Source organism: Pongo pygmaeus, chromosome X (assembly GCF_028885625.2).
Source record: "Pongo pygmaeus isolate AG05252 chromosome X, NHGRI_mPonPyg2-v2.0_pri, whole genome shotgun sequence".
NCBI lineage: Eukaryota > Metazoa > Chordata > Mammalia > Primates > Hominidae > Pongo > Pongo pygmaeus.
This window is the reverse complement of record NC_072396.2, coordinates 125,290,392-125,362,480: the sequence shown is the minus strand read 5'-3', so window position 1 is coordinate 125,362,480 and position 72,089 is coordinate 125,290,392. Positions and strand designations below refer to the sequence as shown.

The window sequence follows — 72,089 nt, the reverse complement described above, 5'->3', positions numbered from 1 at the left end:
CTCTAGTGGTGAAAAGGCTCTTTTAGCAAAATAATGAACATTAATGAATATTAATTTTTTTAAAAAGATTTGTCATATAGATGCCCCACTAAGAAGCAACTGTAAGATTTAAGCTTGTTTCCAAAGGAGATATAATCAACTATTCTACAAAGCCATCTTCAACTGTACCTAAAAGAAGTCTCCAGCGAAAGTGCATGGCTTTGATCACTAAGGAAACAGCCAGAGCCCTAGAGGTAGAAAGAAGCATAGAAAGTATAAGCTAGAGTATCATTAGGGAAAGAATGGGCTTCCTGAGCATTCATCTAACTCATCTGTAATTTGAACAGCTAGAAAAAGTACAGAATGCTTTTTGCACCATCCTAAGGATTCAAAGCATGCTCACAATTAGTGATTTATAAGATTATGTTCTGGTGGTGAACTTCATCTTGAAGCTCCTCCAGACATTTTAGGGTATAAATTGAAGGGTTATTACAGGCCAGATGCTGGGAATGCATCACTGAGCAAGAACAATAAACACAGGCCCTGACATCCCACGGCTTAGAGTGTAGTTTCCACAGAAGCAAATAGAAATTTTCAGAACTGTGTGGTAAGTGCTATAATCAGGCAAGCACTGAAGGCGCAGGGGTCGGGGGTCAAGGAAAGCTTCCTAGAGGAAACAACATCTAGATTAACACTTTAAAAAATGAGTAATTAGTAGAGGTTAGGAGGAAATATCCCTTCAATAAGAAATTGATAAACTATATTTTATAAGATGGTTTTATTGTATGGGCAAATATGGGGGATAAGAATAAAACTGCTTGATAAACTAAAAAAAAGACAATGGAAGAAGAAAATAAAACTACACTATAAATAACACAAAGGAGAATTGATACTGATAATAACCCAGTAGGTGATATGTGGTATACAGTAAATAAAAAGTAAAAAAATGTAAATATATAAGGAGTTTAAAAGGGTTTAAAATAACACAATAGATAAAAAGGACAGACAAATAGACAAAGGAGATCCAATGTAAACATAATTGAGAAACATAAAGAATACAACAAAACATGGGCTAGAAAGTATTTAAATCTTCCCAGAAACAAACAAAAAAGAAAACTAAATGCACAGATTGAAAAAACATACCACAACCCTATAAAAGTTGATACAGAATTATTAACACTAAAATATATCTTAGTAAAGCAACTGAATTTCAAGAATAAAGAATCTTCTGGGAATCTAGACAATAAATTAAAGTCATTAATAAGGGAATATATCAGGCTGGTTTCATTTGTTTCTAGAACAATATTCAGCACTAGAAGAAAATGAAACAATGTCTGTCTACCAAACCTTCAAGAGAAGAAATATGTCCTATTATGCATTCTTTCACAAACAAAAGTAACAAGTGTTTTGGATCATACAGGAACTTAGGGAACATGAACATTTCAGCACTTCCTTAAAAAACTATTGGAAGAAAAATAACCTACACAAAAAAATGATGGATTGTCTCTGGCAAGATGGCTAGCACTTTGCACAGAAACCATTTAGCTACAGGACTAGGATGAAAACAACCTGGAAAATTATGGCTCCAGAATAGAATGTAAATCTTATAAATAAAAATACAAGAATTATATAACTAAAAAAGTAAAGATAGGCAAGGACAGAGAAGGCAGGATTTATTGTACGTGTACTGATTTTTGCACATTTTGTTTTATTTTTATATTCTTAAATGAGAGACCAGGATGAAATGCTTTCTTAAAGAGATGAGGGGGGGGGGTTCTCATTTTGTTGCCTAGGCTGGTCTCGAACTCCTGAGTTCAAGTGATCCTCTGGTCTTGGCCTCCCAGAGTGCTGGGATGAAAGGTGTGAGCCACTACACCTGGCCTTTTCGTATTTTAAAGCTGGAAACCAAACGATATGATTTAAGGCTGATAAATCAAATGAGATATATAGGTATACTTAAAGGTATAAAGCTAAAAAGAACTAAGAAAATAGTACAACTAGGCTGGGTGCAGTGGCTCTCACCTGTAATCCCAGCACTTTGGGAGGCTGAGGTGGGCGGATCACGATGTCAGGAGTTCAAGACCAGCCTGACCAACATGGTGAAACCCCGTCTCTATTAAAACTACAAAAACTAGCCAGGCGTGCTGGTGCACACCTGTAATCCCAGCTACTCAGGAGGCTAAGGCAAGAGAATCACTTGAACCTGGGAGGCGGAGGTTACAGTGAGCCGAGATCATGCTATTGCACTCCAGCCTGGGCAACAGAGTGAGACTCTGTCTCCAAAAAAAAAGAAAAAGAAAAAGAAAATAGTACAACTAAATATAATTGGGTGAAGGGGATGTAAGATGGTGGGAAAAGAACATAGGAGTAAAAAGAAGTAGGTTCATTTTATCCTTGCTTATGCAGTCAATAGATACCATCTTTTAAATTGGAAGATTAAATACATGAAGTTATAGTTAAAATAGTAACTATCTGAAGAAATAGAAAATACAGTCTTACAAACTATTGGTATAAACTCCCTTTCTCTCTCTCTCTTTCTCTCTCATGCACACATATACACTCAAAAGACTTATAAAAGCTCTCTAAGAAAAGCATTAATGGCCGGGCAGGGTGGCTCACACCTGTAATCCAAGCACTTTGGGAGGCCGACACAGGCGGATCACGAGGTCAGGAGATCAAGACCATCCCGGCTAACACGGTGAAACCCCGTCTCTACTAAAAATACAAAAAATTACATATGCGCACATGTACCATAGAGCCTAAAGTATAATAATAATAATAATAATAATAAAAAGAAAAAAATACAAAAAATTAGCCAGGCGTGGTGGTGGGCGCCTGTAGTCCCAGCTACTCAGGAGGCTGAGGCAGGAGAATGGCGTGAACCCGGGAAGCAGAGCTTGCAGTGAGCTGAGATTAGGCCACTGCACTCCAGCCTGGGCAACAGGGCGAGACTCCGTCTCAAAAAAAAAAAAAAAAAGAAAGAAAGAAAGAAAAGAAAAGCATTAATGCAGCAGGTCCATTTTATTTGGTTCTTGCTTAGCTCTGTAGCCACAGCAATAACACTTGCTCAAACTCTTAGGAGTAAGCTATAGAAATATTCACTGAGTTACTGATTAGGAATGTTATTTCATATTCCTGAGGCAGTGGGTCAAGATGAACCAAACTATCAGTATTCTTTTTTTTTTTTTTTTTTTTTGAGACAGAGTCTCGCTCTGTCGCCCAGTCTGGAGTGCAGAGGTGCGATCTCAGCTTCCTGCAAGCTCTGCCTCCCGGGTTCACACCATTCTCCTGTCTCAGCCTCCTGAGTAGCTGGGACTACAGGCACCCACCACCACTCTCGGCTAATTTTTTTGTATTTCTAGTAGAGACGGGGTTTCACCGTGTTAGCCAGGATGGTCTCCATCTCCTGACCTCGTGTTCCACCTGCCTGGGCCTCCCAAAGTGCTGGGATTACAGGCGTGAGCCATCGTGCCTGGCCAACATTCTTAAAGTAAACGTAAAGATTCATAATGTGCAGCTGGCACCTGGTTTAAGATTCACACTATGGCTGGCCATGTCACCATTCCCCTTTGAGAACTCTGCATCCCAAGAAGTGAGTGGACTTCCCTGAATGGAGACATCTCACATATATATCTCTTTGGTTAGCAGATGGAGAGAACAGAAATTGGAATCATGCCTGTGACTTCTGCAGCCTTTATTTATGCATATACTTTCCTACTGTTCTTGTACTGTATCATTTGATGTAATAAATCTTACCCATGAGAAAATTCTGGTTCCAAAATGGCAGCATGGAAGCAAGCAGGCTTCACTTACTCCACATACACCAAAAACAACATAAATATATAGCACCAAGATTATCAGGAGCAATGCTGCAGTATTCAAATATGAGGATAAGACAGTACCTGGGGCCACAGAAAAGTAAATAAAAACTCTGAGGAGATGGTAAGAGAAAAAGACTTCCATATTCATGACACCACTCTCCCCAGTCTGCCCACAACCAAGCACACAACTCACAATTTCTACGCTGGAAAAAGTAAAATTTGAGTGGACAACCAGTTTCCCCACCATCTCGGGCTCCTTGGCAAAAGACCTTTCCCTGCCTCAACCCATGGGAAGCATTATGAGTGCCTGAATGGAGAAATATTACTGAGGAGAGGCAGAGATAAAGGTGGGAGGAAGGACTACAGTCTGCAGCCCTGGAAATTCTGATCTGTAACTTGGATAACAGAGACACTAATTCAGTGTGGTTGTTCAGCAGCACCATGCTATAGGATGTTCATTCCATAGGTCCCCTGGACACGAACCCCTAGCCAGCCTTCCTACACCACCAGGATATCTCCTTTGAAACCTCCTCCATTCTGGACAGCTGGCACTCTTAATTGTTGACTAGAACCAAGGCAAATCCAGGCTTAAGGCACCGTCTAATGCCAAAAAGGTAGTAACCTGGCCAGAAGAAATAGAGAAAGAAAGTCAAAAGGTATATTACAAAGAATCCCTAAGCAAACATATCCAATAAAAACCAAAACAAGCCAGAGAAGAATGGAATAAATTAACTCATTCTTCAATGCAAAGGCATAGATGTATATCCACAGAAAACAACAGCAAACATGAAACCATAACCTCTTCAAATGGAAAAAACAAGGAATCAGTGACTAACCCTAACAAGATGGCAATATGTGAACTCTCTGACCAAGAATTCAAAATAGCAGTTTTGAGGAAACTCAGTGATATCAAGATTACACAAAACAAGCAATTCATACATTTATTAGAAAAATTTAAGAAAGAGATTGAAATAATTTTTTAAAAAATCAAACAGAAATATTGGAAATAAGAAATATATTAAACTAAAACACTCATCATGGGCTCTCAACAGCAGAATGGACCAAAAAGAAGAATGAATCAGTGAGCTCAAAGACAAGATATCTGATATATACAGACAGGGGAGAAAAAAGCAAAAAGAATGAAAAGGAATGAAGATCATCTACAAGATATGGAAAATGACCTCAAAAACAACAAATATAAGAATTATTGGTGTTCAAGAAGGAATTGGGCAAGAGCAAAGGGAAGAAGGCTTATTCAAAGAAACAATAACAGAAAAAATTTTAAAGCTTGAGAAAGAGATAAATATCCAGATCAAGAAATGTTAAAGGAAACCAAGCAGATTTGACCCATATAAGACTATGCAAGGCATTTAATAATCGATCTCTCAAAGATCAAGGACAAAGAGAGGATCCTAAAAGCAACAACAGGAAAGCAGCAAATAACATATAAGGCACTCCAATTCATCTGGCAACAGATTTCTTAACAGAAACCATAGTGACCAGAAGGAAGGAGTAATATCACATTCTCGGCCGGGTGCGGTGGCTCACGCCTGTAATCCCAGCACTTTGGGAGGCGGAGGCGGGCGGATCACACGGTCAGGAGATCGAGACCATCCTGGCTAACACGGTGAAAACCCGTCTCTACAAAAAAGATAGAAAAATTAGCCGGGCGTGATGGCGGGCACCTGTAGTCGCAGCTACTTGGGAGGCTGAGGCAGGAGAATGGCGTGAACCCGGGAGGCGGAGCTTGCAGTGAGCCGAGATCGCGTCACTGCACTCCAGCCTGGGCGACAGAAACAGACTCGTCTCAAAGAAAAAAAAAAAAAAAGATCACATTCTCAAAGTGCTAAAAGAATAATTTAAAAAAAAAACATTCAAGACATACTGTATCTAGCAAAGCTATCCTTCAAATATAAATGAGAATTAAAGTCTTTCCCTGGCAAACAAAAGCTGAGAGAATTCTTCATCACAACATTCATCTTACAAGAAATGCTGAAGGAAATTCTTCAATCTGAAAGAAAAAACATGCAACAATAAAATATTTGAAGGTACAAAACTCACTGGCAAAATTAAGTACATGGACAAACCCAGAATAATCTAATAATGTAATTGTGGTATGCAATTCACTTATAACTCTAGTACGAAGCCCAAAAGAAAAATCTATCAAAAGCAATAATAGCTAAGTCGCTAAGTTGTGGGTTAAAAAAACAATAAGAGCAACAGCAGCCTGTTAAGAGAAAGGCAATATAAAAATATGTAAATTGAGACAACATAAACTCAAAATAAGGGGGTGATAGAGTAAAAGTGTAACTACTTTTTTAATTTTTCTCTTGCTTTTATTCTTGTGATCTAAGATAATTTGTCATCTCTTTAAAAAACGTATCTATGAAATGGTTTATATCTATAAAATGATTTCTGTAAGCCTCATGGTAACCACAATGCAAAAATCTGTAATTATTTAACTAAAAATAAAAAGAAATTAAAATGTACTACCAGAGACAATCTCTTAACCAGAAGATAGTAAGAAAGAAAAAAAAAAAAGAGTAATTGTAAAACAACCATAAAATAAGCAACATAATGGCAACAGTAAGTCCTTACCAGTAATAATATTGAATATAAATAGACTCAATTCTCCAATTAAAAGGCATAGAGTGACTGAATTGATAAAGAAACAAAATCCAACTATATGCTTCCTATAAGACACATACTTCAGAGTCGAGGTGGAACAAGACGGCGGAATACAAAGATCTACCAATTGTTCCTCGAAAAAGGACACCAATTTAACAGCTATCTACACATATAAAAAAGCACATTCATAAGAACCAAAAATCAGGTAAACACTCACAGTACCTGGTTTTAACTTCATGTCACTGAAATATACACTACAGAGGTAGGAAAAACAGTTTTGAATCACCGATGCCACCTCGCTCCCATACCTTGGCAGTGACAGTGTGGTGTTGAGAGCATTTCTGTGTCCTGAGGAGAGGGAGACTACAGCAATTGTGAGGAATTGAACTCAGTGCTGCCCTATTATAACAAAAAACAAAATTGGACCAAATAACTAATGCCTGTCCATGGAAGGAACATCTATTCGTCCATTCACATTGCTATAAAGAAATGCCTGAGACTGGGTAATTTATAAAGAAAAGAGGTTTAATTAGCTCATGGTTCTGCAAGATGTACAAGAAGCATGGCAGCAACTGCTTCTGGAGAGGCCGGAGGGAGCTTTTACCCATGGTAGAAGGCAAAGCAAGAGCAAGCATTTCACTTGGTGAAAGCAGGAGTGAGAGAGAAAGGGGAAAAGTGTCACAAACTTTTAAATGACCAGATCTCATGAGAACTCACTCACTATCACACGGACAGTACCAAGTGGATGATGCAAAACCATTCATGCGAAATCCGCTCCTATGATCCAATTACTTCCCATCAGGACCCATCTCTAGCATTGGGGGACTACAATTCAACATGAGATTTTGGTGAGGACACAGATCAAACCATATCACAGTATTTAAACCAGCCCTAGCCAGAGGGGAATCTATCAAGGCCACAAGAACTGCAACATCTAGGTGAGTCCTAGTGCTGAACTCGGCCCAGGGACAGTGGACTGGGGGAACACATGGTCTACTGAGACACCAGCCAGAATAGCTAAGAGAGTGTTGGCATCACCCCTTGCCTAACCCCAGGGTTCACAGCTTGCAGCAACAACAACAACAAAAGACCTCTTCCTCTGCTTGAAAAGAGGAGAGAGAAGAGTGGGAAGGACTTTGTCTTGAATCTTGAATACCAGCTCAGCCAGAGCAGAAAAGAGCACTGATCAGGGTCATGAGGCCCCCTTTTCAGGCCCTAGATCTTGGACGACACTTATAGGCACACACCCAGCCAAAACGGAACACTCTGACTTGACGGGAAGCACCCAGCCCTGGCAGAATTGATAACCTGCTAACTGAAGGGCCCTTGGACCCTCAATAACCAGCAGTGATACCTAGGTACTACATTGAGGCGCTTGGGTGAGACTTGCTGGCTTCAGGTGAGACTCAGCATATTCCCAAATATGGTGGCTCTGGGGCAAGATTCCTTCTGCTTGAGAATAATGAAGGGAAAAGTAAAGGGGACTTTGTCTTGCACCTTAGGTACCAGGTCAGCCACAGCAAAGTAGAGTGGGCTCCTGGGGCCCCCAATTCCAGGCCTTGGCTTTGGTTTCTGAAACTCCCCTGGACCACAGGAGACCCCACTGCACTGAAAGGTGAGTCCCAAGCCAGGTAGCATTTACAACAAGCTGACTGAAGAGTCCTTGAGACTTAAGGGAAAATCGGCAGTAGTCTGGCAGTAATCACTGTGGATATGAGGTGGCAGTGGCCACAGGGTGAGGTTCCTGTGCCTTTGGAAAGGGGAGAAAAGAGTGGGAAGGACCACATCTAGTGATGTGAGTACCAGCTAAGTTACGGTACAACAGAACACCAGGTAGATTTCTAATATTTTTGACCTTAGTCCTTGGCACTCAGATGGCACTACTGGGACCATATAAGGCCTGGGGGAACCTGTCGCCCTGAAGGGTAACACATAGGCCCGACTGGCTTTGCCACCTGCTAATTGTAGAGCCCCAAGACCTAAAGTGAACATAGGCAGTAGACAGGAAGTGGTTACAACAAGCCTTGGGCAAGAACCAGTGATGTTCTGACCCAGCACAGTCATAGTGGTGGTGGCCACAGGGGTGCTTGTGTCACTCCACCTCTGGCTTCAGGTGGTTCACAGCAGATAGAGAGATCTCATTTGTTTGGGAGAAAGAAAGGGAAGAAAACAAGAGTCTCTGCCTGCTAATTCAGAGGATTCTTCTGGATCTTGTCCAAGACCATCAAGGCAGTACCTCTATGAGTCTGCAAGAATCACAGTGTTACTGGGTTTGGGGTGCTGCCAAATTCAGATAGAATTTACATCACAACATGCAAGTCATTTCAAATATCTGAAAAGCCTCCCCACTAAGGGTGGGTACAAACAGGTTGCGACTGAGAAGACTAAAAGAAATACCTAACTCTTCAATGCACAGAGACAGAGGAATATCTACAACTATCAAGACAATTCAGGAAACCATGACCTTACCAAATGAGGTACATAAGGCACCAGGGACCAATCCTGGAGAAACAAGAGATATGTGACCTTTCAGATAGAGAATTCAAAATAACTGTGTTGAGAAAATTCAAAGAAATTCAAGAAAACGCACAGAAGGAATTCAGAATTCTGTCACTCAAATTTAACAAAACATCAAAATAATTCAGAAGAATCAAGAAGAAATACTGAAGAAATGGAAGTAGCATAATTAAGAATGCATTATAGTCTTTTAATAGCAGAATTGATCAGGCAGAGGAAAGAATTAGTGGGAATGAAAATAGGCTATCTGAAAATACACAGGTAGAGGAGACAAAAGAAAAAAGAATAAAAAACAATGAGCACATCTACAGGATCTAGAAAATAGCCTCAAAATATAAATTTCAGAGTTATTGGCCTAAAAGATGAGGTAGAGAAAAAGATAGTGGTAGAAAATTTATACAATGGGATAATAACAGAGAACATCCCAAACCTAGAGAAAGATATCAATATCCAAGTACAAGAAGGTTATAAAACACAAAGCAGATTTAACCCAAAGAAGACTATCTCTAGATATTTAATAATTAAACACCCAAAGGTCAAGAATTTTAAAAGGATCCTAAAATTGGCAAGAGAAAAAAAACAACATACAATTGAGCTCCAAAACGTCTGGCAACAGACTTTTCAGTGGAAACCTTATAGGTCAGGAGAGAGTGGCACGACACATTTCAAATGCTAAAGAAAAAAAAATTTGCCCTAGAATAGTATATACAGCAAAATTATCATTCAAATACGAAAGAGAAATATTTTCCAAAACAAACAAAAGGTGACAGATTTCATCAACATCAGACCTGTCCTACAAGAAATGTAAAAGGGAGTACTTCAATCAGAAAGAGAGGAAAATTAATGAGCAATAAGAAATCATCTGAAAGTATAAAACTCACTGGCAATAGTAAGTGTACAGAAAAACACAAAATATTATAACACTGTAACTGCAGTGTGTAAACTACTCTCATCTTATGTAGAAAGACTAAACAATGAACCATGGCAAGAGAATCGCTTGAACCCGGGAGGCAGAGGTTGCAGTGACCTGAGGTCGTACCACTGCACTCCAGCCTGGGCGACAGAGTGAGACTCCATTTCAAATAATAAAAATAATAATAATAATAATAATAACCACAACAAACTTTAAAGACATAGAGCAATAAGATATAAATGAAAACTACAAAAAGTTAAAAAGTATGGGAATGAAGTTACGATGTAGAGCCTTTATTAGTTTTCTTTTTGCTTGTTTCCTTGTTTATGCAAAGTGTTAAGTTTTCATTAGCTTAAAATAATGGGTTGTAAGATTGTGTTTGCAAGCCGCATCGTAACCTCAAACCAAAAAATATACAACACACACAAAGTTAAAAGCATGAAACTAATTTATATCACCAGAGAAAATCACTTTCACTAAAAGGAAGACAGGAAGAAAAGAAAGAAGAAAGAGAAGACCAGAAAACAACCAGAAAATAACAAAATGGCAAAAGTAAGTCTTGACTAATCAATAATAACATTGAATGTAACTAGAATAAACACTAAAATCAAAAGACATAGAGTGATGGAATGGATTAAAAACAAAACCAATCAATCTGTTCCCTACAAGAAACACAATTCACCTATAAAGACACACATAGCATAAAAATAAAGAGATGCAAAAAGACATTCCATGCCAATGAAAATAAAAAAAGATCAGGAGTTGTTACACTTATATCAGAAAAATTAGATTTCAAGATAAAACCTATTTAAAAAGCCAAAAAGGTCACTATATAATGATAAAGATGTCAATTCAGTTACAGGATATAAGAATTTTAAATATATATGCACCCAACCCTGGAGCACCCAGATATATAAAGAAAATATTATTAGAGCTAATGAGAGAGACAGACCCCAATACAATAATAGCTGCATAATTCAACACCCCATTTTCAACACTGGACAGATCGCCTAGACAAAAAATCAACTAAGAAAAATCGGACTTAATCTGCATTATAGACCAAATGGACCTAATAGATATGTAAGGAACTTCTGATCCAACAGCTGCAGAATACACATTCTTTTCCTCAGCACATGGATCATTCCCAAGTAGAGAACACATGTTAGGTCACAAAATTTGTCTTGAAACATTAAAAAAATGGAAAAAATATGAAGCATCTTCTCTGATCAGAATGAAATAAAACTAGAAATCAACAACAAGAGGAATCTTGGAAACTATAAAAATACATGGAAAGTAAATGATATGCTCCTGAATGACCAGGGTGTCAATGAATAAATTATGAAAAAAAATTAAAAATTTCTTGAAAACAATGATGATGGAAACGCAACAGACCAAAAGCTATGGGATACAACAAAAGCAGGACTAAGAGGGAAGTTTATAGCTATAATTGCTTACATCAAAAAAGAAAAAAAGCTTTAAATAAACAACCTAATGGTCTATCTCAAAGAACGAGGACAGCAAGAGTGAACCAAACCCAAAACCAGTAGAAGAAAAGAAATATTAAAGATTAGAGCAAAAATATGTGAAATTTTAAAGAAGAAAACAATACAAAAGGACAATGACACAGAATTTGCTTTTTTGGAAAGTTAAACAAAATTGGTAAATCTTTAGGTAGACTAAGAAAAGAGAGAAGACCCAAATAAATAGAATCAGAGATAAAACAAGGAGACATTACAACTGATACCACAGACATTCAAAGGATCACTAATCGCTCCTATAAGTAAGTATATGCCAAAAAATTGGAAAATCTAGAGGAAATGGAAAAATTTCTAGACAGATACAACCTACCAAGACTGAACCATGAAGAAATTTAAAACCTGAGCAGACCAATGGCAAGTAACGAGATCAAAGTCATGATAAAAAGACTCCCAGTAAAGAAAAGCCTGGAACTCAAGAGCTTTACTGCTGAATTCTACCAAACATTTAAAGAAGAACTAATACCAATCCTACTCAAACTATTCTGAAATATAGAGGAAAGGAATACTTCCAAACTCAGTCTACGAGGCCAGTATTACCCTGATAACAAGCTACATCAAAAAGAAAACACAAACACACACATCAGCCAATATATCTGATGAGATTGAAAGCAAAAAAAATGAATAAAGCATAAAGTTGGTTCTTAGAAAAAATAAAGAAAATGTATAGCCCAGTAACTAGATTAACCTAGAAGAGAGAAGATTCAAATAAGTTCAACTAGAAACGAAACTGTAGCTCATTGAGCTTGCCTGCAGCTCTCAGGGTTCCTGTGGCTTTCTTCGTTGTTGGAGCCAGGCCTACATGCCAGCAACCATGTCGAAGGGACCTGCAGCTGGTATTGATCTTGGCACCACATACTCTTGTGTGGGTGTTTTCCAGCAGGGAAAAGTAGAGATAATTGCCAATGATCAGGGAAACTCAACCATTCTAAGCTATGTCACCTTTACGGACACTGAACGATTGATCAGTGATGCCTCAAAGAATCAAGTTGCAATGAACCCCACCAATGCGGTTTTTGATGCCAAACATCTGTTTGGACGCAGATTTGATGATGCTGTTGTCCAGTCTGATATGAAGCATTGGCCTTTCATGGTGGTAAATGACACTGGCAGGCCTAAGGTCCAAGTAGAATACAAGGGAGAGACCAAAAGCTTCTATCCAGAGGAAGTGTCCTCTATGGTTCTGACAAAGATGAAGGAAATTGCAGAAGCCTACCTTGGGAAGACTGTTACCAATGCTGTGGTCACAGTGCCAGCTTACTTTAATGACTCAGTGTCAGGCTACCAAAGATGCTGGAACTATTGCTGGTCTCAATGTACTTAGAATTATTAATGAGCCAACTGCTGCTTCTATTGCTTACAGCTTAGACAAAAAGGTTAGAGCAGAAAGAAACATGCTGATCTTTGACCTGGGAAGTGGCACTTTTGATGTGTTAATCCTCACTATTAAGGATGGAATCTTTGAGGCCAAACCTACAGCCAGAGACACCCACTTGGTGGAGAAGATTTTGACAACCGAATGGTCAACCATTTTATTGCTGAGTTCAAGCGCGAGCATAAGAAGGACATCAGTGAGAACAAGAGAGCTGTAAGACGCCTCTACTGCTTGTGAACGTGCTAAGAGTACTGTCTCTTCCAGCACCCATGCCAGTACTGAGATCGATTCTCTCTCTGAAGGAATCGACATCTATACCTCCAGTACCCGTGCATGATTTGAAGAATTGAATGCTGACCTGTTCCATAGCATCCTGGACCCGGTAGAGAAAGCCCTTCGAGATGCCAAACTAGACAAGTCACAGATTCATGATATTGCTCTGGTTGGTGGTTCTACTCATATCCCCAAGATTCAGAAGCTTCTCCAAGACTTCTTCCATGGAAAATAACTGAATAAGAGCATCAACCCTGATGAAGCTGTTGCTTATGGTGCAGCTGTCCAAGCAGCCATCCTGTCTGGAGACAAGTCTGAAAATGTTCAAGATTTGTTGCTCTTGGATGTCACTCCTCTTTCCCTTGGTATTGAAACTGCTGGTGGAGTCATGACTGACCTCATCAAACATAATACTACCATTCCTACCAAGCAGACACAGACCTTCGCTACCTATTCTGACAACCAGCCTGGTGTGCTTATTCAGGTTTATGAAGGTGAGCATACCATAACCAAGGATGACAACCTGCTTGACAAGTTTGAACTCACAGGCATACCTCCTGCACCTCAAGGTGTTCCTCAGATTGAAGTCACTTTTGACACTGATGCCAATGGCATCCTCAATGTTTCTGCTGTGGACAAGAGTACAAGAAAAAAGAACAAGATTACTATCACTAATGACAAGGGCCATTTGAGCAAGGAAGACATTGAACATATGGTCCAGGAAGCCGAGAAGTACAAAGCTGAAGATCAGAAGCAGAGGGACAAAGTGTCATCCAAGAATTCACTTGACTCCTGTGAATTCAACATGAAAGCAACTCTCAAAGATGAGAAACTTCCAGGCAAGATTAATGATGAGGACAAACACAAGATTCTGCACAAGTATAATGAAATTATCAACTGGCTCGATAAGAATCAGACTGCCGAGAAGGAAGAATTTGAACATCAGCAGAAAGAGCTGGAGAAAGTCTGCAACCCCATCATTACCAAGCTGTACCAGAGTGCAGGAGGCATGCCAGGAGGAATGCCTGGGGGATTCCCTGGCGGTGGAGCTCCTCCCTCAGGTGGTGCTTCCTCAGGGCCCACCATTGAAGAGGTTGATTAAGCCAACCCAAATATAGATGTAGCATTGTTCCACACATTTAAAACATTGAAGGACCTAAATTTGTAGCAAATTCTGTGGCAGTTTTTAAAAGTTCAGCTGCTATAGTAAGTTACTGGGCATTCTTAATGCTTGAATATGGAACATATGCACAGGGGAAGGATATAACATTGCACTTCATAAACACTATTGTACATGGAAAAATGCAATGTCTTAAATAAAACTATTTAAAATTGGCAAAAAAAGAAATGAAATGGTAAACTTTACAACTGACTCCACAGAAATACAAAGGATCATTCAAGACTATTATGAAAACCTCTATGCACATAAACCAGAAAATCTAGAAGAAATGAATAAACTCCTGGAAATATACAATCCCCCAAGCTTTGATCAGGAAGAAATCGAAATTCTGAACAGATCAATAGCAAGCAGTAAAATTTAATCAGTAATTTAAAAAAAAAAAAAACACTGCCAAGAACAGCAACAACAACGAAAGCCCAAGTGGACCACAAGGATTCACAGCTGAATTCCATAAGACATTCAAAGAAGAATTGATACCAATCCTACTGAAACTATTTCAAAAGACTTAGAAGGAGGGAATCCTCCCTAACTCCTTCTATGAAGCCAGTATCACACTGATACCAAAACCAAGAAAGGACACAACAACAACAATAAAACTACAGGCCAATATCTGAAAAATGTAGATGCAAAAAATCCTCAACAAAATACTAGCAACCCAAATCCAACAGCACATCCAAAATATAATTCACCATGATCAAGTGTGTTTCATCCCAGAGACGAAGTGATGGATCAACATACACAAGTCAATAAATGTGTTTCACCACATAAACAGAATTAAAAACAAAAACCATATGATCATCTCAATAGGCACAGAAAAAAGAATTCAATAAAATCCACCATCTCTTTATGTTTAACAACCCTTAACAAATAAGCATAGAAGGAACATACATCAAAATAATAGCAGCCATATGTGACATACCCACAGCCAACATCATACTGAATGGGGAAAAGTTGAAAATTCTCACTAAGAACTAGAACAAGACAAGGATGTCCACTTTCACCACTTCTATTCAACATAGTACAGGAAGTCATAGAGCAATCAGGCAAGAGAAAGAAATAAAGGGCATTCAAATAGGAAAAGAGGAAGCCAGACTATTGCTGTTTGCCCATGATATGATCATATACCTAGAAAACCCTAAAGGCTCCCCCAAAAAGACTCCTAGGTATGATAAGTGAAGTAAAGTCTCAATTCATTATAGTACAAAATCAATGTGCACAAATCAGTAGCACTGCTATACAACAACAGTGACCAAACTGAGAATCAAATCAAGAACTCAATCCCATTTACAGTAGCTACAAAAAATATAATAACTAGGAATATATTTAAGCAAGGAGGTAAAAGATCTCTACAAGGAGAACTAAAAAACATTGCAGAAAGAAATCACAGATGACACAAATGGAAATAGATCCCATGCTTATGGACTGGAAGAATCAATATTGTAAAAATGACCATACTGTCAAAGCAATCTACAGATTCAATGCAATTCCTATCAAAATACCAACTTCATTTTTCACAGAACTAGAAAAAACAGTCCTAAGATTCATAATGGAACTAAAAAAGACCCCAAATATCCAAAGCAATCGTAATCAAAATGAACAAATCTGGAGGCATTATCTTCCTTAACTTCGAATCATATAATACTACAAGGCTATAGTAACCAAAACAGCATGGTACTGGTACAAAAGTAGATACATAGACCAATGTAACATAACAGAGAGCCCAGGAATACATTCATACATTTACAACCAACTGATCTTTGACAAAGCATACAAAAACATAAACTGGGAAAAGGACACCATATTCAATAAATGGTGCTAGGAAAATTGAAGAGCCACATGTAGAAGAATAAAACTGGATCCTTATCTTATCTTACACAAAAATTTAATGCAGATGGATTAAAGACTTAAATCTAAGGCCCGAAATCACAAATATTCTGAGGAAAACTTAGGGAAAAAAACCCTTCTGGGCATTGGCACAGGCAAAGAATTTATGATTAAGACCCCAAAAGCAAATGCAACAAAAACAGAAATAAATAAATGGAAACTAATTAAATTAAAAAGCTTCCACACAGCAAAAGAAATAATCATCAAAGTAAACCCACAACTCACAGCATGGGAGAAAATATTTGGAAATTATACATCTGACAAAGAATTAATGTCCAGAATCTACAAGGAACTCAAGTAAATCAGCAAAAAACCCACAAATAATCCCATCAAAAAGTGGGCAAATAACATGAATAGACAGTTTTTCAAAAGAAGATATACAAAGGGCCAAGAAACATATAAAAATCACCCAACACCTCTAATAATCAGGGAAATGCAAATTAAAACCACAATAGGATATCACCTTATGCCAGCCAGAATGGCCATTATCAAAAGGTCAAAGAGCAATGGATGTTGTCATGGACATAATGAAAAGGGAATGCTTATACACTGCTGGTGGGAACGTATATTTGTACAACCTCTATGGAAAACAGTATGGAGATTTCTCAAAGAATTAAAAGTAGATCTACCATTCAATCTTTTCCCAAAGGAAAAGAAGTCACTATATCAAAAAAAACTCTTATACATGTATATTTATTACAGCACAATTCACAATTGCAAAGATATGTAGTCAACCTCAGTGCCCATCAACCAATTAGTGGATAAAGAAAATGTGGTGCATATATATATATATATATATATATATATATATATATATATATATACACATATACACCATGGAATACTACTCACTCATGATAAAGAATGAAATAATGTCTTTTACAGCAACTTGGATGGAACTGGAGGCCATCATTCTAAGTGAAGTAACTCAGTAATCGAAAACCAAATACCACATGTTCTTACTTACAAGTGGGACCTAAGCTACAGATATGCAAAGGCATACAGACTGGTATTAATGCACATTGGAGACTCAGAAGGGGAAATGTAGGAGGTGGAGGAAGGACAAAAAACTACTTATTGGGTACAATGTACAGAATTGAATTGATGGGTATATTAAAATCCCATTCTTCACCACTGTACAATTCATCTGTGTAACCAAACACCACTTATACCTCCAAAGTTGTTGAAATTAAAATATAAAATAAAATAATTTCAAATGGTCATATGCAGCTAGTGACTACCTGATTGGATAGCCATAGTTAATCAGTAATAAATGAAAAGCCTTATCTTATTAACGTGGTTGCCTTGGATTCCACTGTCTATAATATTATGCTTTTTTTCTATTTCAAATTGCTGATATATTTAGATATATTTACTTATCTCTCCATCTCTTTCTACATATATATATATAAACTAAGTAAATACAGTATATTCATACATGTATATATACTCAGTATATATTCATACATGTATATATACATATATAGTTTATAAAGTTTGTATATATATAGTTTTTCTGCTTTTCACCTTTAACAGTCACTTTTAGATATGTCTTTTATAAACCACAGAAACTACAGTTGAACCTTGTTTTCTAATTCAATCTGAGAATCTTTGTCTTATAATAGGAATGTTTAACCCACACACATTTACTGGCATTTATTGGTCTTTCTTCAATTGCTATATTTGCATTATGCTTTCTTCCTAATTTTTAATGTGTGTGTTTTTTTTTGCTGGAGTCATTTGTAAAGTATACTTTCTACTTTTAATTCTGTAAGAGGTTACCCCTAAATTTAAAATACATGAATTTATATTTCTCCTTGAAACTCTCTCTCTCATACCTCCTCTATTTTCCTACCCCACCCCTCTATCTCCCAGGTAATGGTGACATAGTATGAGATTTTAGTCTGGTTTTTGTATATTTAAAATTATGTTGTCTACCCTTTCAAGAATTAATATATCCATTCTGTTTTGTAACCTTATCTATACTATTTAGACTAATTCTACATTCAAATAGATTCAATGCACACATCATTCTTTTTATAACATAGTCTATATTCTTAAGGTCTTTACTTTTTATTGTTTACAAGATGCTTTGAGAATTTATTTTGCATCTCCCTACCTCATTTCCCAAGGGTTCTATAGAGGGTATATTCTCTGAGCTCTTGCATTTCTGAAAATATGTTTATGTTGCACTGTCAGGGTAGAGAACTCCTTGGTCAAAACATTTTCCCATCAAAAATGTAAATGTTCCACTATTTGTCTTCTGACACTTAATACTATGGAAAATTCTAGGGATATCCCATTTTTTTCTTTAGAGGTACCCAGTTTTTGGTTTTTGTTGTCTCTTTCTTTGACTAGATACTTATAGAAGTTTTTTCTTTATCCTTGAAGTTCAGAACATTCATCAGGATTATATAGATGTCAGTTATATCTTACTAGTTTCACTGGTACCTTTTGATCTGCAGATTCAGCTGTTTCTTAATTTTATAGATGTTTTCTTCTATTATTGCTTCTATTGCATTTATTCTTGTCTTTCAGATATATAGATAAGCCATATTGAAATAGTCTGTCATTGTCTGAGATAACGCCTCTTTGTCCTACCTCCAAGACGATTTAGGAGCGTGGACACAAAAGTGAGCTTAGAGCGAAGGCTTAATCAGTGAAAGAAGAAAGCTCTCTGTCAGTAGACAGGAGGGTTCTGAACAGGAATACTCACTGTGGGGCCCATTTTGGGGATTTTATGGACCGGAAAAAAGAAGAAATGTGCTTAGTCTGTGGGCTGTCTTGGTGAACCCGTGACTCAGCCTGGCCCGTTACTTTGGCAGGGGACCAATCAGGAGCCGAAATGATGATTCACAGATGCTGCTTAGCTTGCCCCAGGGCCTATCACAAGCTGATGTGAAAGTTTGGCCAGGGACCTTGACCTGGAACCAATCCGGAGCTGAGGTGATGATTCATAGAAGCCAGACTTATAGTTTTTTTTGGTTTTTGTTTCTGTTTTTGTTTTGTTTTGTTTTGAGACGGTGTCTCACTCTGTTGCCCAGGCTGGAGTGCAGTGGCGCAATCTTGGCTCACTGCAACCTCTGCCTACTGGGTTCAAGCGATTCTCCTGCCTTAGCCTCCTGAGCAGCTGGGACTACAGGCATGCGCCACCACACCCAGCTAATTTTTGTATATTTTTTAGTAGAGACGGGGTTTCACCATATTGGCCAGGCTGGTCTTGAACTCCTGACCTCGTGATCTGCCCACCTCGGCCTCCCACAGTGCTGGGATTACAGGCGTGAGCCACCGCGCCCAGCCCGGACTTATAGTTCTAATAAAGGAAAGTAGAGTGCCCACCTAAACCCACCAGAGCCCACCGTGTCCATGCCCACAAAAGGAGAAGAAACTTTTCCTGGGAACCTGCTGACTATACAAAGGACCTTTGTCCTGGCATTTGGATGCCAGGCCTTGTTCCCTTATCTGAGTGAGCTGGAGGTTCTGCGTAAGTTTTATCCAAATGGGCAGCACGTTGTTCTATCTGTGCATCCATGGGCATGTCTTCAGGCAAAACACCCTGTCCTAGTTCCCTTATCAGTGCCTGCAGCTTGAATTATTTTCCCAGGCTGCTTTTTATGTTATGTGGGGATGAGGCACTGACCCATGGGCTGGGGGCTCTTCTGGGACCCTTCCCTTGCTGTCTACCTAAAGCAAGCTAGTTTACTCCTTTCAATATGTTGATTCTACATTCACTGGCCCATTATATTCATTATTGATTTTCTTGTTATTTTTATCTCCTTTTTCTTTTCCTCTGCATTCCAGGAGAGCTTTGGGTTGCATCAAAAATTTCTGATTTTATTTCTGCATTCTCAAAACTGATCATACTGCTGCTGATTTATTTTTTACATGCTAGTATTTTTTTGTTCAAAGTTGACTTTTTGACATACAAAACAGCAATTTAATATGGTTTAAACTGAAAAATAAAAAAGAATAATTACTGCAGTATCTATGGTGATTGCGACAAGCTAGAAATCCAGTAAATGCCCATTATTAACATGGAAATGATTGAATAAACTGTGATACGTTCATATCATGAGCTATTATGCTACCACTAAGAGAACAACTGTGGAACTTACGCAAATTCCACTAGGTACTGATTAAAAGATACAGAAACAATGTATTATATAATAATCACACTTTTAAATAATGTCCAAATAAAAGCCGTGTATGTGTGTGTGTGCGTGTGTGTGTGTGTTTGAAACAGATGAAGGGACTTTAGAAAAATGTATAGAAGGATATGCACCAGGCTATTAACTCTGGTTACCTTGGGGAAGTATGAATTAGAAGGAAGAAAAGAAGAGGGGAGGACGACTTCCCCCAAAATTGTCCTTAACAATAGAGCAAGCATTAGACAACTATGCCATTTATGAAAAGTTACCTAGGTATATATGTATACACAAAATAAGCCACACAAAAGGATGGTCATCCTAAAAGTGGCTATCTCAGGGTAGTGAGATTTTGGATACTTCTTTCTTCTTTTTACCCCATCCCAACACATACCCATGTACATACACACAAAAAAAATACCCATAAATATCACACTCACACCTCCAAACCCACATAGCATAAGCTAGTTTCTGGCTCAGTAATCTAGAGCATAAAGGTAATGGAGAGGAAGTCAGAACCATAAGCAATGCTGGCACAGGAACTTTGCCTTCATTTCCTCTATTTATTTTCTGTGCCCATGGCCAGACTCAGACCAGCCCCCTTCAATATAATGGTTTCTACATCATAGTGTCCTGCTACCTTCCTTTCTAGCCCTGGCTCTTCCAAGTTAGGAAGAGTTTGTTAGCTCCAGGATTTCTTCTATTTTTTGTTAGGCTGAAAACTTTTGAGTGGGGAGTTGTAAGACATCACCCAATTTTTATTTTTGTTTCCAAGTTTGGTCTTGTCTGCCCTCTCTGTTGACAATTCTTTCCTTCTTTACATTCCAAGCTAAGACAAGTTTTCTATACTTTAAAAATTCCATGGTCCTTTTGGAATATCCCTATTTCTTAAAGTCAGTCTCTTTTACTTACTTCTGAGCTCCATTTATTTAGAGTTCACCTAACCTATTTAGAATCCTAAGCTTTATTTTGCCTTTCTAAGCAGTAATTCTGATAATTATTGCTACAAAGATGTTGAATACTGCATTTCACAGGACCTGGAATAATCAACCAATCTCAATGCTTTCAAATTGACATGGCCCTTGAACCATATATGAACTAGTAACAAAGCTTTAAAAGCCTCTACTCATCTTTAATACAGGCCCTCTGAGCCCTCAGCATCACACCCTCCGGCCTCATCAATGTTTTATGGAATCTAAATTAAAGGCTGTTTTCAAACTCTTAATTGTAAAGCATTACTTTCAATTTTTATAATGACCAAGACTAAATTTAGCTTCTTGGCATTGCTTAGATTGTTCCTAGTCAGAGAGAGACGAGGGCTGCTTAAACCTATAATCTTAGTTTCAATCCACACTCTATAATTTTCAGAGATGACAGCTCTGACAGGAAAATGCCTGGGAAGACACCAACCTCTGGGTCTCACAACTGTAAAAAACAGAACTTGCTGACAGATTTTGACAAAAGGACCCCAGTGAGTACACACTAGGGTAAGATTTCATATGAATAGGACACCATCCTGTTTGCCCTCAGACTTTTCAAATGTGGTCTTCTATGCACTATCTAACCCGCACCTTTCACCTCATTGGCATTCGTCCCCCTGTCACAGAACACAAGCAGGCAAAGAAACACTGTATACAAATTCAACTGCACCTGCGCAGTAGAGATCTGTTGTGTAGTGGGCTCTAACATGAGACTATAGCGCAAAACTTTCTGCAAGTGAGCCAAACAGACCCTAGCTTGTATGAGTTAAAATCATTTCAAGTCAAACTGGTCATCACAAGGTACTGGCAGTCCTGACCAATTCATGATTCAGCACAGGTAGCAGCTACATTGAATGAACAAAGAGTTAAGATGAACCATGTTACAAAGAAAGAGAATGAATAGCTACATCCTAAAAACCCTTTCCTTGCACTCCCAAATAAAAATCTGTCCCTCACAGATCTACCAGGAGTCTTTAAATTCCCACCATAGGGATTACTCTTTTAGTTTAAAGTTATTAACTATCTTTGTTAAAATGTAACTGGAAGATGCAGAAAAAGTAATTCCAGCCATTATTAAAAGCCTTAGGGCCCTAGAGGCATTTGTTTGCTATATTAGGCAGTTTCCTAGGAAAAAAACTAATACCACCACATGTGTGTAAACTGACTATAACCTGCATGTTGTTCCTTTCTATGTTCATACCACAAAAATGACATATGTAAGAAGGACATAGTATTATCCTTGTTATTTGGTAAGAAAATTGAGACTCAAAGAGGTAAGATGACCATTCAGCCAACAACTGACATCTGCACTAAGAGTGGTTCAAAAGAGAAAAATATTAATAGAAGAGAAGGGATCTGGAAAGACTCTGATCACTCGGAAGAAGGCTAGGGTGGAGCCCCATGGTAGGGACAATAAACAACCCAAAACCACTGAGTATCTGCTCAGTAAAGAGTAAAAAGGGTGTGCAGGCAAAGAAGACAAACTTGTCCTACTCCACAGCCTTGCAGAAGTTTGGTTCTGTCAGTTTCCCTTAAGAGTATGCATATCACCCTTTGAGTATCTTTCTAAAACATGTCATGCCATAATTTTGGGTCTGCCAGTGTCCAAAAATAAAATAAAGTAACATAAATATACCAAGAATTTAAAAACCTGGGTTCTGGTTCTAGCTCCACTAACTACTAGCTCCATAACCATTCACATATTTTTCTATCTCTGAAGACTGACAAAAGAAGAATAGCCATAGGTAATTCAATAGACCACAGGACTTAGGACAAGAAGTTTGGGGTTTCTTCATCATTCTCAGCAAACTATCACAAGGACAGGAAACCAAACACCATATGTTCTCACTCATAGGTGGGAATTGAACAATGAGATCACTTGGACACGGGGCGGGGAACATCACACACTGGGGCCTATCAGGGGGTAGGGGGCTGGGGGAGGGATAGCATTAGGAGAAATACCTAATGTAAACGATGAGTTGATGGGTGCAGCAAACCAACATGGCACATGTATACCTATGTATCAAACCTGCACGTTGTGCACATGTACCCTAGAACTTAAAGTATAATAATGAAAAAAGAATTAAGAGCATTATGTATCTTAAAAATAAACTCATCTTTCTTGTTAGACTTAAAAAAAAGAAGATTGAGGTTTCTTTCAAGATTCAACAAAATCATTCATGATATTCAGTATGTTAATATAGTCTCCAGTAATATAGAGGTGAACATAAACAGGTAAGGCCCCTGTTTGTATCAACTGGCATTCTACTGGCAGAGAAGACAGATAATAAACAGAAAACTAATAAGCAAACAATACAAAAGGTATCTGATAGTGCTACGCAGAAAATAGATTTTGAGTCCTGACTGCATAAACCTGGGGCAAGTGAATTGTCTTCTCATCTTTAAAAGAATACTAACAGCTCAGGCTAAGCCTGCTGTATGGTTTTGCTGTAAGGATCAAAGAATGGATTGCAAAGCTTATTGTAAACTTCAAAGTGTTTACATAATCTTTATCAGACAGGGAGGAAAATCTTCTATTTCACTACTGTGAGCAAGCAAAGAAACTGAGCATGCTATAGATTCTGTTCTTTCCAAAGACAAGGTTTGAAAGAATATATTCAATAACAGCATCTAAAAGGAGACCAATCGATACAGTCCAAAATGTTCTCCTCAGTGGGGAACTTGAATTGAGAGTTAGAAGGAAATGAATTGAGACTCAAGCTAAATCAGAGAAATTTTCTATTTCACATATTTGGTTTTATTGCTGGAATTAGTAGGACATGCAAAAGCTAAATTGAGACAATAATAGTAAGTGGCCTAAAAGCCTCCAACTACAATAAAGACCAAAGCTCCCTTGATTTCTTTAAATCAAATCCATGTCATGCACTGAAACGGGGTGCTTCTTACCTGGATTAGTCCGTTTTCATGCTGCTGATAAAGACATACCGGAGACTGGGAAGAAAAAGAGGTTTAATTGTACTTACAGTTCCCCATAGCTTGGGAGGACCTCAGAATCACGGCGGGAGGCGAAAGGCACTTCTAAGATGGTGGTAGCAAGAGAAAAATGAGGAAGACGCAAAAGCGGAAACCCCGGATAAAACCATCAGATCTCGTGAGACTTATTCACTACCACGAGAACAGTATGGGGGAAACCGCCCCCATGATTCAAATTATCTCGCACCGGGTCCCTCCCACAACATGTGGGAATTAGGGGAGTACAATTCAAGGTGAGATCTGGGTGGGGACAGAGTCAAACCGTATCACTATCCCTGACCAAAGCAGAGAACTGAGCCCAGAGTAAGAAAAGACACTGACAAAAGAGTCTGGATATATAGAGGAAGGTTAACATCACAGGCACATGCTTTGTAAGAAAAGTTTAAACTCATAGTTGAGTGCTAGGGGCCAACTGGGGAAAGGGAAAACAAAACCGAATTAAAAAAAAATGCCGGGCGCGGTGGCTCATGCCTGTAATCTCAGCACTTTGGGAGGCCGAGGCGGGCGGATTGCGAGGTCAGGAGATCGAAACCATCCTGGCTAACACGGTGAAACCCCGTCTCTACTAAAAATACAAAACAAACAAACAAAAAATTAGCCAGGTGTAGTGGCGGGCGCCTGTAGTCCCAGCTACTCCGAACCCGGGAGGTGGAGCTTGCAGTGAGCCAAGATTGCCCCAATGAACTCCAGCCTGGGCGACAGAGCAAGACTCCGTCTCAAAAAGCAACAACAACAAAAACTCTTTCGGGCCTGCTGTACAGGGACAATATTGGTAAGCAGCTAAGGAACTTGCCAGAAGACCAAATATTTAAGTCTTCTCACTTCTACAAGTAACCTTCTATAGCAGTGGTTCTCAAATTTGGCTGTCCATTGCAATCACCTGGGATATTTTAGAAGACGCCAATGCCCACACTCACCCTCAGAGATTTGGATTTAATTATTCTGTGGTGTAGTTTAGGCACTGTTATTCTTTTACACTGCCCAGGGGATTCTATGTGCAGTCAGGTTGAGAACAACTGTATCTACAATTGGTCTTAAATAGCCACCTTAAAGTTTCATTTGAACGGCATTTTTTCCTTGCATTCTTTTAGCTCTTGCAATTGATAATAGTATCCAATAGGTCACAAGTGAAGTGATGGAAAAAAGGGGACATTTCTTACTTACCCATCAAAAGTCCCTTAGTCTCTTTCCTGTGCTCCTCTGTGACTACCCTGCAGTTTCTATCTCTATCAAAACACACATCCCACATGTCATGTATCACTAGGAGCTGCATACGACATATCTCAAACCAAGACCAGAGACTGGGCCTTAGCTGTCCTTGTCTCTTGCCCTGTACTTACAGGCATCCCACGGTACTTTCAGGGTCAGTGTTGACTGAACTGTTCCCAGCCCCACTGGACCCAACTGTTACTTTGTAGATGAAACAGTGGGCAAGGAGTGAAGGTGGCATGAGAAGGAAAAGATGGAATAAAGAAAGGAAGAGAGCAGGAATAATAAAAGTACAAAAATGGTTGCTTCTCATTCAAAGCAGAAGTACAACTACCTGAAAGAAGGAAATTTTAGAGCTGGAAAAGGCTTTAGAAATCATCTAATCTAGTCTCTCAAAGAATGATCCTTAAGCTGTATGGATCCTTTGAGGTGCTTCTTAATATAAAGATTTCTGGGCTTCATCTAGACTGACCAAAAGGATAAAGAAATGGAAGATGACAAAAAAAATCTGGATTTTTAACACACTCTTGCATAGTTCTTATGCACCTTAAAGTTTGAGAATATCTAGTCCAAATTCCCTCATTTTTCAATAAGCATGCTGAATCTCAGGGAAAAGAAAGGGTTTGCTTAAGGTCATCAAACTGATTAGTGGTAGAGGTGGGACTTAAATCCAAGTTCTCAGGTCACAGTCTTATACTGTTTCTACTACCCTATGCTGGTGTTGCCTGTGCTGCCAGTGCCAAGAAATACGAACACCTGGGCTCCCTGAAAAAATGCAACAAGACACATTCTGCTTGTTCCAGAACAAGACCCTATCAAATGTCACATTTCTTCTGATTTCCTATGCCTGTTTTCCAAAATATATTTCTGATTAAAACAGCAAAAACAACAAAGTCTTCCATGCAAAGGCACCAATGACTGATAATATTGTAAAGTGTTTTTTGCAGGTCTATTTACATAGCAAACTAAATTCCCAAAAGCAGCAATACTCCAACCACCCAAGTCATGCCCAAAATGACAGAAATTTGGGCACCAAATGAACCATCAGGGAGATGTTTGGGAAGCAGGAGGTTACCTTTCCTGGGTTCCCTAAACTCCTGTTATGGATGAAGCCAGTTCTGGTGAGCAATAATTTTCAAGACAATAAGTTATATTTTTTGTTAGTACTATCTAAGTACTATTTTTGTTAGTACTATCTTCTCGAGACTCTAGGGGTCATATAACTAACACCACCTTCAAAAGCAGCGTGGATTGCTCTCTGTTCATCTCAGAAGGAGTTTCTCCATTACCTTTCTTGAAGTGGCCTTCTGGTACTGAGAAGGCATTTCTAATTAAATTTGTAGCTCTTGAACTCGGCTGGCCCATCTAACTGATTACAATTTTATATTAGGCAAGATTGGATGCCTTAGAGCCTTGTTGGCCTGGGAATTTCTAATTGGCATCTGCTGAGAATGACATTCCATTACTTGCTGGAGCATATGTATCAGAATAACCCACATGCATCGATATAAACTGGGAATCAAAGTCTGGCTGTGGCATTTAGATACATTAAAAACATGTAGTGATTAGGATTTTGTTTGGAGACTGTAGCAGAGCATCAGGAAGGTCAGAAGCACAAATCACCCCTACCCAACACCTAAACATCACAGTGAAACACTCCAAGAACCTAGAGAAACACACGACTTTGCAGCAATCCAAATGATTAAACCAAACGAAGTACAATATTACATAAATCAGTTACGTGATTGTAAAACAGAAATTCCACCTTTATTTGTTCTGTAACTATATAAACATCACAAAATTTTTGTTAAAATTGAAATGTGAAACAAAGGTAATCTATGACAACCATGACAAAGTATTATACCCCAAATGTGTTTGGAGGGAGTACAACCTCTTTTCAATGGCAAGTCATCCTTTAGCTGAAAAAGAGGCATTTACTAAGCACTTCCTACATAAAAAAGTAAAAGTCTTGGCCCTTAACCTAGAGTTGTTTTTAAACTACTTTGGAAGACCCAACATACACAAATGAAATTACATGAAAGAAAGCAGTTAGCATAACAGAAAGGATAATGTGACCTATGGACAAAACTCAACTGTCCCCAACTAGATTATGTGCCTTACCTAAGCCTGAAGGACTGAGCCATTTTCTCTCTCTCCTCTTCCTCTTCTCTCTCTCTCCAATTCTCCCCCTCCCTCTCTCTTGCTCTCCCTCTCTTCTTCTCTAACAAACACACACACACACACACACAACCAGCTAAGGGAGCAATCAAAAAAAGCAAAGGTTGATTTTAAAATGCTATTGGAAAAAACTATAATTTGTCACCATGCTCAACTTTCAAAACATTTCCACATTGTTTTTCAGAGGCTATGTGGTATATCTTGTGAAATCCTGGGAACATTCCGACACTGGCTTTTGTGGTGCCTGAAATTTCCACCATTAATAAAACTTTAAGACAATGATTCTTATCTTATTTGGGGGCAAGTGACATATACCACTGAGTCCATACCACTTCTTTCTTGTGTGAATTCTCTTAAGTCTTCTCCAGTCAAGTTTTTTGCATAACCATTTCACAAAACCGCCTTGGAAATTGTCAGTTCTCATTTTATTTGACTATCAGCAGTGTTTACCATTTTCTTCCTCCAACTTGAAATACATTCTTTTCTTCACCTAGACTCCAGGTCAATACACTCTCCTGGATTTACTCCTATCTCATGGACTTCTCTCTCTCACTTTCCCATTTTGACTCTTCCGAACTTCTACATGCTTGAGTGGGCCCTGGGCTCCATTCTGAAATTTCTTCTCTGCTCCAAAACACACTCTTGCTGATCTCATTGAATCTCATGACTTTAAATATCCAATCACTGATGTGATTGGGAGGCTTTGGGAGGCTGAGGCAGGTAGATCACGAGGTCAGGAGTTCAAGACCAGCCTGGCCAAGATGGTAAAACCCTGTCTCTACTAAAAATACAAAAAATTAGCTGGGTGTGGTGGTGGGCACTTGTAATCCCAGCTACTCAGGAGGCTGAGGCAGAAAATTGCTTGATCCCAGGAGGCGGAGGTTGCAGTGAGCTAAGGTCGTGCCACTGCACTCCAGCCTAGGCAACAGAGCAAAACTCTGCCTCAAAAAAAAAAAAAAAAAAAAAAGAATGAGTACAGGAAAGGAAGAAAAAATAGTATCAACAAGGAACTTTGAAATTTAGGCATGTGGTGTCTAGTGAGCTGTGGTGAGGTAGGGTGGGTTGGGAAGGGGGACACAATGCAATCAAGTCTTCATTGGAAGACTTCATTGGAGACACTGAAAAGGCGTGTCTTGCACAAAGAAAGTGCATGTAATATATGCTATGATACAATCTGCCTTAAGGTGACTCTGAGTCTGCCATTAGGCCCACTGTTCCTTTGGGGTTCTAACAGGAAAACTCACTGATTAAGCACCTTAGTTTTTCCCATTGCTGAGATAAAGTTTCTGATGATGCTAGCACCCAGAAATCAAGTGAAAAAGCTCTCTATAAATCAACAAAGAATACACAAGTTAATTTTCAAATACAGATGGGGCGTGTTTCTGCTAGGAAAAGAAAAATAATTTTCAAATAGCAAAAAGTAATTAGAATCCAGACATAGTAAAATTTTAACAATTTAGAAACATGGGATTGATAGTCTTTTTGAGGCATTCCACTTACCTTAAGTTCAGGGTTTAAATAAAGCCTTAAATAGGCTTTGCATATTTTTGACCATGCTAGTTGGGAGTTTGAATATTTTCTTCTTACCTTATTATGCTGGGAAAGAAGCCATGGGCAGTTTTCTTACAGCACCTGAAAACATTTATATAAAAAATTCATCAACTTTCAATTTGTTTCAATGACGCATTTAGCTTTCCAATTCCAAGGCTGTACCTGCTGCCATATTGTAAAGAAAACACTTTGAAATGGTTTTCCTCTGCCCAATAAAGGGCAAGCATGCCTTGAGCTAACCACTGAGGCACTTTATCACAATTTAAAAAGGTCTACAGTGCTCAGATAGAATAGACTAATGGTGAACACACTGAGACACCAACAAGTTATCCCCTCAGGATTGAAAGTGTGAGTCACATTGTAAGCAACCAAGACCAGCACAAGTGCTAGCTGAAGTTGAGGGAAATCTAGAATTAATAGTGGAGGAGGGAGATGATAAACATCAGTTGCATCCCTAAAACCACCTGCAGCTGTGAGAGTGGTTAATTCTTACCCCACTAATGTTCCTTCTCTATGCTTTCCACAGGAAGAGATGTCCACAGAATCCTGGAGGACCTGCACCAAAACATGTTTGAATAATTAGGTACCGGTGGTACAAGGGGTAGACTGCGATACACATTGTGATGCACTGCTCAGATCCCCCTCCAATGAAGTACATGTTCCAGTTGCTGGAGAAACTTTGGCAGACATCCTTCAGCTATTAGCACCTTCAGAGATTACCTCAAATGCAGAGAGTCACCTTGTTCAAAGTCATGATGCTTCCTGGGGCAGCCCATATCCAATGACTGACAGATGAGGTGATTTAAGAGCCTAGTCACTCTAGCCCAACTTGGGAAAGCTATGAAGGACATTTACATCTCCAGATCTCCCTCTGGGGTTAGCCAAAGTTATTGTTGGGCCTGCAGCTCACCTTCTCCCTCAGCCCATTTTTGCTTCTTTCCTCTCTCTCCCATAGGTTTTGAACATAAGAGTACTCCTAATAGTCTAAATGCCATCTCAGAGTCTGCTTCCTTGGAAACTCAATCCTTGGGTTTATGACAACATAGGTTGACATAGTTTAGATATCCCACCCAAATCTCATGTTAAATTGTAAGCGCCAGTGTTGGAGGTGGGGCCTGGTGGGAGGTATTTGGATCATGGGGGTGGATTCCTTGTGAATGGCTTGGGCCATCCCCTTGGTGATACGTGAGCTCTTGCTCTGAGTTCTCATGAGATCTGGTCATTTAAAAGTATGTGGCACTTCCCAACACACACTCTCTCTCTTGCTCCCATTCTCACCAAGTGATGCACCTGCTCCCTCTTTGTCTTCCCCCATGATTGGAAGCAGATGATGCTGTGCTTCTGGTACAGCCTGCAGAACTGTAAGCCAACCAAACCTCTTTTCTTATAAATTACCCAGTTTCATGTACAACTTTATAGCAATGCAAGAATGGCCTAATACATAGGCAATGACATAAGAAATGTCCAATACATTCTAGTTCATTAAACATTCATTGATTCAATTAATATTCATTGAGGGCCTCCTGTGTACTGGGCACTTTTTCTCAGTATCAGGGATGCATCATTGAGAAAGATAAAGTTCTTGCTCTCATGGAGCTTATGTTTTAGTGAAGGGACACAGATAATGAACGAATGAACAAAGGAAATGAGTAAACAACAATATATTAAATAGTGATAAATATTAAGAAAAAAAGGTAGGGTGATGTGAAAGAGATTCAATCGGGTTGGCTAATTTAGATTGTGTGATGATGGCCTCAGTAAGAAAGTAACATTTGAACCAGTCTGACACACAAACATCTGCAGTAATAGCATCACAGGCAGAGGGAACCAGAGGTACAAAGGCCTTAATGTATACATGAATTAGTCATGGTGTCAAAATGGAAAGACAGTTAGTGTGCCTGCAGTATAAGTGAGGGAAAAGTAGTAAGAGATGAAGTCGGAGAGATGGCCTGGGGTCAAATACGGTGAGGAGTTTGGGTTTCATTCTACGTAAACTGGGAAGTTAGAGTATTTCAAGCAGGGCAGTGAAATTATCTGATGTATACATTTAAAAGCCAAATCTAGCTACTATGATAAGATTATAAAGAAGAATGGAATTGGGAAAATGAATTAGAGAGCTATTGCAGAAGTCTAGGTTTGTGGGGGTCTGTCCTGCAGACCCTGACCCAATGACGGATGAATAACGTGCACTGACACAGATATTCTGCTTTGCCAGTCCAGCTGAGCATCCAGACCACTTACAGACTCCCAGGAGAGTGCTATAAACAGTTGAGGGGCGACCAACCAGTGAGACTCGCATTTATTCAGTAAAGATTAATTGACAAAGGCTTGAGTCAACACCACTGGAGAGTAATTGACAGTGTGAACCTCCTGAGTAGAAAGCAATTAAGCAACCGGTAGATCAAAAGTTAGTCTTAGGACCACATGAGTAAACAAGCTAGTTAGAGAAACTCCCCCACATTCCCTTGTATCTACTTTAATTTATTTAACTAAAGGAAAAGGGAGTAGGCTGCCTTCAATGAGATCTATTACCGAAGTTATGCAAACTCTCAGGCCTTCCAAGAGGGTTTGTGGCTATTGTAACTAAAACTTTTTTCACCAGCCTGACTGAACCCCCACACAGGTTAGGGATAACAATGGCTTAGACTACAGTGGTGAGAATAAGGGTGATGAAAAATAGATTCCGGATATATTTTAGAGCTAAAGCAACCAGGCTTATTGATGAAATGGATATGGATATAAGGGGTAAGAAAGGGAGGCCTTAGAGAGGATTCCCAAATTTTGAATTGACATAGTAAGTTATAGTTCATTGGTTTGTCCCTCCATTTGAACACATACTAAGCACCTTCTATGTATGAAACACTATGCTGGGTGCTGAGGAGCTCAAGATGATGAATCATGTGAGACCTTAACAGTCAGAGTTCAAAGACAAGATATAGGATATACAGACAGCTATAAAATGAGGTAATGCATGGTAAATGCCAAAGAAATATAATTTTTATTTTTCTGTAGTCATTTCATTCATATTAATCTCATTCCTCTAACATATATGTGCACTTATTGTGGAACCAGGCAATTACTTGGTGCTAAATAAGTATATGCTAGCTGCTGGTTAATCCACCAACACTCAATGGTATATTTATGAATGTCCACACCCTTTAAAAATCAAAATCATTAACTATAATATTTTTCATAAAATGGTATAAAGAATCTCTATACCAAATTTGTGTTCTGTCTAAAGGTGGGGGAAATGGATTTTTACATTCCATAGAAAATGGGTGTTTTCCTGGAATACTATGCAGCCCTAAAAAGGAATGAGGTCACGTCCTCTGCAGGGACATGGATGGAACTGGGGGCCATTCTCCTTAGCAAACTAATGCAGGAACAGAAAACCAAATACTGCATGTTCTCACTTATAAGTGGAAGCTAAATGATGAGAATACATGGACACATGGAGGGAGGAACACACACTAGGGCCTGTCAGAGGGCAGGGGGTGGGAGGAAAGAGAGGATCAGGAAAAATAGCTGGTAGATGCTGGGATTAATATCTGGGTAATGGAGTGATCTGTGCTGCAAACCACCATGGCACACATTTACCTATGTAACAAACCTGCACATCCTGTACATGTATCCCTGAACTTAAAATAAAAGTTAAAAAAAAAAAGAAAATGGGTGTTTTAATAGGCTGATGAGAGTGAATTCAGGGAAAAAAAGCCAGCAATTCAAATAATTTATTACTGACTGTAGTTGAGGTTACTTCTTCCTCAGTATCCTTTCTCCACTTTCTTCTTAGAAATAGAACCTTTGGTTTTTAGCTGGAGACATGGCCATCTTAAGGAAAGACTATATTTTCCAGACTCTTTTGCAGCTAGGTATGGATTCATGACTAAGTTCTGTCCAACAGGATGAGAATAAAAGTGTCCTCCCACCACTTCCTTCTTCCAGCTGGATACAAATTGTTATGCAACTTTATACACTTGTCAAAATTCACAGAACTGTACATTTAAAATTGGTGAATCTTATTCTGTGTAAATGTTATCATAATAAAGCTGATCAAATATTTTTAAAAATTATTTGTGATGGCTAGAGTGGAACAGCTCTATTGAACTACAAAGTAGAAGTGAATTGTTGAAAACAGCAGAGGTACAACACAGGAGAATATTTCCTGGATAATGGTAGAGCTGCTATACCAGACCTAGAATGCTTATCATCTCATTTCACTTACATGAGACAGTAAATTTTGTCATGTTTAAATCACTATTACCTTGGGTATTCTGTCTTGTAACAAATCCCAATCCTGATACAGTGAACATCCAACTAATTCAGTTAAGACAAATTAAGTACTTTGTGTGTTAAAATTTTATAGCTTAAGACTGAGCATAGAAAAACATTTACAGAAAAGCAATTTTAAAATGAATAATCCTTTTAATATTTCTATTACAATCAGAATTTCCATAGTTTTTCTCCAAAATCCTGAACACATCAAAGTTATTCCACCTTCAAATTCTCATTAAGAAAAAAAATTAAAAATTTCTATTTTCCCCCCACCTCAAAAGGCAGCAGAGTGTACAGTTAAGAAATTGGGTGACAAGAATGGCACTGTGAGGAGCTCCATGGATCTTCTCCCCAGAAAAACAACCAAACAACCATACTATAAAGCGACACTAGAATTTTGTTTCAAGAAACCTCACAGGAATGTACCAGAAAAAAAAAAAAAAAAAGAATTCAGAGATTCTTTGAAAGAAACAGCATGTTGCTGCAAACTCCACAAGACAGGTGAAAAGCTGTGAGTTCCCAAAGTATGAGAGGGGTAAAACCTGCCTCCAAATACACACCTCCACTAGGGAATCTGAAAATCCAGATCATGAAAGAAGTATTTAATCTTACCTATAGCTGGAACAGATTTAGAGAGCCACGTGAAATATAAAAGTAGAGACCACAGTGGGAAGAGCCTTGTAGGCACTCCCAGACTCCAGCTCGAACCCAGAGAAACCATTCCTGACCATATCTCACAGGGGCCCTCAGGGAAAGCAGCAAGCAAAATTAGGGAAGAGTCACAGGTGAAAGAAACTTCCAACTGAATTTTGTGATAATTTCAAGTGGGCATGAACTCCCTTGAGCAGAACCCTGGGGGTTAAGGGGAAGATACAGTGCAGGAGCTGCAGATACAAGTGCAGGAGCTGCCAGCATTGCAAGCAGACAAGTAGGCCTGATAGTTGTACTTGCTTTCTCAGTGGAGAAGTTTATGGCCTGGGGCAGGTCTGAGTTTCATGCATAGGCTGCATGGTTCTAAACTCGGTGCTGTTAGTGGGGCACTGCAGGAATGAGACTGGCCTCACCAACTGTGTGGGAGCTGGGTGAGACCTTTCGCTATCAGCTGTCCCTCACTTCCATGGTGAACCATACTGCTCAGCAGAGGCAGCCATACTCCCCTCTAAAACATAACCCTATTGGCTTGAGAACCACCCCTAAACACTCCCTACAGTGGCCATGACAAGCCCTACCCAAGGAGAGTCTGAGCTCAGACTCCTCTAACCATGACCCCACCTAATGGTATTTCTCTAGCCACCCTGGTAGCCAAACACAAAAGACATAAACCCTTGGGAGATTTATGGCCCTGCCCATCAGCTGAGAAACCTGAATTCTTCCCCTGGCCAACTTAAGGCAAGCTCAAATCCCACTGCTATTACCACAGCTGGTGCTCTCTTGAAAGTGCGACCTCCTGGCTGGAGGCCAACTAACTCAGGCCATTACAGCAACTCATGACAGAATAACACTGCTCCCAGGAAGAAGAAAACAACAGCTAATACCACTGCCTGCAACATCCTGGCTAATCAGAGGTCCCAAGTCTGTCCATGTGACAACTTCACTGCTAGCATAACCAGCATTTAAGAAAGCAAGCACACTAAACCTACCTACAACCAAAGATTCTCAAAGAGTCTACATCACTCCCCTGCTACCTCCACCAGAGCAGGTGCTGGTATCCACAGCTGGGAGACCTGAAGACTGATAACATCACTGGACTCTTTGCAGATATTCCCCAGCACCAGTCTGGAGCCTGGTAGCCCCACTGGATGGCTAGATCCAGAAGAGCAATAACAATCACTGCAGTCCAGATCTCAGGAAGCCCCATGCCTAGGGTAAGGAGGAGAGCACCACATCAAGAGATCACCCCATAGTACAAAATAATCTGAACAGCCAGGCACGGGGGCTCATGCCTGTAATCCCAGCACTTTGGAAGGCTGAGGTGGGCAGATCACGAGGTCAGGAGATCAAGACCAGCCTGGCTAACATGGTGAAACCCTGTCTCTACTAAAAATACAAAAAAAAAAAAAAAATAGCTGGACGTGGTGACAAACGCCTGAAGTCCCAGCTACTCAGGAGGCTGAGACAGAAGAATCACTTGAACCCAGGAGGCGGAGCTTGCAGTGAGCTGAGATCATGCCACTACACTCCAGCCTGGGCAACAGAGCAAGACTCCGTCTCAAAAAAAAAAATCTGAACAGCAGGCCTTAAATTCCAGATATTTCTACTGGTGGGTAGTTTCTCATAGTAGAGACACAATTGCGGTGTTGGGTGCAGTAAGAAAAGTCTGTACCTATTCTCCAACAGTAAAGCAGCCTCTATGATTATGAAGGGCCTTGGAGAAGGGGCCCTTGTTCCCCCTGGCATTCCACTGCAGACACAACTGGGGCTTCTTCCATAAAAATGCAGCATGAAGGTACCTATAGACAGCCTTTCTGGAACAGTCCAGGGTAAGTGCAGCCCCACAGAGGCAGCATCCCCCAGATTCACGCCTACATGAGAGGCAGAGTCACAATTCCTCCCTATTTGAAACATCAACATTCCTGTAGCTAAAAAGAGGTGTCTGTCTGATTTGAATCGCTGAAACACTAGGACAAGAGTGAGGCTATGAAGTGAATAGCTTTTCCTGTGACTTGGCAGTGGAGCTGAGGTAGCTCCCATTCTTCACCCTGATAAAACTTCAGCACATCTAATTGAAAGCTCTTCAGCCACCCTCATCAAGGCTGGGACCTCGACCCACCAGTGGGTATTACATCTACCCACCTGCCTTAGACAGAACTGGTGCCTACCCAGGGATACTGCCCGTATAGGCCTGAAGCCCAAATCATCAACTTAGTAAATAAAACACTGGAAAATAACTAACTAAATAAATAAAATGTACATCATGAAAGAATGAGATAACCTTCAAGCTATCCCTGCCAATCAGCTCCATAGGAGACAGTGAACTCAGCCACACACCAAGAATGTAACTACTACAAGCAGCATCAGGGAAATCCAGTGCACAAAGACACTGTATAACTAAGGAACACGACAAGAGTCTTCACCCCTTCAAGCACCAAGAATCAAATTCGGCTAAAAAAAAAAATTAAAGTCTGATACTTAAGAGGGGAAAACATTTAAATTAGAAAAAAACACTCCAATCAAAAATAAATAACAATTTGAAGAAATAGTCTACTCAAATATGAAGAAACCAGGAAAGAAATTCTGATAATATGACAAAACAGGGTTCTGTAAGACACCAAAAAGATCACACTAGCCCACTAGCAATGGATCCAAACAAAGAAGAAATCTCTAAATTGTCAGATAAAGAATTTTGAAAGTTAATTATTAAGCTACTCAAGGAGATATCAGAGAAAGGTTAAACAACTTAAAGAAAACTAAGAAAAAAAACAGGATATGATAAAAAAATTTCCAAAGAAACAGATAACATTTTTAAAAATTACAATTTTGGGAAATAAAAGACACACTTAGAGAAATACACAATGCCAGGAAAAGTTTCAACAATAGCCTAGAAAAAGTAGAAGAAAGAACTTCAGAGCTTGAAGAAAAAACTTTCAAATTAACCTAATGAGACAAAAAAAAAACAAACCCAAAAATGAACAAAGTCTCCAAGAAATTTGGGATTATATTAAACAACCAAACCTAAAAATAATTGGTATTCCTGAGAAAGAAGATAAATCTAAAAGTTTAGAAAACTTATTTGAGGGAATAATTGAGGAAAAGTTCCCTGGCCTTGCTAGAGATCTAGACATCCAAATACGAGAAGCTCAAAGAACTCCTGGGAAATATGTCGCAAAAGGATCACCACCTAGGCACATAATCATCAGGTTATATAAAGTCAAGACAAAGTAAAGAATCTTCAGAGCAATCTACAAATTCAATGCAATTCACATCAAAATACCATAACCACTCTTTGTACAACTAGAAAAAAAAAATTCTAAAATTCATATAGAACCAAAAAAGACCCCACATAGCCAAAGCGATAATAAGCAAAAAGAACAAATCTGGAGGCATCACATTAACTGACTTCAAACTATATTACAAGGCTATAGTTACCAAAAGAGCATGGCACTGGTATAAAAATAGGCACATAGACAAATGGAACAGAATAGAGAACCCAGAAATGAAGCCAAATACTTACAGACAACTGATCTTTGACAAAGCAAACAAAAAGATAAAGTGGGGAAAGGACACCCTATTCAACAAATTAGCAAGCCTCACGTAGAAGAATGAAACTGGATCCTCATCTCTTACCTTATATAAAAATCAACTCGAGAGGGATCAAAGACTTGTATCTAAGAACTGAAATCATAAAAATTCTAGAAGATAAAATCAGAAAAATTCTTCTAGATATTGGATTAGGCAAAGAATTAGCGACCAAGAACCCAAAAGCAAATGCAACAAAAACAAAAACAAATATATGTGGCTTAATTAAAGTAAAAATCTCTGTGCAGCAAAAGAAATCATCAGCAGAGTAAGCAGACAACCCACAGAGTGAGAGAAAATCTTCACAAACTATGCATTTGACAAAGGACTATTACCCAGAATCTACAAGGAATTCAAACAAATCAGCAAGAAAAAAACAAATGATCCCATCAAAAAATGGGCTAAGGACATGAAAAGAAAATTATCAAAAAAAGATACACAATTGGCCAACAAACATATGAAAAAATTCTCAACATCACTATCAGGGAAATGCAAATTAAAACTACAATGAGATACCACCTCACTACTGCAAGAATGGCCATAACCAAAAAATAAAAAAAAAAAGATGTTGGCGTGGATATGGTGAAAAGGGAACACTGTTACCCTATTGGTGGGAATGTAAACTAGTGCAATCACTGTGGAAAACAGTGTGGAGATACCTTGAAGAACTAAAAGTAGATCTACCATTCAATCCTGCAATTCCACTACTGATTATCTGCCCAAAGGGAGAAAAGTCATTATATGAAAATGACACTTACACACACATGTTTATAGTAGCACAATTCACAATTGCAAAAATACGCAACCAACTGAAATGCCCATCAACCAATGAGTGGATAAAGAAAATGTGGTATAGCGAGGTGGGTGGATCACGAGGTTAGGAGATCGAGACCATCCTGGCTAACACAGTGAAACCCCATCTCTACTAAAAAAAATACAAAAACATTACCCGGGCATGGTGGCAGGTGCCTGTAGTCCCAGCTACTCGAGAGGCTGAGGCAGGAGAATGGCGTGAACCCAGGAGGCAGAGGTTGCAGTGAGCCGAGATCGCACCACTGCACTCCAGCCTGGGGTGACAGAGCGAGACTCCATCTCAAAAAAAAAAAAAAAAAAAAGAAGAAGAAGAAGAAGAAAAGAAAAATATACACTATGGAGTACTACTCAGCTGTAAAAAAAAAAGAAAGAAAGAAAGAAAAGAAAAAAAAGAATGAAATAATTGCATTTGCAGCAACTTGGATAGAGTTGGAGACCATTATTTCAAGTGAAATAACTCAGGAATAAAAAACCAAATATTGTATGTTCTCACTTATAAGTGGGATCTAAGCTATGAAGATGCAATGGCATAAGAATGAGGTAATGAACTTTGGGGACTCGGGAGGAATGGTGGGGAGATACTGAGGGATAAAAGACTATGCACTGGGTAGACTGTTCAAGTACACACTGTTCAAGTAATGAGTGCACCAAAATCTCAGAAATCATCAGTAAAGAACTTATCCATGTAACCAAAAACCACCAATTACCCCAAAAACTACTGAAATAAAAACAAAAACAAAAAATCCCCCAAAATTATCTTACAGGTCTGTAAGTCAGAAGTCTGACATGGGTATCATTGAACTAAAATCAACGGATCAGCAGGGTGGTATTGAGGCCCTAAGGGAAGAATCTGTCTCTTTGCCTTCTCTAGCTCTAAAGTCTGCCCACACTCTTTGGTACATCATCTCCTTCATCCATCTTTAAAGCCAATGAATCAAGTCACTCGCCTTGCATTTCTCTTACTCTTATTCCAACATCACATCTTTGTATGATACTCTCTTCTTCTCAACGTGGCTCATGCCTGTAATCCCAGCACTTTGAGAGGCCAAGGCGGGCAAATCACCTGAGGTCAGGACTTGGAGACTAGCCTGGTCTACATGGTGAAACTTGTCTCTACTAAAAAATACAAAATTAGCTGGGCGTGGTGGCACATGCCTGTAACCCCAGCTACATGAGAGGCTGAGGCAGGATCCATTGAACCTGGGAGGTGGAGGTTGCAGTGAGCCGAGATCGCATCTGGAGATTGCACTCCATCCTGGGCAACAAGAGCGAAACTCCATCTCAAAAAAAAAACCTCTTAAACTCTTTTTAGTAACTATATAGTAGGTGGTAGTGTTAGCATTATTATTCTGAAAATACTATGTGTGCAAAGTGGAATAAAATCAATGAAAAATTTTTTAAAAGCTAAATAAAGACAATGTTACATTAACATAAAGATAGGCATATATAAATCAATAGAACAGAATTGAGAGTCCAGAAATAAAACATTATATTCATGGTAAATTGATTTTCAACAAGGGTGCTAAGACAAATCAATGAGGAAAACAACAGAGTTTTCAACAAACAGTGGTGGAAAAACTAGATATGCATGTGCAAAAAAGTGAAGTTGGACTGCTATCTCACACTGCATATAAAAACTTAAAATGGAACATAAACCTAAACATAACAGTTAAAACTATAAAAAGTCTTAGTAAAAACTTAGGAGTAAATCTCCAGTACTTTGAATTAGGAAACGGTTCCTTATATATAACACTCAAAACACAAGCAACCAAAGAAAATATAGATAAATATTACTTAATTAGAATTTAAAACCATTGTGCATCAAAGAGCATTATCAAAAAAGAGAAAAGACAAAAAATGGAAGAAAATATTTGTAGATTATATGTCTGATAAGGGACTTGTATCTAGAATATACAAAGAATTATTATGACACAATAATAAAAGATTAATAACCCAATGTGAAAATAGACAAAGTAGTCTGGCGCAGTGGCTCATGCCTGTAATCCCAGCACTTTGGGAGGCCGAGGCGGGCGGATCATGAGGTCAGGAGATCGAGACCATCCTGGCTAACACAGTGAAACCCCGTCTCTATTAAAAATACAAAAAAAAAAAAAAAATTAGCCGGGCGTAATGGCGGCAGCCTGTAGTCCCAGCTACTCCAGAAGCTGAGGCAGGAGAATAGTGTGAACTCGGGAGGTGGAGCTTACAGTGAGCCGACATCACGCCCCTGCACTTCAGCTTGGGCGACAGAGCGAGACTCTGTCTCAAAAAAAGACAAAAACAAACAAAACACTCTTTCAGGCCTGCCCTACAGGAACAATATTGGTAAGCAGCTAAGGAACTTGCCAGAAAACCAAATATTTAAGTCTTCTTCTCACTTCTACAAGTAACCTTCTATAGCAGTGGTTCTCTGCACTCCAGCCTGGGCAACAGAGCGAGACTCTGTCTCAAAAAAACAAAAAAAGAAAGAAAATAGACAAAGTATTGAATAAGTATTTCTCCAAAGAATATACACAAGTCACAAATAAGCACATGAAAAGATGCTCATCATCAGTAGTCATTAGGAAAATATAAATCAAAACCACTTCACATCTACTAGAAATGGTTATAATAAAAAAGGCAGATAACAACTGTTGACGAGAATGTGGGGGAAATTAGGACTCTTATATATGGCAGTTGAGTATATAAAATGGCACGGTTACCTTGTAAAGCAGTTTAGAAGTTTCTGAAAATGTTAAATATTAAGTGAGCACATACACCAGCAATTCTACTCCTAAGTATGGAAATGAAAACATATGTCCACATAAAAACTTGTACACAAATATTCACAGCAGCATTATTCATGATAGCAAAAGGTAGACACAATCCAAATGTCCATCAACTGATGAATGGATAAACAAAGGTATATAGTTAGAATGGAATATTATTCAGCCACAAAAAGGAATGGAGTACTGATACATATTATAACATGAATGAGATTTAAACAATTATTATATATGAAAGAATGAGTCACAAAAGACTATGTATTATATGATTAAATTTATTTACAATGCCTATAAAAAAGGAAAGTATATTAGTTCTACAGAGAAGGAAAGTATATTAGTGTTTGACTAGGGCTGTAGAGGTTGGAGGAAAAAGGGGAGTAAATGTTTTATGGGGGAGGTGAAGACAATGTTCTAAAATTGATTATGTGTCCCTCCAAAATTCATATGTGGAAACTTAATCCCCAATGCAGCAATGTTGGGAGGTGAGGCCTAATGAGAGGCATCATGAATAAACCAATGCCACTAAAAAAAGTTTCTGCGAGACTAGTTTCGTTCTCTCTTGCCCTTTCACCTTTTACTGTGTGAGGGTGCAGCAAGAAAGACCTCACCATATGCAGCTTTCTTGATCTTGGACTTCCCAGCCTCCAGAATGTGAGAAATAAATTTCTGTTCCTTAGAAATGATGCATTCTATTGTATTCTGTTATATCAGCATAAAACAGACTAAAACAACTGTGGTGATGGTTGCATGACTCTGTAAATATACTATAAACCAGTGAATTGTACAATTAAAAACAAAAAAATTGTAGTAGCCAGTCATATTAGTATCACTTCATAAAAAAAATTGGCTTAATTTGCAATGCTGTACAACATGTGCTTAAAATTGGGGAAAAAATGACAGTAACTTAAAAATGTATGTAGTGTTATTCCACTTTTGTTTTAAAATAGGACATGCAAAAAATTATATATATAAATATTCACAAACTGCTCATTTGGGAGTAAATGAACTGCCTTCCCACATTCAGGTTTTAATATTTTTTAAATGAAAATATATAACTTCCATATTCTAAAAATAATAATAAATATATATGTATATGTGTGTATGTATATGTATATATGTAATATATATACATATATTATATTACTTATGTATATTATGTATATTATATTACATATGTATATTACATATATAATATATATATTACATATGTATATTACATATATAATATATATATTACATATGTATATTACATATATAATATATATATTACATATGTATATTACATATATAATATATATTACATATGTATATTACATATATAAGATATATATTACATATGTATATTACATATATAAGATATATATTACATATGTATATTACATATATAAGATATATATTACATATGTATATTACATATATAAGATATATATTACATATGTATGTTACATATATAAGATATATATTACATATATACATATGTAATATAAATAAATATATTATATATGTGTATATATATATATAAAAGGAAAAAAGAGAGAGAATAGGTGCCCACATTTGAGAAGTCTGGTTTGGAGGATAATGGCAGGGAAGATGGCAGAGTATGAAGCACTTAAGAGATTTGTGGGACACCACTGAGTGGATGAACATATGCATTGTGGGAATCCTAAAATGAGAAAGAGGAAATATGAATATTTGAAAAAATAATGGCTGAAAACTTCCAAAATTTAAAGAAAAACATGAATCTAAATATCCAAATTCTCAACATGATAAAGAGTATCATGAAAAACCCACAGTTAACATCATCCTAAATGGTGAAAGACTGAAAGAATTATCTCTACAATCAGAAACAAAACAAGGATGCCTGCTTTCACCACTGCTATTCAAAATAGTGTTGAAAGTTCTAGACAGAACTATTAGACAAGAAAAAGATATGAAAGTATCCAAATTGGAAAGGAAAAAGTAAAACAATGTCTATTCACAGATGACATAATTAAATATATAGAAAATCCCAAAGAATCCACACACAAAAAAGCTAGTCAAGCTAATAAATTCAATATAGTTGCAGGGAACAATATGAACATAGAAAAATCAATCATGTTTCTATACAGCAGCAATGAATAATCCAAAAAGAAAATTGGAAAGCATGTCTATTTACAATAGCACCTAAAAAATTAAAATACTTAGGAATAAATCTAATCAAGAAAGTGAAAATCTTATACAATGAAAACTACAAAATAATGCTGAAAAAAATAAAGATTTTATTTTTAAGTCTTTAAATTCCATTACAGAAATAGACATGCATGTTCATGAATAGGAAGACTTGACATTTGTAAGACACTAGTACCATCCAAAGTGATATACAGATTCACTTAAATCTCTGTGAAAATCTCAAGAATATTTTTTTGCAGAACTGGAAAAGTTTATCCTCAAATTCACATCAAATTTCAAGGGGGCCTGAATAACCAAAAAATATCTTGAAAAAGACCAAAGATGGGGGGCTCACAATTCTCGACTTCTGAACTTACTACAAAGCTACAATAATTAAAACACTATGTTACTGGCATAAGGGCAGGCATACAGACCAATAGAATAGAATAGAGAGTCCAAAAATAAACTGTCACATCTCTGATCAATTAATTTGTGGGAGGATACAGGGTCTTGCATAGCTGCTCAGGCTACAGTGCAACATGGCTCACTGCAGCTTCAACCTCCCAGGCTCAAGCAATCCTCCCTCTCAGCCTCCCAAAATGCTGGGATTACAGCTGTGAGCTACCACATCTGGTTTTAATTGATTTTTTAAAGGGATACCAAGATCATTCAATGGAGAAAGGATAGTATTTTCAATAAATAGTGCTGGGAACACTGGACATCCACATGCCAAAAAATGAGTTGGACATTACACCATATACAAAAATTAACTCAAAATGGATCAGAGACCTAAACTTAACAGCTAAACCTATAAAATTCTTAGAATAAAACATTAGAGAAAATCTTCATGACACTGGATTTGGTAACAGCTTCATAGATCTGACACCAAAAGCACAAGCAAAAAAAGAAAAAATAGATAAATTAAAACTTTTATCCATCAAAACACACTATCAAGAGAACTAAATCTACTAATTTACTAGAAAATATATGCAAATTATATATTTGCTAAGGGATTAATATCCAGAATATAAGGAATTCCTAAAAATCAACAACAACAAAAAAACTGATTAAAAAGTGGACAAAGAACTTGAAGACATCTTTCCAAAGAAAGTATACAAACAGTCAATAGTTACATGAAATCACGCTCAACATCATTAGTCATCAGGAAAACGGAAAGAAAAACCACAACAAAATACCACTTTACCTCCACTCCCAGGATGGCCATAATTTTAAATTTTTAAATTAATGTGGGTTAGGGTATGGGGAAATTAATCCTTACACTTGCTAGTGAGAATGTAAAATGGTGCAACCACTTTGAAAAAAAGTTTGGTAGTTTTTCAAAGGTTAAACATAGAACTATTATATGATCCTACAATTCCACTCCTAGGTATATAGCCAAAAGAATTGAAAGCAGGTACTGAAACAGATATGTGTACCCCAGTGTTCATTATTTACAATATCCAAAAGGCAGAAACAACCTAAGTGTCTAACAACAGACAAATGGATAAACAAAATAAGATACATACGATGGAATATTATTCAGCCATAAGAAAGAATAGTATTTTAATATATGTTATAACATGTATGGATCTTGAAATCATTATGCTTAGTGAAATAAGTGATACACAGAAGGACAATATTTTGTCATTCTACTTGTATGAAATACCTAGAATATGCAGATTAATAGGGACAGAAAGTATAAGACAGGTTATCAGTATCTGAGGGAAGGTGGAAAGGAAGAGTTATTTAATGGGTACAGAGTTTTTGTTGGAAATGTTGAAAAAGTCTGGGGTTTAGATAGTGGTGACAGCTATACGTAGTGAATGTATTTAATGGCACTGAATTGTACACTTATGAATGGTTAAAATAATATTGTTACATATATTTTACCACAATATAAAAAAGAACTCTGGGTTTGAATTTTGGCTCCACCACTAACTATATGACTTTAAATGAGTCATTCAATCTTTTGGCATCTCTCATAAAAGTATCAAGGTAGTCAAGCTCTCTAAACATTAATTTCATCATCTGTAAAATGAAAATATTGCCAGTGCCTATTCCTGAAACATAATTGTAAAAATTAAATTGGCTGTATGTAAGGAACATAGTAAAATATCTGGAACAGATAAGTCCTCAATAAAAGTTAGGTACTTGTGTGAGGAGTATTATTTCTTACGGTAAGAAATAATGCATTAATTATAAGGGATATCAAATAATGCTGTCTCAGCATGTATTCTTCTATGAAATACTATATAGCAGGTATAAGTAAAGTTTTTCTGTAAATAGCTAGATATAAGTAAATATTTTAGGTTTCACAGGTCATACAGTCTCTGTTACAACTACTTAACTCTACCATTGTAGCATGAAATTAGCCACAGACAATACAGAAATGAATGGGTGACTGTGGTCCAATAAAACTTTATTCAAAAACAGGTGGCACCCAGGATTGATTCACAGACTGTAGTTTGCTAACTCAATGCTAAACATACGGTTTTCATTAAAAAACTTACACATTTTTTAAAATTCAGACATACTTTTGTTTCCTGCTAAATGGATTGCTTTGAAGAATCCTATCTCCCCCTTAAAACAAATGGTTAACTTTAGAGAATTTAATGATTGCTTTTTCCCTGCTACACACATAAGCTGATGCTTTACCAGATATGCCCAAAAGGCCAGATGCGAATTTTGAAACTACACCTAGATCCCTTGGTCACATTTTGCTGGGATCTGCCTATCTGTGGAAATAATATTTACTTCTTCCACTGTATTGCTATGGAAATTATTATCTGTTAAATGCTTGAAAGATGTAAAACTTAAGTATTATTACATAGTTCTGCAGCCAGGATCCTTTATTATACTTTTTTGTTAGTACATAATTAAGTAAAATGCAATACATTTAATCTCATTTAGTTATTTCTCTTTTGTTGTATCAGTGTATTAATATCTGTAAATGGCCATGAAAACAAAAATGAAAACCTGAATTCCCCTACAATTATAAAGGCAGACAATTAAGGATTCAGCCTTGACCCACAATTACCAAAGGTAACCACTAAAATGTATGGTTCCAGTAAGGAAGTGTCTTTCTACAGTTTTACTAAAGGATTCCCCTCAAGAACTCCCCTGTAAACCAGATCTAAAACACACTCCTTCCTCTAGCACATCCTACTCAGAAACTCTGCACTATATTTTTAAACACAAAATGCTTCATGAATCTGAACTGACTGAATTAAAATCAGAATCCCTATAGTATTTCTCAGAAATCCATAATACACCAAAAGCTACCTCACCTGCCATTTCTCATTTAGGGGAAAACAGTATCTCCTTCATTAGTATAGTGCTGAGTATCCCCACCTGCCATTAAGCGGGAAACAGACAAGCTGTACTGTTCACATCGCTGAGGGAAGACAGCCTCTCCCAGGAAACTTTGTCCCTCTTTTCTCCACAGCCCCTTGGCATTTGTGACTATAGTTTGAAATAAAGTTTAAACCCTATTACAATAAATTGAGGAGCTGTCCAGAGTTTGTGTGTATTGATCTGCTCCACTTCAAGCTGCTTAATAGATAAAAAACAAACACACAAACAACTCAAGGCCGGGCATGGTGGCTCATACCTGTAATCCTAGCACTTTGGGAGGCCGAGGCAGGCGGATTGCCTAAGCTCAGGAGTTTGAGACCAGATTGGCTAACACGGTGAAACCCCGTCTCTACTAAAATACAAACAAATAGCCGGGCATGGTGGCAGATGCCTGTCATATCAGCTACTCGGGAGGCTGAGGCAGGAGAATTGCTTGAACCCGGGAAGCGGATGTTGCAGTGAGCTGAGATCGCGCCACTGCACTGCACTACAGCCTGGGCGACCGAGTGAGTCTCCATCTCAAAAAAAAAAAAAAAAAAAAAAAAAAAAAAAAAAACTGGGGTATGCTTGCTTTGTTTTAAAAGAGATCAATCACAGGATTTTTATAATAGCTCCATAAGAACACGTTAAAAATAATTCATTTGAGAAAAAAAATTGGTATTCACCAGTTAACTTCTCAGGAACATTTCTACTGTGTCAGTCTAAATTTATCTGGTAACTGAGATACATCACAGATTGTACAAAAATTAGGACATTGGCTAGCACTGGGGAGACTCTGAGTATTCTCATGGTATTTCCTGCAGAAGGACATGACTTCTTAGTGAAATTGATTCCTGTTTCAAACACCCTGAAATGATGTTTATCTTTGAGTAGTTATTGAACCTTTATACAGTAGAACTTGCACACCTACCGAGAAATTCTGTCGTACCTGTGTGGAGATTTTCTCTTGTGTATTGACAGAGCACGGTGATTTTTTAAAAAAAAGACTTAACATATTTCCTGTTCCTCCTATTAGATTATAATGCCCCAAAACAACCATCTTGACTCCTGTCTGTTCTAGGCATCAACCACCACTTAATAAACAGTCTCTATTAGAGGACTTCATTGTAGAAGACGGTCAAGTGGGGAACAATAACCCCAACACTGAGGTGGTTGCTGACACCAAAATGAAGTCCTAAGGCTTAACATGATCCTCGCGTGGTAAATTTGGCAAAGCAAGGGCAAAAAGCTTTGGATTTCATCCGTTGTGTTCTATTTCCTTGTTGAGTGGCCTTGGAAAATTTATTTAAGCTCTCTGAATCTCAGATTTCTCGTCTGTATAATCAGGATAATATATACCAGCTACCACCCAGGGCAGGTATAAAGGAAGCACTGACCCACGTGGGTCTCAATACATAGTAGTTATTCTTATTCCAATGTTTTGAAAATATTTTTACCAAAAGAGAGAGGAAAAAAAAAAAGAATTTACGTGTCCTAAAAATCCTCCTAATCCACCAAAAGAGAGAGAAAAAAAAAGAGTTTACATGTCCTAAAAATCCTCCTAATCAGAACCTTTCATGCTTTCCTTCTTCCTACATACCAGCATTCAGGTTAATAGAGGTTTCCTTATGAAAAGTGCAGAAAAGAATGAAAGTAGTTGAGAAGCAGCTGGCTTCTCTCAACTGACTGACTTAGGTAAAAAATGCAATACCATTTTTTTTGCAGCGGTTATAACAATTCCCTTATTTTCCAATCCTCAGTTTGCAAACAGTGATTTAAAAAAATACAGTTATCTTTCCTTTAATGCAGCTCTCTATGGATTCTTTAGTTATTTCTCATGTATTCAAGACAGGCTGGGCCAATCAGATATTAGATGGGCTCTAAGCTTCTTCCCTGACTTGATCCTGGCTCCCTTAGCTCGCAGACTAGACAGTAGTCAGAGCAACAAAAGGTGTTAACTCCAAATAGAAAAATGTGAAATTTTGTTTAACAGCACCAAGTAAGGTTTATAGTTAGATTGAACCCTCAATAAAATGGAGCCTGCTTTGAAAGATTAATTTATCTTTGTTATCCATCCCTCATGTTAGTCAAAACATGATGACACATCTCTTCCTCCTGTCTAACGTGAGTCTAGAGAAACAATATTTAGTCATGCTTATGAAATAAGAAAATAACAGAAAACTGAGGATAGGGTGGGGAGGAGGTAGCTTGGTTCCTAATATAATCTGCATTATATTAAGGAGTCCTCAACCAAGAAATGATTATATACTTCTAAGAATACTTCTTAAATTCTTTAAAAATCTCACTACATTTGAATCTGACACACCAGATACCATCGCTTTCCAAGTATTTCATCAGTGTTTTTCATCTGTCATGGAACACTGAAATTTGATGAATTTTAAATGAGAGACTATATGGAACTACCAGCAGACAGTAGATAAAATAGCATCTTTTACCCCAACTCTGTCTCCGCATTGTCTTGAAAAAAATATTTGAAGAGCTCTTACCGAAGTTTGCTTTCCTCATAGAAACAAGAGAGTTCTTTATTTAACAAAACTATGCTTCTCAATATAGTGATAATACCTTTTGCCTGAGTCTGAAAGGGCAAAATAGGAAAATATCTAGAGGTGATTTTAGACTACATACCAAGGTTCACTCTGTGATTTTAAAAGGTTCAAATTTTGTTCCAATTTCTGCATTACAAGATTCTGTCATCTTATAATCCTCTGTCTTCATTTTAGAGTAATTTCTCAGGAAAAATGTTGCATACTAGGAAGCTTATTCAACCAGCCAAGAGAATAACATAGATGTTTTCCCTTCTCTTGATGAGGAGATGTGGAATTTTAGTGTTCTGACAGGTCTAATGGTTGAGTCTCTTGGGTTTTTCAGGTTAAATCAGAAGGCAAAGTAGCACATACAAGAGGGCCACCTGAAGGAGGGCATTAAGTCACTGATGATAGAAATAGCTATGGTGAAAAGTTAGAGGTTTTCTTTCTGACGGCTCTGTTCTGTTCCATTGATCTATATCTCTGTTTTGGTACCAGTACCATGCTGTTTTGGTTACTGTAGCCTTGTAGTATAGTTTGAAGTCAGGTAGTGTGATGCCTCCAGCTTTGTTCTTTTGGCTTAGGATTGACTTGGCGATGCGGGCTCTTTTTTGGTTCCATATGAACTTTAAAGTCGTTTTTTCCAATTCTGTGAAGAAAGTCATTGGTAACTTGATGGGGATGGCATTGAATCTGTAAATTACCTTGGGAAGGATGGTCATTTTCACGATATTGATTCTTCCTACCCATGAGCATGGAATGTTCTTCCATTTGTTTGTATCCTCTTTTATTTCCTTGAGCAGTGGTTTGTAGTTCTCCTTGAAGAGGTCCTTCACATCCCTAGTAAGTTGGATTCCTAGGTATTTTATTCTCTTTGAAGCAATTGTGAATGGGAGTTCACTCATGATTTGGCTCTCTGTTTGTCTGTTATTGATGTATAAGAATGCTTGTGATTTTTGTACATTGATTTTGTATCCTGAGACTTTGCTGAAGTTGCTTATCAGCTTAAGGAGATTTTGGGCTGAGACAATGGGGTTTTCTAGATATACTATCATGTCATCTGCAAACAGGGACAATTTGACTTCCTCTTTTCCTAATTGAATACCCTTTATTTCCTTCTCTTGCCTAATTGCCCTGGCCAGAACTTCCAACACTATGTTGAACAGAAGTAGTGAGAGAGGGCATCCCTGTCTTGTGCCAGTTTTCAAAGGGAATGCTTCCAGTTTTTGCCCATTCAGTATGATATTGGCTGTGGGTTTGTCATAAATAGCTCTTATTATTTTGAGATACGTCCCATCAATACCTAATTTATTGAGAGTTTTTAGCATGAAGCATTGTTGAATTTTGTCAAAGGCCTTTTCTGCATCTATTGAGATAATCATGTGGTTTTTGTCTTTGGTTCTGTTTATATGCTGGATTACATTTATTGATTTGCGTATATTGAACCAGCCTTGCATCCCAGGGATGAAACCCACTTGATCATGGTGGATAAGCTTTTTGATGTGCTACTGGATTCTGTTTGCCAGTATTTTATTGAGGATTTTTGCATCAATGTTCATCAAGGATATTGGTCTAAAATTCTCTTTTTTTGTTGTGTCTCTGCCAGGCTTTGGTATCAGGATGATGCTGGCCTCATAAAATGAGTTAGGGAGGATTCCCTCTTTTTCCATATCTACAACTATCTGATCTTTGACAAACCTGACAAAAACAAGAAATGGGGAAAGGATTCCCTATTTAATAAATGGTGCTGGGAAAACTGGCTAGCCATATGTAGAAAGCTGAAACTGGATCCCTTCCTTACACCTTATACAAAAATCAATTCAAGATGGATTAAAGACTTAAATGTTAGACCTAAAACCATAAAAACCCTAGAAGAAAACCTAGGCATTACCATTCAGGACATAGGCATGGGCAAGGACTTCATGTCTAAAACACCAAAAGCAATGGCAACAAAAGCCAAAATTGACAAATGGGATCTCATTAAACTAAAGAGCTTCTGCACAGCAAAGGAAACTACCATCAGAGTGAACAGGCAACCTACAAAATGGGAGAAAATTTTCGCAACCTACTCATCTGACAAAGGGCTAATATCCAGAATCTACAATGAACTCCAACAAATTTACAAGAAAAAAACAAACAACCCCATCAAAAAGTGGGCAAAGGACATGAACAGACACTTCTCAAAAGAAGACATTTATGCAGCCAAAAAACACATGAAAAAATGCTCACCATCACTGGCCATCAGAGAAATGCAAATCAAAACCACAATGAGATACCATCTCACACCAGTTAGAATGGCATTCATTAAAAACTCAGGAAACAACAGGTGCTGGAGAGGATGTGGAGAAATAGGAACACTTTTACACTGTTGGTGGGACTGTAAACTAGTTCAACCCTTGTGGAAGTCAGTGTGGCGATTCCTCAGGGATCTAGAACTAGAAATTCCATTTGACCCACCCATCCCATTACTGGGTATATACCCAAAAGACTATAAATCATGCTGCTATAAAGTCACATGCACACGTATGTTTATTGCCGCATTATTCACAATAGCAAAGACTTGGAACCAACCCAAATGTCCAACAATGATAGACTGGATTAAGAAAATGTGGCACATATACACCATGGAATACTATGCAGCCATAAAAAATGATGAGTTCATGTCCTTTGTAGGGACATGGATGAAATTGGAAATCATCATTCTCAGTAAACTATCGCAAGAACAAAAAACCAAACACCGCATATTCTCACTCATAGGTGGGAATTGAACAATGAGAACACATGGACACAGGAAGGGGAACATCACACTTCGGGGACTGTTGTGAGGTGGGGGGAGGGGGGAGGGATAGCATTGGGAGATATACCTAATGCTAGATGACGAGTTGGTGGGTGCAGTGCACCAGCATGGCACACGTATACATATGTAACTTACCTGCACGTTGCGCACATGTACCATAGAGCCTAAAGTATAATAATAATAATAATAATAATAATAATAATAATAATAAAAAGAAAAAAAAACACAATGTGATAAGTGCTAAAAAAAAAAAAAAAAGAAAAGAAAAGTTAGAGGTTTTCTAAGGAGTAGGGATCCAAAGCTCAAATAAGTCAGACCTGAGACATAGTAAGTACTCAGTAAGTGGTGTGTGTACAGAAGAGACCACTCACTACTAGAGCCAAGTTTTAACAATTTGAAAGAACACATTTAATATTAATAAAAACTAAGAAAATATATATATGAAGACTTGCTTGATAGCCATCGCTCAGAAAATTGTATTTCCCCACATGTATTTTAGTCACAATTTTAAAAATTGTAAGAAATTTCGTGTCATTAAAAAGCTCCTTATTCTCTTTTGGATATTTTGAAATATACAATAGTCAATCATTACACATTGCATAAATGTATCAAAATGTCACATGTACTCCAAAAATATGTACATCTATTGTGTATCAATAAAAACTTTTTGAGAGAAAAACCTTTATGAAAACCCTCCCTTATAATGAGCCAAAATTTGCTATCTTTATAACTTTTACATATGGGGTTACATATGAATCCTAGCTCAGTCCTTCAGTCCAAAGAAAGCAAGCCCACTTCCACCTCCTCATGACATTTTGATGCTTAAATATTTAAAGACAGTTATCTCATCTCTATAAGCCTTCTCACTGTAGGTGAAACAACCTTACTTCTTTCAACCATTTTTCTGTATGACATGGTTTTTAGAGATTATTTATCAGACACATTGATTTTGTTCCATAAGGAGTTCTGAAAACATTAAGGTCCATATTATTAAGAGCTTCTTATGTTAATAAAGAGAATATTTTAAATAAAAGACGTGTGTATCAGAAATTTCTCAAAGAACTTAAAACAGAGCTACCATTCGACCCAACAATCCTATTACTGGGTATATACCCAAAGAAAAATAGATCATTCTTATCAAAAAGACACATGCACTTGTATATGTATCGCTGCACTATTCACAATAGCAAAGAAATGGAATCAACCCAGGTGCCCATCAATGGTAGCTTGCATAAAGAAAATGTGGTATATATGTACCATGCAATACTATGTAATTATTAAAAAAATGGAATAATGTCTTTTGCAGCAACATGGATGGAACTGGAGGCCATAATCCTAAGCAAATTAATGCAGGAACAGAAAACCAAATACCACACGTTCTCACTTAGAAGTGGGAGCTAAACATTTAGCACACATGGACATAAATATGGGACCAATAGACACTGTGGACTACTGGAGAGTGGAGGGAGGAGGGGTGGGTTAAAAAAAACTACTTACCAGATATGCTCACTACCTGGGTGGTGGGATCCATACTCCAAACCTCAGCATCACGCAATGTTCCCATGTAACAAACCTGCACATGTATCCCTGTATCTAAAATAAAAGTTGAAATTAAAAAAAGACATATGTAAGCATTTTGATATCTGCTTCAAGCTTTATGAATCACATGACTTACAACTGTCTTCTACCACCTGATGGCGAGAAGTGTTTGAAAATTACAGGGTCAGCTACTAAAAAGTAAATAAAATGTTGAAACAATTAAACATATAGAAATGTTGAAAAAATTAAAACTACAATCTCAGGCTGACACCTTTCTGACATCACCCAACCTTTGCACAGGTTTGTGCCCTAAATTTCCAATTTAATTATCAGTGGTTTTCAAACTTATCAAAATGCCAGGGCAACCTTTTCTTCAGTTAGGGTCAATATACTGTACTAGTTAAGGGCACTGTCTGAGCTCAAATCCCAGTTTTACCACTTCCTAGCTGTGCAATCTTGAACAAGTTACTTAACCTCTCTGTGTTTTAACTTATGGAAAATGAGGATAAGAACGTCTACCCCACAGGTTTTTTGAGAATTGAAGGATACAGGCCAGGCGCGGTGGCTTATGCCTATAATCCTGGCACTTTGGGAGGCCGAGGTGGGTGGATCATCTGAGGTTGAGAGTTCGAGACCAGCCTGACCAACATGGAGAAACCCCATCTCTACTAAAAATACAAAATTAGCCAGGTGTAGTGGCACATGCCTGTAATCCCAGCTACTCGGGAGGCTGAGGCAGGAGAATTGCTTGAACCCGGGAGGCGGAGGTTGCGGTGAGCCAAGATCGCACCATTGTACTCTAGCCTGGGCAACAAGAGTGAAACTCTGTCGCAAAAAAAAAAAAAAAGAAAGAAAAGAAAAAAGAAACAAAAGAATTAAAGGAGATAATATGAGGTGTTGAGAACAATATCTGGCATAAAGTTAAGTATTATGTAGGTGCTTGCTATTATTATAATTCAAATAAAAAATTTACCAGGAAATTGAATGTATGCATAAAAGAGAAAAAAGTGGCCCTGCTCTATTTGAAGAAAACGTGCTATAGTCCAAACTACACCACAACCCAACCCACCCCATCCCTGCAATCTGCACTAAATGATTTTACATCTTGGGGTTAAAGAATCATGTCAATAGAAATTCTAGTCAAGAATAAATCATCTGCTACTAATACCACAGAATGAGTTAATTTATCCTGGAAGGGTCAGTCACCTTGGAAGGTAGAGAGTGGGGCTCTAATATTAAAAAAAAAAAAACTGAACAAGTTGTTACACACACACACACATACACACACACGGATAAAAGGAAGAATCCATCTGGAACATGGTTGAACACCCAGTCAGAACAGGTCTGCAGAGAAGCACTGTAGGGAAAGAATGCTGCAGCTGAGAATGATGATAGATAACAATCATTGAGGGGTTACAATATGTTAAGCAAAAGTTCTTTATATGTGTTTACTTGTCAAGACTCACAACAAATCTATGGGGTAAAGGTTTTTATCATCCTTTATCAGCCCATTTTATAGATGTGGATAATAGGCACAGAGTGACTAAATAACTTGCCCAAAGTTATATAGCTGGCAAATGGCTGAACTGAAATTCAAACACTGACACTATTAGTCACACACAAACCCAACATCAGTCAATATCCTGAAGGAGACCAAGGCAGGACGAGACACAAATCACTGAGAACACCCAATTGTGCTCAGTACTACTCTGGTCTTACGTAACAAAGTCATCATACATGTGCGAACTCTGGAACCAGACAGATCTATGTTCAAATTCTTGTTCCATTGCTTACAAACTGTGGCTGTGTGATCTTGAGCAAGACACTGAATTACTCTGGGCCCCAAGTTGCTCAATGTTGTCTTGACAAGTAGACATCGTGGGTACAAATCACCTAGCACCTTTTCACATAGCAAGCTTTCAAAAAACAATAACATTATTGTTGATACTCTTAATAGTTCAAATTGTGGTATCCATTACCTACCTCCCATCCCAATTTAGAAATTAACATCATCCCCATAGCACAGAAAAGGACACAAATAGACTAAGTAATTTACACAGAACTGACAGCAGGTCAGCCTAGGGCAGGAAGTCAAATCCAAAATTTCCCAGTGTCCAATATAATCATTGGCAACTTTCAGCTACCTCTGCCAAATTCTCAAATTGTTCCTCTTCCTAAGTCTGTCTTTCTCACCCAAAGAAGAACGTGAGCACTTGTAACCAATGTCAGATTAAGATTAGAAAGATTTTCTGAGTGACAGGACGATCCTCTTGCATTTTCTGGAGGAGATTGGTTCCTGCCAACCAACTGGCAGGAAAAAAAGGGTGACAGCAAGCCGCATAAGTACAAGTATCAGTGGGTGGAGAATGTCAGAAACAAAGAAAACTCTTTAAAATGTTAAATGCAAACTCATTTACTGGTGGCCACAGATAAGATGGCAGAGTTTACCACTGACAGGGACTGTGACAGTGATGAATGAAACCATTCTGGAACTGTGAAGGAAAGTGGCCTGCTGTGAAGAGGGGCAGACATCTGAAGAGGAGCGGGAGGATGCTGTAGGCGGAGGAACAGGAAGAGAACCAGAACTAGTTATGTGTGGGCTGAGGCATTTTCAGTGGCAGAACAAAAAATATAGAAATAATGTTGCTTCTGGTACTTAAAAACCCCAGGCAGGCATCAATTCCCACCCACCCCTAGTCCCCCACACTAAAATCAGGGATGCTATGGCTTCAAAGGGAGAATGAGGGGGAAGGGATAAATGGGTAAGATGCATTTCTACAAATGAAATTAAAGAAAGTCAGTTATCAAATTCCAAAAGGAAGAAAAGGATCCCAAGACAGGGCCGGTACAATGGATGATGTAATCAGCGAACACACAAACGACTATCTCTCAGCACTTAAGGACTATTATAGAAGGACTAGAGGAGTTGGAAAGTCATTGTTCTGAGTTCTTTTCACTTCTCAGTTAAAAGACAACGTGCTGCCAGAAATAAACCCAGTCTGAGTCATAAGTGAAATTGAAAGAAAGTGTTGAAATGAAAGGTGAGTTATGGAAATGGGTTTATTTCTCATAAATGAAAACAAAGAATTTTGGTTCACCACATTTCTTTAAAAACTATTGGGGAGAAAGAGAACTCTGCACACTACTTTTTTAAATATTTGCTATTTTAGTGAATATAACCATGTGTTTTAAGTTCACTTTCCCTCAACATAGCTTCAGTATTCATGTTCCTCAAGCAAAGTTGCATTATGTCCTCTGAAATACTCTCATGCACACTGCAAGCATCTATTTGGCTCCTACTGGGTGATAAACATGGATAGTTGGAGAGACCACATCAACAGGCATGAAGCTCGTAAATCCTAATTAAAAGGTGAAGTCACCACTGTAGGCAAGTTAAAAATAAAAGAGGCCCTAAGGCTGAATGTCAAACATAAGAGAAGGCAACTCTAAAAACCAAGATAATTTTCATTGACTAGAGTGGTCATGGAACATGTAAGAGAAGATGAGCCTTTAGGAATAGGTCAGATTTCTAGAGGGAGGGGAAAAAAAGGAGAAAGTCTATTTCAAGATGTGAAGGTCCTTCTACCACAAAATTTTCTTTTTGACTGCAAAATTCCTATCTTGCCAATTTAAAAGAAAAATATCCAAAAGTCCAAGTTTCCTAGGCTTTTCAAAACTCCTTTTAATAGCTTTATTATCTGCCATTTTTCACCTTTTTAAAATTCAAAAATCCATTTCTTGGCTCTTAATGTTTTGTTAACTTAAGTAGTACTCAAATCTAAGCATGTATCTGAATCTTGTGTTTAGCTTATTAAACAGGCAGCTGCTATATGGTCTCTGATTTCAGCCCAAGCAGGTACCTCTCTGGGTGAATTCTGTGGCAGATTTTCAAGGAGGGCCAGATTTTTAGAAACACTGGTACTATTCCTATTAATAAAAATGTACCCCATAATGTAAGCCTCTTGATAGCACTAAGCCAGAAGGAACTTGGAGAACAAAAATATAGATATTTAAGATGTGACTCCACATCATCCTCACCACCACCCCTAACCTCCAGCTGTTTTATTCCATGAAATACAGAACAACCGAGTTACAAAAATTATCCCCCACCCCCCAAAAATTTGGATACATGCACATACATATGTAAATACATACATAATTTATAACATAAAGAACATCAAGCTGATATTAAAACGTTGGCTCAGGTTAACTCAAAACCTACAAAGTTTACACGGATTCAAAGTCCAGCAGAAAAATGTACCCTCTCATCCCAGCCAGGCTAGATGTCTTATCCTAAGCAGCGACCTCAGGGCTATCAATCTAGTAGCAAATAATAAAAGAAAAATATAGCTCTAAATATGCAAAACCCAATGCATCACATCTTGAATAGCAGAAGCCAGGGATCCATTTCCACCTCCCCTGAGGTTAGAGAAAATAGCTCAGCATTTAACTCATACTTCCTAGGATGCCCAAATAAAGCACAGCTCTGAGCAAGGCACTGACAATCCATTGTCTACGCTATAGAATAAAATGCCTACCTCTTAATCTGACAGTCAAATGCCTCCTTCATGAGATCCCCAAACAATCTGAAAAACCATATCTACTGTTATTTCCACATCCTATACTCCTATCACACTAGACTATTCCCATTCATTGTACAGACCTGTCCTGGGCTTTTTCCCCTTTGGCATTTAACATGCTAGTAGTCCCTCCACCCAGAATGCCCACAATTTTTGCCCTTTTCATCTATCTTCAGGTGCCTCCATGAAGACTTCTCTAGCCTCTAGCCAAGAGTAATCTTCCTCTCATTAATGCTTCCACCACATTTGGTAGCTCTCTTATAATGCTTAGTGCATTCTGCCTGCTTTATACATGGTCGTGTACATCTCCTGTCTTGCCTATTAAATTTTAAGCCCCTCGAAGGCAGATGCCATGCCTTATTCTCCAAAGCACCTGATGGAGCAGTTTACTAGATTAGTGAATTTTTCCTGCTGGCACAGAAAGGGTTAAGCACAGACTGCTGTGATAACTGACAGATGGTCTGAGAAAACTCTTTCCATTAGTAAAACTGGCATTCCTCCAATAAGGAAAGACTGGATCTGGCTAATTAAAGCACATTTTTCTCTGGATACTATAAGATGTGATTCCTTCATTTTCTTCTCATTTTTCAATAAGAAGCATTTGAAATTTCTGAGAAATGATAGTGTGATAAAAGCAACCAAGTTTGATGGTCCAAGCTGTTCCCCATCTATCCTTCACTTCCTTTGCACTAGATTTTATTTAAGCCTCAGACTTATAGTTAAGAGAGCACTCTGGGATGTAAGGTACAGGACAACCAATCTTGATTGCACTATATTAAAGTGTTGCTCTCCATTCTGGTTTAGGCATAATGTAAAAAGAGAACCCCCACATTGATCAGCAGATTTAGTCAAGAAACCCCCCTCCCCACAAGGCTCTCCCATATTATAGAGCCTTCTGGGGAGTCCCAGCCAAGTTAAAAACAGTCTCTCTCTTCAAGGAGTTCACACTCTAGCTAGAGCCCCAGTATCAACACACCCACATGTTTTTTCTTAAGAGACAAATTAACTGACTATTGACAGATCACCATGGTGCTCTGTGGGCATTGAGTACCAAGCTGACCCTAAGAAAGCACAGGCTTAATGGACAGCTGCCTACACCATGTGGTACAAGGGCCAAGGAAACTATGTCTCTATGTCAGCCTGCCTCAGTTTCCGAAATTCCATTGTTCCCTAGAGGTAAGGCATTAAGGACATCCATTGCAAATGCAAACATTTCATAGAGCCAGGAGTTTAATGAATAATTGCATAAGAACTTTTCACAAATACGTAAGCCAATGAGAGAGCAGGCATCTGTTGAACAGGAAGAAAGCTCAAACCTGCTTCTGACAGGCACTTAAGACCACTGCCTTTGCTCTCTCTATACCACTTACCACCATTTGAAATATTCTCGGTGCCCTTAGCTTCCCCCTCAAGGAGCTCTGTTTAGTGAGGAAGAGAAATATGTAAATACATAATTTTAATATAATGGGGTAAGAGACAGATATAGAGGTATTCATAGATCCCATGGAACTGAAGGAATTGGAAGTGCTATCTGAGCTGTATCTTGAAGTATGGACAGAAATTAGCAAATAAAGGTAGAAACAGTATCTCAGGAAGAGTGATTTGCATGGGCAAGGACATGAGGAAGCCTTTTGTGTGTAAGTATGTAGTAGGGAAGAAGAGTCACTGAAGGGTCGAAAGACCTGTACGCCATTCGCTATTACCATAGCATCAAGTGGGAGGCAGAAAGTAAGAGAAGGTGAGACTGATCATGGCAAGAGACAGATCATGCAAGCCTTTATCCATCATGACAACGAGCTTGAATGGACTTGATGCTCATGTCAATAGGGAACATTAAAGAGGAAAATGAGACAATCAGATTTTTGTTTAGGAAGATCAATGGTGGCTGTGTGAAAAGTGGATTAAAGAGAGACAGGACTAAAAGTAGGAAGTGCAATTAACAGGCTGGCTCAATAATTTTCTCTTTGCCTTTCTCCCTGTCCTTTCTCTCCTCCCACACTCCCCCTTCTTCTTTTTCTATCTTCTTCTGCCTTCTCACCAGTCAGTGCCTCAGGCCTGCCCTTAGTCCCTGGTGGAAGTGCAGGCAGGTCTCCAAGTTGGAGGGAGAAGTTTCCAAGGCTGGGTATTTTTCTTCATGGAAAAAATTCAACCAACTTGATATCTAGATGCCACCCACAATGATAGCTATAGGGAGAGCTACAGAGAAAGTAGCAAAATTACTATCTCATCAGAATGTGACTTTGACCTGAAAAAGCTCTTGAAGACGCTCCTTGGATGCCTGCTCTATTCAGTGTGGCAAAAAAAAAGGAGTTCAAATAACTTCTACTATTTGACTGGAGTGATAAAAAAGTTTAGAACTGAGGCAAATCCATGTTCTGTGTTCATTTACCACAGAAGCCCTACTTTCATTTCCTCCTCTATTTTGCAAAGCACTAATAAATGCTTCACTTTTTCCTTAATAATTCCTTGTCTCTCCTTTTGTTCCAGCAAGCCGCCTGCAAGCAACCCACTGTTTAACTTGTGCACTTTCCTATAATTGATTTTTCACCTTAGATATCATCTTTAACCACAAAATATCTGAGAAAAATAGCCCAGGCTGAAGGTTAACACTTTCAATCTAAGTAATACCATCACCCGATGATGATCAAAAGGATAATCTTAAAGTGAAGTGGACCTTGGTCCCAGCTCAGTGGACCTGGAGGCATTTCCATCTTACCCTCAAATAAGAGGCTCCAGTGTCTGTCCTTCAGGCTGACCAAACTTAATATAGTGCTTCCCCCAAATAACATAAGCCTCAGGCACAGGGCCACTCAAGGCAGAGAAGCCTCAGGTTATGTGATATCATTCTTTCACCTTCACCAATCCTTAGACAGATGGAATCTATTATACTAGGCACATTGAACATGTCTTACCAGATTGTATTAGTGAGGCTGCAAAAGCTAGGAATGAGAGCGGTTATCTGGATTCCTGTGGAGACAAAAAGCCAACTCGAAACAGTCTCTAGGAAAGTTAGTGAAGCCCAGAGTCCAGTCTTTACTCCAATAAACATTTAATTAGCATTTCTTGAGTGCTCAGTAGTGTGCTAAACAGGAGCCCACTTGGGCCCTCAGGTGATTACAATCTAGCTGATCTGGGAGACAAAGCCCATCTATAATAAAATAGCTAAAACCTAATTGCCAATCAACTCAAAAGTTGCAAACAATGTGACATTAAAGCAGGCAAGATGAGATGGTGTTACAGGAAAGGCGACCCAATCCAGACCACAAGAGTAGGTTCTTGTATCTCACGCAAGAAAGAATTTAGGGCAAGTCCACAGTGCAAAGTAAAAGCAAATTTATTAAGAAAATAAAGTGGTGAGGCCAGGCACGGTGGCTCATGCCTGTAATCCCAGCACTTTGGGAGGCCGAGGCGGGCGGATCATAAGGTCAGGAGATCAAGACCATCCTGGCTAACACGGTGAAACCCCGTCTCTACCAAAAATACAAAAAATAGCCGGGCATGGTGACGGGCACCAGCTACTCAGGAGGCTGAGGCAGGAGAACGGCGTGAACCCGGGAGGCGGAGCTTGCAGTGAGCCGAGATCGCGCCACTGCACTCCAGCCTGGGCAACAGGGCGAGACTCCGTCTCAAAAACAAAAAAAAAAAAAAAAAGAAAAGAAAAGAAAGTAAAGTGGTGAAAAGACAGCTACTCCATAGACAGAGTAGGATGTTTCCAAAAGTAAGAGGAGGAATGTGTCCACTCTAGGTACAGTGCTCATATATATGGGGAGATGTGCTCTGCTACAAGGGTTTGTGATAAAGAATTAATTTTCTTAATTACTATATTTCACAAGAATCAATATTATTATCTTTAAAGCAAAATTAGGAATGCCTTTGTTCTCCAGATATCAGGATATCTGGAAACTCCAAGTCTGGGTCTGTTTAGAAAATATTATTAATTTGTTCCCTTAACCTTAAACATCTAGAGGCTAGGAATGCCTGACTTTCTGGGAATGCAGCCCAGCAAGCCCCAGCCTCATTTTCCTAGCCCCCACTCAAAACGGAGTAGCTCTGGTTCAAACGCCTCTGACAGAGACGCCCCCTCTCTTTACAAGAGGACCCTTAATCCTAAGGGTTGCAGAGGGACAAAGATCCATCTTCTGTAACTTCATCAGGCTGAATAGGGACGATGATATTCCTGCCTAACTATTAGGGTTTCTTGCGTTCAGGGTAGAGAGAAACGCAGTTAGAAAGCGTTGCTATGGTGAAGGTCATTCATAACTCCGAGTTCCTACAAAAGGTGATATATGGAAGATTAATAAGTATCCAATTTAAGAAAGCCTTGAGTGAGCTTGTCTTGCATTCCTACACAGAGAGTACAACCCCAATATATTCCACAAGAGCAAAGCAAAATAAGTAAAGTCATTCCAAGTAAACTAAACAGAAAGCCTTCCAAGAACTGGGCAGTTGTTGCAACCAAGCCGATATGGGGTCGACTGATAGCGCATCAATGGCAGATATGTGAGTGTCGAAAGCTTTCACAGCTTGGGTAATATTATGTGAATAGTCTGAAACATACATACAACATTCGGTTTTGATCAAAGCACAAGCTCCCACTGGGCTGCTGTTAAAATGTCCAAAGCCACACGGCTTTGTAAGGCTACCTGCCTAATCTGAGAAGTTTCCTCAGTTAGGAGGGTAAGGGCATGGCATGTATTATGGAAAGCTGCAGCTGTGTGCTTTGCGAAGGCTTCAACTTGTCACTCGATACTGATTGTAGTTGCCTGCAGGGAAAATATAGCCATAGGATAAAATCACCAAGATGCTTCTTTTTGTTGCCCATGGCGAGCTTTTATAATTTCCCAGTTAGATAACAGAGAGTCCAATTTGGTGAGGATATGTCCCAGGAGATAAGGGCAACCCCACTTACACCTTCTAGTCCAGTTATAAGATAAGTATGGCCAGCCATGAGTTCCACAAGCCCACAACCATCCCCAAGAAGAAGGGTAGGCACTCATTTTTGGCAAATTATCTTGCCATCCCATCCACATCTGGTCTGTTAGAAGAGTCTGATTACATTGTTAAAATAACAGCCATCCCATATCAGGGGTTCCAGTTTGGTGGTGACTATTATTGTGCCTTTCAAAACACAGAGGTGCTTTGCCTGAGACCTGCACTTGAACAGCTGTCATTCATCCAAGTTCATTATGTATAGCATAACCTAAAGTTGGGGTGGAGTTTAGCTGTTTTCTAATTAAATTAAAAAGGACCTTCTTGTCTTCTCACAGTAGGGGAAGGGGCTAAGGCCCATGTGGCTATATATAACACATGGGAAAAGACGGGCTAAACCTTTGCCCACTCAGTAAATAAGTTACTCTCTGCATGATTCCAACTTATACACAAAAGTAGAATGCCAATCCATATCTTTATGTTATCCATCCCATTCATTTCTTCTGAACAGGAGTTGGAGGTCACTGACTGGCTCACAGGAATAAACGGTATCGGTCTCTTGTCTTCCATTGGCCTGTGGGACTGCCACGTCAAGGGTTACCCGAGGCTTCTCTGGAGATATGGCTAGTTGTCCGATGGGAGCTGGGGTGGAAGGACTCGGCCCAATTACTCTTGGGCTTGCCTGGCTACTTCAGCCATCATTGGTTCAGGTGCCAATGTCTCCCTTCAGAACGCTGGGAAATCCCTCTTCCAATGACCAGTTTTCTTAGAATGTGCATGCTGATTTATGCCCAAAGCATGGTGACTCAGATGTCCAGCTCTGGACTTCCCACCTTTCAGCTTCCCTTGCTCAGGCCCAGAGCCAGGAGGACAACACCATGTGGGAGGTGAGCGTAAGGCTGCAGCCAAGAGCTGCACCTTGTGGGAGGTCCTTCTTGCTCTTTCTGCTTCTTCTGCTTTGTCCTTGTTATTAAAAATTAAAAATGCCATATCCAAAAGCTGTTCCATAGGATTCTGGGGACCCATAGCTGCTTTTTGTAGTTTCCTATGGATATTAGGGGCAGACTGGAATATAAAATGTACTCCCAAAAGGGTTTGCCCTTCCCTTGAGGCAGGATCAGTGTTAGTATATTTCCTGATTGCCTCAACTAAATGCCCTTGAAACAAAGCTGGATTCTTATCTTTACCCTGAGAAACTTCCCTAACCTTTTCATAGTTAACAGGCTTTTTTATACATTTCTCCATCCCTTCCAACAAAAAAGTGACCATATGATCTCTCTTCCCCAAGTCCTCACTGCCCCTTTGATAGTTCCACTCTGTATCTTGATCTGGAATTGCTATACCTCCTGCCTGATATATATTATGGTCCGAGTTGCAAGCCAATACCTCATCTTCATGGGCCCTAGCTGTCCCCAAAATGTATTGTTTCTCTTCCACTGTACAACACAGAGACAACAAAATGTGCAGATCCTGCCAAGGTTAATATAGGTCAGAGTTAATTTCTCAAACCTATCTATGAATTTTCCTGGATCTTCAGAGAAATTACCAACCTTTCTTTACATAGAGTCAAATCAGACCTAGAAAAGGGGACATGTACTCTCATAGGTCTTCTTCCTTATTTGCCACCTCTCTAAGTGGACAAAGATTTCCCTTTGGAGGTTGATAGGAGGCTCCACTACGAGTAGTACTCACTGGGCTAAGTTCCTCATGAGTGGTGGGTATAGAGTGGGAGTAGATGGGTAAGGAGGAGGGGACAAAGGGTTCTCAATAGAACTTTCCGGTGGACGAGAGGGAGAAAAGACCAACACATCTGAACCTTCAGAGCCAACAGAAGGAGGTTCTGCTCCACCCAAAAATGCCCGCTGAACCAGGGAAAGGGGGCTTGCATTAAAGGATCATTTAATATGTCTACTTTTTTTTCCTTTCTTTCTTCTCAACAAACATGATTCACATTATCTGAATAATGGAAGTGAGTCGAGCCATGAATCTTAGATAAACCACAACATGGACTTCGACAAATATGTCAAATAAGGCAAAGGAAATGAAGAGGATTTAGATGGGAACGACCAGAGCAAGCAGGTTTTGGACAATAGCAGAGAAGCATAGCTGGTTTGCCCGAATCCAAGAAAGAAGTGTTTTTTTTAGTGTGCAAAATGAAACAAACAGCAAGGAGAAAAGTCCCCTGATTTCCATCCTACTGCTTTGGATAACACCTAGTCGGCATAGCGGCAACAAAACATAACCACATCTGTCTAATCCTATTGCTCATAGCTGTTAAATACCAAATCTCAATCAGCAATTTTAGAGACAGAGCCTTCAATGCTTTTTGTTCCCAATGTTTCACAAGCAGATGGACAGAAATCGGGAGGCACATAGGAAAAGAGAAAGTTAAAATCTCTAAGACCAGTTAAATAAAGTCTCCTGAAAATGACAGTGAAACAGAGACAGCAACCAAGAAATTGATTCATGCAGCAAGGAGGACAATGCAGATTAATACAAAGAACATAGCCTATGGTGCTAAACCCATTTTTAGCCAAGAGGGACTTTACCGAGAGGGGCCTTTAACCCCCTAAATCTTAGAAGGGACTCTATCCCTCCTAAGTCGGGCCTCTAACCCAAGGTCAGTCAAGTGTCCTTGCCTTTTATTAAGAGGGGCCTCTAACCCACTCTGTCTTAAGAGAGGCTCTAACTCCCCTAAGTTGGGCCTCTAACCCAATCCCATTCTTTACCCAAGTACACCACCAGTTACCCAAAGTCATCCAATCAGTGCTGCGTCTATTTCCTTTGGGTTGAGGGGGTTTCTTCAGTATCATCCCTTCCATGGTTCACCAGAAATATGTTACAGGACCCCAACACTTACCCAAAGGTAGCCGTTGAGTCAGGGTTTCTGTACTACAGTCCCATCTGGGTCACCAGAAATATGTTACAGGAAAGGAGTACCGATCCAGACCCCAAGAGAGCGTTCTTGGATCTCCTGCAAGAAAGAATTTAGGGCGAGTCCACAGTGCAAAGTAAAAGCAAGTTTACTGAGAAAGTAAAGTGGTGAAAAAACAGCTACTCCATAGACAAGAGTAGGAGGTTCCTGAAAGTAAAAAGAGGAACTCATCCACCCTAGGTACAGTGCTCGTATATATGGGGAGATGTGCTGTGCTACAAGGGTTTGTGATAAAGGATTAATTTTCTTAATTAGTATATTTTGCAAGAATCAATATTATTATCTTTAAAGCAAAATTAGGAATGCTTTGTTCTCTAGATATCAGGATATCCGGACACTCCCAAGTCTGGTTCTGTTGAGTAACATTATTAATTTATTCCCTTAACCTTAAATATCTAGAGGTTAGGAATGCCAAACTTTCTGGGAATGCAGCCCAGCAGGCCCCAGCCTCATTTTCCTAGCCCTCACTCAAAATGGAGTTGCTCTGGTTTGGACGCCTCTGACAGTGGGATTCAAGAAAAGGCCTTAAAAGGGGTGATTGATTAGGGGACATTGATAAGATTTCAGGGGGAAGAAAAATGACTTTTTAAAAAGCTGCCATTTATTGGGTGCTTGCTATGTTTCAGGCATTATGCCAAGCATGGATTAATTCATTTAACCTTCACAGTATTTCCATATCCCCCATTTTACAGATGAGGATGGGAGGATCAGAGTACTTAAACTACTTGCTAAAGCTCAGATAGGCTGATATGTAGCAGGGACAGAAGTCAAACCCAAGTTTGCCTGACTATACAGCCCACATGTATTTAACCACTCTCTTGCCTTCAAAATGATCTTATGCTCCGGGGCGGAATGGCTGAGCTGAATAGAAAGACTGAGTTAGAAAAGAGGATTGGAAGGGGATTCCAAGTATCTCTCTCTTCGCTGGTATCAAGGGTTAACCTGACTCTAAAAACTCCTGAGTGCCTTCTTTCTCCTCTGAGCACACAGGTTCCACTAATTCCCCAGAAGAATGGAAAGCCAGGAATTTGTCCTTCAGTTCTGGCAAAGTTAGCAGAAGTTTCGAAGAACATAAAGAGAAAATAAAATTTAAGTATTTTTTTCTTCAAGCAACAATTCTGTTTCTATGGAAACATGTAAGGGCAAACTGTAGGAACTACAGCATAGGCAGGCTTCACCACCGCCCTGTGAGCTGCAAAGCTCCTTTTGTCTTTCAAACAAAGGAACCCTATGTATTATAAACAAGACATTATGGTTGGGCAGCTGGTGGATTGTTGGAAAAGAAGAGATTTAACAATGATGGAATTTTAACAGCTTGAATTCAACAGAGTTCCAGGCCCTTTAAATTAGTTTATTTAAATCAGGCCTCTCCTTTGATGATTCAAGTTCCTTTGGTGTATTAATATTAGACTCCTCAATCTCCAACTACAAGCTACCATGAGGTGTGATTATTTAGTGGAAAAACAGGGGCTAAATTTGCCTGGACTGAACTGCAAACTCCCTATGAAAGAGCCAAACCTCAATTAACCAGAAACCCAAAGAAGTGGAGTCCTCAACTAACTGCATCTACTTTTTGCAAAGAAAGTGCCTGATGATAAACAAAGCCAAAAAAAAAAAAAAACTCACAGGAATTTAGTATAGTGTGCATGTATGGGGAGGAGCTCGGTAATATGTATAGCTGTATGACTTTGGGCAACTTCTTTTATACTCTCGGTTCCTCAATTTCCTCACCTATATAACATTTGTTAGCAGAATTAAATAAGATAATTGATATAGGGTGTTTCACACAGTACCTGGAACCTAGTAACAATAAGTCTTAGTATATATTTATCCTCTTTTAGTCTATAAGGCCTCCCAAAACCATCTTCCAAGGGATGTTTTTGTGTGAATCTTTAACCCTCACCTTCTCCATCCCCATTTCCAAGAGTAGACAATGATCTCTGTTAGTCTGAACAATGTTTTTGATGCCTAGCAAGGGCTTTCCTTACCACCAAAGATTCTATGACATTACTTTCTGAAGGAGGAAAGAGAGCAGAAACATTTCTAAATATTTGAGAAGGTAAAGGCAAATCAATATTCAGATTCCTTTTCCCTTCATATTGTTAATCTCACTGACCTGTATTCTCCCCAAATCAACTGATCCTTAGCCTGTGTGTAATATGGACCACATATTTCCTGCCACCTTACTATACTTCCATACACCAACACAGTCTCTATGACAGCGTGCTTGCCTTAGGCTCATTGCAGAAACTGACTATGTCAAGGCTGGGCATGGTGGCTCACGCCTGTAATCCCAACACTTTGGGAGGCCCAGGCAGGTGAATGACTTGAGGTCAGGAGTTCAAGACCAGCCTGGCCAACATGGTGAAACCCTGTCTGTACTAAAAATAAAAAAAAAAAAATTAGCTAGGCGTGGGGTGCATGCCTATAATCGCAGCTACTCAGGAGGCTAAGGCAGGAGAATCACTTGAACCCAGGAGACAGAGGTTGCAGTGAGCAGAGATCGCACAACCACACTCCAGCCTGAGCCACAGAGTGAGTCTTCATCTAGAAAAAAAAAAAAGAAAGAAAAGAAAAGAAACTGACTAGGTCTATGAAGTTCTCAATATACAGCATCATACCCAATTAGGCAATTAATTGGGCAGCATTTTATCATGATAAAGCCTGAGGCAAAATTCTTCAAAAGGCAACTTGTTTTCTAGTTTCAAACACCCACTGGACATGTTTTTTTCCTAGGGTTTTACCTCTGTTTTTTCAGGTGGCCAAGGCCCAGAACTTTCTCTCACACCCATTCACACTGAGGTATAGATGACCAATGACAGTTAAAATTGGACATAAAATAACACATGGGAGTTTTCAGGTGAGTTTGCAACACGGCTAAAAGTGTTGCAGGAGATGTAAGATATCATACCATGTAAAGTTCCTCCAAACAAAGAGGAAGCAGCCTTACAAGCCCCATTCTGCCAGTGGGAAAACAGGCATAGAGCTACACAAGTTGCTCAGAATTTCTCAGTGAGTCATTCCTACCAATAAGCTCTGGAACAAAACTAAATCAGTATGTAGATGATGGCACCTGTTTACCTGATCTTGTATAAGAATTACCAAAATATCTAGCCCAGTGGTCCTCAAGGGCAATTTCAAATGATAACTTATATAAGTGATATGTTAAGTCATTTAGAGCCATGAAAATCATAGTTCAGATTTCCTTATAAGTTTTCAAACAGAGAAAATATCCCTGGCAAGATGTACCAGATAGTTACATTTTGATTTGAAAGTCTGGAATACAAAGTGTCTTAGCCTGTTTGTGCTGCTATTACAAAATATCATAGACTGGATAATTTATTTAAAAAAATAGAAATGTATTCCTCACAGTTCTGGAGTCTGGGAAGTCCAATATCAAGGCACCACAGGGTTGGTGTCTGATCAGAGATCCCGTCTCTCCTTTCTTGATGGCTGTTTGTTGCTACATCCTTGAGAGGGGATGAATGATGTGTCCTCACATGGAAGAAGGTATAGAAAGGCAAAAAAGGGCCCAAGCTAGTTCCCTTCATCTCCTTTATAAGCCACTAATGCATTCATGAGGGCAGAGCCCTCTAACTTAATCATTTCCCCAAAGATTCCACTTCTTAATAGCACCACAATGGGAATTTTGTTTCAAAACATAAATTTTGAGGGACATTCAGACTATAGCAGAAGAAAAACAAGAAATAGTCTGAAGTTGAGACTCCACCTTGTGAGGGAAGTACTAGGCTTGTATGCCTTTTTTTTTTTTTTTTTTTTCCTTTTCCTTCCTTTTTTCCTTATAGCAATGAGAAAAAGGGCAAGAAGACAACAGAAGAGAGGACTACTTCACAGTTGGCTCCAGACCAACTCTGACCTGAACTCAGGTCTCTGCAAAGTAATCGTTTGCTCACATACTTTCATTCTTTACAAGTTCCCCCAAATTCACTTAATTCAGTTAAAAATCTCCAGCTGAGTTTCCATCAGTACTCTCTGTGGAAAGAAGATACCAAATGAAAGTGAAACTGTGCATGTCTGGCCCCATGAAGAGTGAAATATTTTGATAACACATTGGACATTTCAAATACCTTCCATTTTCTGCTGAGGCAGCTGACTTGCTGGGAACATGTTCTTTGAGAAGGAAAAAGTTAAGCGCTCTATTACAAATCCTCAGTGGGGCAATGAGCTTGACAGAACATCAACTAGAGGAAGCCAATTGGCGTAGCTTTTACCATGACAACCAGTGCATCCTCCTAAGATATCAGTGGGGTTCACACACTGAAGGGGGAGAAGAGAGAAGTGTCGGAATGTGCTGACTTTGAAAGACCCCTTTTTGAAATAAGCCAATATTATTCATTTCCTCACAAAGTCAGAAATGGTGAATCATTCCTGTCAATAGTATGACATTCATTTAACTCATGCATGCATAGTTTCCAGATGGTAGGAAACATCAGCAAGAGCAGGAATTTGAGGAAAGTACTCTAATTATGTGCAGTTTATAAATCAGCTGGAGTAGGTACATCAGGACACAACAGATCCAAATGCATCTCTGCAAATATCGCTCAGCTGAGGAGATGCAGAGATTACTGAAATTTTAATCCACTAATTAAAAGATATTATCTTCATTCATTCTTCATGAATTACTACCTCAGTTGCTTTGCTATATGAATTTTCCCAACTCAAATGCTCTTCTCCCCACCATCCCCCAACACCAATCCCAAACAACTCAAGCTACTATCCTTCCATGAAACCTTTTTTCCAAAAACATTCCAGGTCCCACTGATGAGTCTTTTCTCAGAACTTCTATTAGAGAGTCTATCTCACATAGTTGAATCTTGGAGTTTATTCTATTTTACAATATTACTTAGTGTATTTATGTCATTATTTCCCAATGTGAACATAATTTCTTGAAGGACTATACCCCCAAAGTACTACTAATAATGAGTTAGGGTAGATACCTAATAACAAATCTACTTGGTGCTTGATTACTTATTATAGAGTTCATAACCTTCATCTAATTTAAGGCTGACTACATGACCTTGAACTTGGTGCCTCCATTATTGCACCAGGAAATAAGACTGCCCTTCTATGTTCTCCTTGGAAAATGAAGGAAGGGGGACACCAGTGGGCAGAAATCTGCTTTCACTGTGGATTTCCTCTCTGCATATTGCTAGGATGATGAAGAAGAAAAGCATGAGTCATCATTTGCAGTCCAGTCCCAGAAGGTATTTATAGCTGATTCTAGAAATAGTGTTTTCACAACTGTATGCCTTAATTCTATCCTTCCTTTTAGATTCATCTTAGATATCACTTCCTCCATGATTCTGGCCTTGTTTTTTTCATCCAAAAGGACTCCTATTCTCTTCTGAACTACTAAAGCATTTTATCATTCCTTCTTTTGTGACATATCACCTTCTGCCATATTCTGCTGTATTTATGTCCTTGTTTTCTCTCCCCTAGTAGATATACAGTGACATAATAGGTACACAATACTAGTAATAGCCAACACCTATTGAGTATGTACTGAGTACTTTATGTACATTATTTGATTTAATCCTCAAAACAATTCTTTTGAGGCGAATACTATTTACACATCTCAAGTTTACAAATTGGAACCCGAGGCTTTAAAAGATTAAGTAATCTACCAAGGATCATGCAACTAACTAATAAGTGCCATAGGCAAAATTTGATTTGAGAGCCAATAGTCTTAAACATTATGCTATACTGACTCTTAATAAATGGTGAATGAGGAAAGAAATGGAATGCATTAAATTGCAGAAACTGTCTTACCTGATACAGCCGTTCCAGACATCTATACTTCTTTAGACTATAACCAATCAACGGCCTGGTGCTAGCCGTTTGTAAAGAATAATAAAACTCAATGGCAAAAACCAGAGATCAAATTATACACTTTCAATAGTAACTGCTGTTCACCCAAGAAAAGATCATGGGTTTATGTTTTCACTCTATCCTTGACCTGCAAACTACCGAAAGTTCATATCTGACAATTCTGCATAACTGCCCAGCAGGA

General features: G+C 38.7%; 1 long non-coding RNA gene and 1 pseudogene across 1 annotated transcript; one reads left to right on the top strand and one right to left on the bottom strand.

The window, feature by feature from the left end:
• Nucleotides 1-12,207: 12,207 nt before the first annotated feature.
• LOC129025452 (heat shock cognate 71 kDa protein-like) lies at nucleotides 12,208-14,172 on the top strand (annotated as a pseudogene).
• Nucleotides 14,173-28,658: 14,486 nt separating this feature from the next.
• Nucleotides 28,659-66,098, bottom strand: LOC129025451 (uncharacterized). The gene is made up of 4 exons (XR_008497217.1): nucleotides 65,984-66,098; nucleotides 53,573-53,668; nucleotides 29,656-29,717; nucleotides 28,659-29,243 (listed from the first exon to the last, which is right to left on the bottom strand). It is a non-coding gene; the product is annotated as an uncharacterized LOC129025451 (long non-coding RNA).
• Between the last annotated feature and the right edge of the window lie 5,991 nt (nucleotides 66,099-72,089).